Source organism: Podarcis melisellensis, assembly GCF_964234715.1.
Source record: "Podarcis melisellensis genome assembly, chromosome: 12".
Lineage (NCBI taxonomy): Eukaryota > Metazoa > Chordata > Lepidosauria > Squamata > Lacertidae > Podarcis > Podarcis melisellensis.
Genome location: NC_138544.1, coordinates 12,404,599 through 12,472,586, shown reverse-complemented (window position 1 = coordinate 12,472,586; position 67,988 = coordinate 12,404,599). Strand labels below are relative to the sequence as shown.

Genomic DNA, 67,988 nt, shown 5'->3' with positions numbered 1-67,988 from the left:
GGAAGACAGGAGTGCCTGCCGTGCTCTGGTCCATGGGGTCACAAAGAGTCGGACATGACTAAATGACTAAACAACAACAAATAATGGCAATATTTGTCATTACAAGTGACAAGATCCACAAAAGTAAACCACAATTTTTTTTTAAAAAAAATTGCAATTAAGCAGTATGAAAATTCTGTTAAATAAATAAATACAATTCAGTTATTCAATAGTTATTGTGAATTAGTTTGTTTTATTTCAGTGTTCAGGCAGGCACATTTGGGTGGACAAGGCTAGATGAACCGACACATTTGCACAGTGGTGCTGGAGGAAGTTCTGATCTTTAATTACTGAAGAATATGGGAGAGAAAGCTGGCAAACATATGAATTTCAGTGCTGGTCACAGGGCCAAAATTCCAGCATAGCTTGTCAATTATGTGCATTTAACCCCAAGTGCTCTGGCAGCTGATGAATAGGATGCAAACTTGAGAGACAGGCTTGTGAACAAAGTAGTAGTTTCAGGAAGGCTCGATTTTGCAAGCGATCGCTTTGATCGCTTTTTCTGATTTTGGTCACAGGGAAAATATGGTTTTTGTTTTTTTGTTTTTTATAGTTAAATAATTCTCCATAATAAGAAAGACCGCCGTTTTCATTTGCCAGCTGAAATATTTTCAAAGGAGTTGGTTTCAGCAAACACATCTATTGCTCTTTTAAATCCATCGGCCTTTGGCATGGAGGATGAGGTCAAAACAAAAAGAAGGGAGCTGAATATGCTTCGAGTAAAGAAGTCTATTGTTAAGAACCAATACTTAGTACTGCTTTTCATACGATGAGTGTATCAAATGAGATCACCACCACGATGGAGAAGTTGTATTCCTTCATGGCTCAAAAGCAACAATGGCTAAATTAACTCCACATGAGAAGCAAAGAAGAAACTTTTGTTCAATCCGATAACAAAAGAAATTAAATGTTCGGTCGTGGCCTAACAATGTAAATGTCAAAGATTCCCCACACCAGTACAAGAAGAGAGTAGCCTCTGATTTCCTCCCTTTGGTTTTTGATATATTTCATTTCCTAAGTGGAAATGCCTTGGAAAGCCAATGGCCTGTGTGGCTACCCATATTATAGCACTGCACTGATCTATGCAACATTACACTGTATGCATTCTGTTTGTGACTGTTCACAACACTGACCGTTCACAATCACAGACCTGCCTTTCTGGAAATTGAGCTTAGCAGACCCTGGATGTGTTCTTGATCTTTGCTCCCCAGGAACCAAAGCCCAGCTAGATCTCTTTCCCCAGGAGATACTGCTATCTGACGCAGAACAACATGTGGAGCTGGGCCTTAAATACTCCTAACTCTCTGCAGATTCCTAAGGAGGATGTCTTCAGAGTCAAAGATGGAAGGCAGCGCTACCTGCTTGGACCATGCAGGTGACACTTTTGCTGGTTCTGGTGCTCCCCTTTCCTGAGTGATGGTGGTGCCTTCTGGGAGCTCATTCCTTCAACACCACACAGCTGTATCCTCAGATCTCTCCACAGCTAATGGGGGGGGGGGTCTGAGTCCTAGGCCTTTCCACAACCATGTCACAAATTTAACTTGTGTGAACCGGGTCTTTGTCATAGCCGGTGTTCTTTTTCTTTTTCTTTTGCATATAATTTTTATTAAATTTTCCATTTTACAATTTAAAACACTCGTTTTTATATCCTTAAGATATCAATGACTTCCCTTCTTCTCTTTCCATGGTTCGTTTTATATATCATAAATCTCTGCATATTTTACAAATACTATACCATTCAGTATTCCATTATTGCATCCATCAAAGCTTATTTACACTGCTGAACAGCTGCCGGATTTTTCAGCTGTACACAATTACTTCCCAAGTACTCAATAAACGTTTTCCAATCGTCTCTAAACGTATGTTCTTCTTGTTCTCTTATAATATAAGTCTGCAAGCTGCACATATTCTGTCAACTTAAGTTGCCAATCTTCTTTGGTTGGGACCTCACTCGTTTTCCATTTTTGGGCTAACAAAACACGGACCACAGTAGTAACATACATGAATAACCTTTTTTGACACCTGGGAATTTCAGTCTGCATTATCCCGCAACCGAAAGGACTCTGTTTTTTGGGGGGAAGTACTTTTAAATATTTTTTCCCCAATTCGGTATGGATCATTTCCCAATACTCTTTTACCTTTTTACAAGTCCACCACATATGAAAGAAGGTTCCCTCTGCCTCTTTGCATCTCCAGCACTTTTCTGATTCAGCCTTATACATCTTAGCAAACCTACCATAGCCGATGTTCTTATCCAGATTTGTGGATGGATTATGTTCAGCTGCTCTGCCATCGCAAGCACATAGATGCATGTTGAGCCTCTTCCTGAGACTGACTTCCATGTTGGTGCCCAGCACAGGGACCCAGGAAGCTGCCTTAGGCTGAACAAGACCAGCGGTCAATTTTAACCACACCGATTGAGAAGAAACTGGAGCCCTACCTGTGGAGGTCAGGACTTGAACCTTGGACCTTCTGCATGCAAAGCAGATGCTGAACTGTAGCCTTATTGGACTTTACCAATTGGCAGGGTGAGCGTTGCTCCTGGACGGGAGGAAGGAAGTCAAATGACACCGAGGGTTGGTTCAGAGAAAGAGTTTATTCTACTCTCCGGATAGCAGAAGGCACTTGTGTGGCCAGCTTACAGCAAGTCCAAAGAAATGAGAAATTTCATGCAGTATATATATCTTCCAGGCACCCTCTCCCCCCTTCCCCAGGAATCCAGTCACGTCAGTTTGTACACGCAGGTTGACATCACAGATGTTCCTGCTTTGGTACTCTTAACCATAAAAGGGGTTTCCTTCCTGTACTTCTGACCATAAAAGGGTATTCCTGTTCCTATACTCTTATCTTGGAGCAAGAGGCCCCCAACTCCAAGAACACACTCTGGCACTGTTCCTGGACTAGGTCTGTGCGTTAGAGCGTGTTCAGAATGTAAGATAAGACCTAGACATGCCATCCCTACTCCACTGGAACAGTCAAGGTCATCCTTTGACGTGACTGATAAAGGAGAGAGCTTTGTTTATACAGCTGTGTTCTTGTTATGCATTTGCTCAACAGCTCAAGTTAATGCGTTTTAGAAATGCTACCTTGGAGAAAGAAGAAAAGGGGGTTTTGGGTCCTGTTTCAAACTGACTGCACAGAAACCCATTCCTTCAGAACCACTTAACTATAACTCTTTCCTCTGGCTTTACACAAAGAGTGATTGCATGAACCCACTTCATGCCAGCATCTGGGCTCAGGTAGGCACCCACTTATTGAAGTTATTTATATGCTGATATGCTGATATATTGCCAACTGGGAGCATATGGGAGAGAGGTGCCCTTAGAGAATCAACCAGATGGCAGACATGCAGAATGAAGGCAAACAGAGTGCAAAGAAGAACAGCCAAATCCATTCGATATCATTACAGTGTAGTATTCTTAATCATGCATAGAGTTGGTATTTTCAGAATGTCTTGCAACTTTAGGAAAGTACACTGGGTTATGTCAGTAATAGAGCTCCATTGGATTTTAATCAAATGATACCAGGAGTTAGTGCAATCCTGTTCTTCAAAACTGGCACGTGGAAACAGACAAGTGACATTGTGTGTATTTCTGGCACCAGATAGCTGAATAACTTTATAAAATGTCTATGTAGTGGGACTAAACCCCTAATAGATGGGCTTTCAGAACTTTCTAAATGATACCGTTCATTATTCTTCCAACATTTTCATGGGCAAGCGTTGATGAGCTTATTTCGCCCATCCCCATCAATTTTCTCAGATCTATTTAACTCAGTAATTGCAATCAGATCACCCCCAAACCCTCCATCAGGCCTCTTTTGTATCAACACTTATTGTTTACACCACATTTAACAAGAAACAAAACTGGACCTGGAACCAGCCCAGAAACTAGCACCATTCATGCATGATGCTGTTACTCTTTCACAACAGCCCGTGCTGCAGACTTGCCAATTTATTTTGGTCTCTGAGTGTCTCCTCCCCCTTCCCACAACAATACTATCTTTAGATAAAAGCAGAGATGAAGAACACAATGAAACAAAAGAGCCCCATTTCTGAACTATTGTGAAAGAAGCAGAATGTGCAACCCATATTTATTGCCTCTCTTTGTGTAATCATATAAAATTGTAGAGAATACTCCAAGAGAGAGAGGTCCTTTTTAATTTTAATTTTTTGGACGGCATAGACATGATTGGGGAAAGATCCATGCACAATAATACATTGTTCCTTTGAGGTCAATCTTTGGTGACAATCCTTCACAAGAACTCCATAATATGTGAACTTTTAATGTATATGCATGTTGATCACTTGGCGACAAGTTGCCCCCTTTTCTGTTACGTTCATGCAGCCACATTCTACATGGGACTTGTGACTGTTGTGAATGCGTCCGCTGGGGGAAATTATGTTTTCCAAGCCAGAAATTATTGCTGTTTGAGTGCTGGGGAAATGCAATATCCCTGCAACAGAAGCACTTCATATCTCGATCCTGACGTAAAGAAAGAAAATATAAGTATTATTAATTGATTGTGTGAGATTTGGATCATCTGCAAAGGCTTTGCAGTCATTGGGCTCCACTCCCAATTTTCTTATCTCTAGTTCAGACAGGCAAGCATTAATGTGAATTGAACTCAGGTGTGGTGTGGTTTTCTGAACTTTGCCTCTTTAATTGCACCCAGTTCACTCCCCTTAATCCAAGAGGGCGATGTAGATGTGTCCTCAGTTAACTTGCAGGTGGAGCTGGGAAACAAAAATCTGAGATAATTCACCATCTTATTGTGTATAAGATGTTTTCATAGTTTGTGGTTTTAAAATAGAAATGAATTATTAGTTCTGCTATGAGTGGGAGTTATGTGTGGGTGCTTGAAAATATAATTTGCAAAGAGTTTATATGGTTTCTTTTTTTCCATAGGAAAGCTGCTTTGAAGCTTTATTTTTTGACAAGATTAGAGGTTGCATTAAACATCCCCTATCATATAATAATTCCAACCCTTTGATAAGAGAAGATGAAGACACAGCTATTCAATATATAGCTCCAGAAGGCAGTTCCTGTGTTTTAGTTATTTACAGCTGACATCTTCATTTTACTGTGTTACTTCATGCAGTTGAACAGTATGTGAATTTCTAACCAAAGTCTTCTGCAGGTCTTCACATTTCGAAACCCAGATACAGTGGTGCCTCAGGTTACAAACGCTTCAGGTCACAAACTACGCTAACCTGGAAGAGTTACCTCGAGTTGAGAACTTTGCCCCAGGATGAGAACGGAAATCGTGTGCTGGTAGAGCAGCAGCAGCAAGAGGCCCCATTAATGAAAGCACGCCTCTAGTTAAGAACAGTTTCAGGTTAAGAACAGACCTACAGAACGAATTAAGTTTGTAACTAGAGGTACCACTGTAGTTGCATTTTAAAACTTGGCTAGTCACCCATCTTCTCTGCATTCAAGCGGGGGGGATGTGTGTGAAGGGAAACATTCATAAGATGCAATAGTAGTAGTTCCAGTCAGATATATGGTACATGAGAACATTGAATACATGAAAGAACTATAATAATAATAATAATAATAATAATATCTGTTCCTATTAAGCTTAATAGGAACAGAAATTAAAATAGAAGATCAAAATTTGTTCATGTATGCTACAGCTGCCGCGAGGACCCTTCTGGCCCAAAGATGGAAAGTACAAGATATACCAACTATTCAGGAGCGGCAGGCGAAGTTGACAGAATATGCAGAACTTGCCAAACTGTCAGGGAGGATCCGGGACCAGGGAGATCAAAGGTACCAAAATAACTGGAGTAAATTTATTGAATATTTAAAGAAGAATTGTAAAGAGGTCAAGACACTAGCAGGATTGACATAATACCTCCAATGTATAATAGTACTAATATGAGAATGATGTGCGTGATGGAAAGAGGATAAATATACCAGTTGTGGGGAGGGAGGGGGGTCGCGACTCGGCAGAGTCAAAGGGAATGTATGGTGCTATTACAATTTGTTGGAAAAGAATATGTAAGGAAAACAATAAAAATTTACTTGGAAAATAATAATAATGATGATGATGATATTTTTTTTATTATTTATACCCTGCCCATCTGGCTAGGTTTCCCCAGCCACTCTGGGTGGCTCCCAACAGATTAAAAACAGGGAAAAAAACATCAAACATTTAAAACTTCCCTAAACTAGCAGGCCAGCCACACCCACTAGATTCCAATGTGCATATTGGCCACACCTCCTGGCTGACATGTGATCAGCACCAGTCTGAAATGGGCTGTGTCTACATGCATAGTATTTTCTCCACAGGGAATGGAAACACTTGTCAATCATGCGTCTAAGGAAGAATATTCTGAGGTTCAGGTGTAAACACGCGGCCAACCATCGGGGTTTCTCTCGGTCTACTTTCTCCTAGTAAACCACTTTACTAGAAAAAAAGAAGGGGAAGGAAGTCAAGTTTGGAAACGTTAAAATGATTGTAAAATTAGTAAAATGTATAAAACTGAAAATCATATATATATATGCAGGTTTTGGTGTCCTCGGGTGTCTTCCCGTGTAAAAGTATATATTATATATAAAGTATTATATATATATATATATATATATAAAGAAAAGAAAGAGATTGGACTGGTGAAAAGATTGTTGTTGCAAATAAAAAGCATGGAAAGGGTCTGAAGGCTACAACGAACAGCCATACCCAAATGGGGTCTGGGCAACAGCCAGTGATCGCTATGAGCAGCAGCTGTGGAAATGAGTTGCCAAGAATGAATGCGCTTAGCTTACAGCTTGGCTTCCAAGCAGATCCTGCCTCTTCTTACCACCTCTCACCCCTTGTCTTGTTGACTGATCGCTCTTTAGAGGCTTCCCCAGCAATTAGGTCAGCTGCCATTACTTGGAGTCAGTCTCAGTTTGGGTTTCGAAGCTCAGCCTTTGATCATATTGAGGGGCCCCTTTAGGGCTGTCCTGTTAAGTGCAAACTCCACCTCCTGCCTCTTCAGACCACCTCTGTTGGGGTGAGCAACTTAACCCCTGCCTCTCTTGGCTCTGGAGACAACCAAAGCCAAGTCAACCAAAAATACGATCTATGGCAGTGATATTTTTTGATGTCTCCAAGTAGGCTTATATACCCTTAAATAAATGCATGCATAATACCTCTGAGGTCACAATGATGGTTGCTCAACAATGCTCTGATGCCATCTCAGTTGCTGCTCCTCATGTGTAGCAGCCTTTGGTATTCATTCCTAACAGCCACTTGATAGCTGAGGAACATATTTTGTGACTTTGGAATATGTCCACTGTTCACTTAATCTGAATTGGTTAATTACAGTGATACCTCGGGTTACAGATGCTTCAGGTTACAGACGCTTCAGGTTACAGACTCTGCTAACCCCGAAATAGTACCTCGGGTTAAGAACTTTACCTCAGGATGAGAACAGAAATTGTGCTCCAGCGGCGAGGTGGCAGTGGAAGGCCCCATTAGCTAAAGTGGTGCTTCAGGTTAAGAACAGTTTCAGGTAAGAACGGACCCCCAGAATGAATTAAGTTCTTAACCCGAGGTACCACTGTACTTAGGTTTATATTTAGCTTTGCTGTGAATCACATTCACAGGTAGGATTTGATTTTTTGTTTTATTTCTATAGGTATAGTGTAAGTTAGTTCAAAGTTTTAGTCATTTTGTTGGAGAGGTTAGATAGGTAACTATGCTAATATGCTACATCTGACTCAGAATGTAGTATTTTATCGTAGGTTTTCTGTATACATGGTAAGTAAATGCATTTTGGGGAACTTGGATTCTCTGTCCAGCTGGTCTTTTGTGTCTTCCTTTACATTCCTTTGCATTTCCCTGTGCATTCCTCAATGAAAGCTCATTTTATCCGTCAAGGTTTCCTACGCTGCTCAAAGAATTACATTCCCAAAAGAGAGGGATATGCTGTTGAATCATTTTAATTCAGTCGCACAGGACACTGTGAAGGAGTCCTGTTTATCTGAATCAGGTTTTAATGGGCGTTGTGCCATGTCTTCTCTCTATTGTAGCGTACATTGTAATGTTTTTGATGTAGGAAGTTCTCTGCCTGGTCCACTGAAAGTCAGTTTAACTGTCACTTGGGTCTGAACCAAAAGCTGTGAGGAAGGGTTAAAATTCTCAGTATGCAAAAGAACGGTTGGTTGGACTGTTTCAATTGGTGCGCGTGGGTTTAGAATGCTCATTGAACAGTGTGATTGGCTGATGCTGGGCTAGAAGTATATCTATGACCTAACAATGGTCAACAGAGAGCAGAAGTGGGATGGTTACAGTTGGCAGTGTTGGTGCTTAATGTTTGTAGAGTCATCCAGGAGAAGATGGTTACAGCAGCAAAGGAAGAGGATGGGGGAAGAAGGAGGACATTGTGAGAGGTAGGTGGGGTGGTTTAATGGATGAAGGATAGCTAAATCACTAGGCTTATCACGGATGGGGTATCTTTTTTCTCCAAGGGAAAGATACCATCACCCACCACCACTTTGGAATGTGGATCCAGCAAGCTTTGTACTGACAGATCACTAGCAGCTGCACAAAATGGCAGATCACTGTACCTTGGTTCTCAAACGCCTTGGTTCTCGAACGCCAAAAACCCAGAAGTAAGTGTTCCGGTTTTCGAACATTTTTCAGAAGCCAAACGTCTGATGTGGTTGTCGTCCATGGTTTCCAGGGCGCCTGCACCAGTCAGAAGCTGTGCCTTGATTTTTGAACATTTCGGAAGTCAAATGGACTTCCAGAATGGATTAAGTTTGGCACTTTTGTTTTTACTATTTTGTGTTTTTGTTTTTGAGGCTTTTTCAGTTCATTTGTTTTTGTGACTGTGTGGAACCCAGTTCAGCTACTGACTGATTGTGTGACTGCAGAAATGGATAGAAGTTCCCCATCCAAACAATGACTATCATCAGTGCAGGTAAGAAAAAATAATAATTTTAAATTTTATCATCTTCCATACTGTCTTAGTCATTTTATAGTACAGTACATTGATTATTGCTTCCATTTTATGGATCAATGGTCTCATTAGATAGTAAAATTCATGTTAAACTGCTGTTTTAGGGGTTTTTTTTTAAAGTCTGGAATGCATTAATCCATTTTGCATTACCTTCTATGGGAAAGCGTGCCTTGGTTTTGGAATGCTTTGGTTTTGGAACAGACTTCCAGAATGGATTAGGTTTGAGAACCAAGATACCACTGTAGTTCAATTTACTCTGGTTAATATTTTACATTCAATGCTATCATTTTGTGCAGGTTAAGATAGGTAGGAGACTAAATATCATTAAGTTTTATCATAGGTTTTCTGTATAAACGTTAAATTAGGCATTTGGGGGGAACAATGCGTGGGTCTGGTTAGCGGACTGGGCACTAGAATGACGCAAAAGCAGTTAAGCAGAAAGTAATGAGTGGTAAGGATCTGAAATGAAAATATAAATATAGGTTTTTCAATCACTATGAACATGAGTAATTTAAAATTCATTATATCAGTATACCTTGTTTTCTGTTTTCTGGGAGGATTTATCTATTGTCTGACCATGACTTCTCTATCAAAAATGTTATAGAAAAGGTCTACAGAAATAGCCTATTAAATAAAAAAATGTCAAGCAACAGTTGGGTCACAGAGTCTTCAGTTGACCTTCTCATAGATAAGAGTCCCTTCGCTGTGAGTTTTCAGAATATATCTGAGTGGGCCAAGAAAATGCATCTCTATTATCTACAGGTAAGATAGCAATAAATACACTGAATAACAATATCTCAAACAGAAAATTTGAGATGCAATCTCTGAATCACCGGACCATTCTTTGGCACGACATTGCTTTCGCAAGAGAAAAGTACAGAATGCTGCTCAGATTGGAAAAAATATATGAATCTCTACAGAACTAGATATGGTATTTTAAGGAGAAGGCAACAAAAGATGAATAGGTAAGTTGAGTTTATGATCATGCAAGCGCCCTGCTTACTTAATTGAGTTTGCTCTAGTGGATGACTTTAGAAATTAAACCTATACCTCAAGACTGCTCTGGGCACAAGAGTCATGAATCTAATTTGGGCCAACAATGTACCAGTGCTCCACAGTTCTCCAGAACGTTCTTATGGATAGAATGTCATTGGAAAGACTTAGAGCAGATATTTCAGTGTCAACTGTGAAACTAATTGCTGCATCAACCTCTTGTTCTGCTCGTTCATAGTCCCCAATTGCCCTGAAAATGCTGGGGTGGGAGTTGTAACGTCGTATTTTAAAGTGTGTGCAGGTCCATTGCCTTTCTTTAATTTATCCCCAGACAGGCTTCAACTCTGCAAGCTGGGCAGAAAGTAATTGGTAAGATGGACTTCAGGGTGGCAAGCTGGAAGGGGTGGAAAAATTCTTCGTCCACTTACGTGTCCGCTGTTAAACTTTGTAATAATAATAGTAGTAGTAGTAGTTTTTTATGTATATCCTGCCCATCTGGCTGGGTTTCCCCAGCCTCTCTGGGTAGCTCCCAACAGAATATTAAAAACACAATAAAACATCAAACATTAGACCCATTTCCCCATGATTTGTCCATGAATGGGGACAGATATGTGAGAAGGAAGGAAGGAAGGAAGGAAGGAAGGAAGGAAGGAAGGAAGGAAGGAAGTTGGTTGCCAGAGTCACTGTCTAGCTTATTGGTGTCCGTGTAGTCACCATTTAAGTTGCTGTCACTTACATTGTTAGAAACCATTAGCCATTTAATGGAGGAAATCCTATGGAATCTGAAAATACCAGGTTTGAAATACTGGTTTATATCCTTCTGTCGCTGGTGCTCATCAGTCAAGCCACTGAAAAAAAGAAAGTGGTCACATTGGTACTTTTGTCATGTACAACATTCGTGCATCAGAGCAAAGTCATTGACTTAATCGGGTGTCCTGTTCAGTTAATGAATTTTGCCTGCGCTTGCCTTTTCTTTCATCTCCCTGAGCTCTCTTTTTATGAAAGCCACATCTCTTGGGATGGATGCAGATGAGTTAGGAATGAAGGAGACACCCATCTATGCGAGGAGACGCACCCTTTAGTTCCTCATGAGAACTATGGCATGTCGCAACTTGAGAAATGATCGCCCATTAATAGGAGGAGGAGCTGGGCTTCATTGCCGACCTGGCTTCCCAACCCTGCTTGCCGCTGCTTAACATGGTGTGGGCACAGTGCCAGGAGACCCAATTAGTGCCCATTGCTGTGTCTCCACTGTGCTGAGCTGCCCGCTGCCTTGTCCCTCTCCTGTCCCCTCTAGGTCAGCCCCATAGACCCATCCATGCTGCCCCGATGGCTGCTGTAGAGCACAGGGGCCCGTCCCTCACAAACCACCTCTTCTCATTAGTTTTTCAAACTAATTTTCACGGTATCCATGAAACCCACAACTATAATTTCTGTCAAGTTTCTAACAGGAATGACACCGCGCTTATGCTTTTGTCTAACCCTCTCTCACCTGGTTTAAACCAGAATTTTCTTTCATTTTTTTCACAATAGGAGTCACATAATTAAACCAAAGTAATGTGTCGATTCCATCCTTTTCGCATTGTTTCAGAGCCAGAAGAATAACCCGTAAGCATTTATTTGTCATGGCACCATTTTATATCTTTCATTGCAAACCTCTTAAAAAAAGAGGCACAGACTTGGAAAATAACAAAAGGAATCCATTAATGTTCACATTTCATTAAGTGCCTGTGATGACAACTTATTGTTGTCTTTAAAATAGACACCTGCATGGAAATCTAAATTATTCCTTTTATGATTATTTTTAAAAAAACACTGTTCCTCTTAATGTTTGGTGTTTTTTTCCACCTCACCTCCTTTTACTGAAAGTTAGATTGAGTCGGATAGTCTGCCCTTTCTGAACTTGCTTTTTGAGTGATTCTACAGAAGGAGATTCAGAGTATTCCTGGTAATGTATTCCATTTGGCTAGAATACACCAAAAAGGATGAAAGCTGACATTCCACTCCTCCAGATACTCCGTTAGCAGTAAAGGTAAAAAGGTAAAGGACCCCTGGATGGTTAAGTCCAGTCAAAGGCGATTATGGGGTTGCGGCGCTCATCTTGCTTTCAGGCCAAGGGAGCCAGTGTTTGTCCACCAACAGCTTTCCAGGTCAGCATGACTAAACCGTTTCTGGTGCAACAGAGCACCGTGACGGAAACCAGAGGGCACAGAAATGCCATTTACCTTCCCGCCACAGCGTTACCTATTTATCTACTCACATTGGTGTGCTTTTGAACTGCTAGGTTGGCAGGAGCTGGGACAGAGCAACAGGAGCTCACCCCATCAATCACATGATATGGCGCACACACACCATTTTAATGGCAATGCCCATCAGCTTTGGGGTGTCTCTGCCCCCTCAAACATTTTATGGGGAGGGCGAAGGGACCTTGGCCCCTAGGAGTTGGCTCCGAAGCCCCACACCCGACCAGGCAATTTGGACTGGGAAATAGCACAGCGGAAAGCGTTAATCCCCCCACCTTTCCCCAGTGCTATGGGCCTGGTCTGAACTGGTGGCCCAATAATAGGTTTTCTGATCATGTTTGGCACAAAACACCTGAGGGATAGTTCAGTTGGTAGAGTGTAAGTCACAAAAACCAAACAAAAAAGCCGCAAAAATAAATATTAAAAACAGGCAGACCTCAAAACGGAAGTGTGGCACTCAAATCAAAAGTGTAAAACTCAAAACGGAGCACGTTAGGTTTCCGAAAAAAGTTCGCAAACTGGAACACTTACTTCCAGGTTTGCAGTGTTTGGGTTCCAAGTTGTTTGAGTACCAAGGCGTTTGAGAACCAAGGTACCACTGTACTGAAAGGATGATGGCTCCTTGTCTGCTCCACAGGCTCCCTCCCCCAGCCTGGTATAATGGTCCTGCCCACTGTACATTATTTTACTATAAAATTCTGTTGTTTGCAACGATTCAGTCTCAGATTATTTTCTCACGCTGCCATAAACTTTTAAGCACTTACAAAGCAATACATTATTAGAGGCATGCTAGCGGCATGTCTGTCAGAAAAGTATTGTCTTAAGCAAAGCAGGGGTTGGGGCGGAGATGCAGTCTCACCTTTCATTTTTCTGCGTAGATCCTATCGCCTTGCTATCTTTGTCTTCTGCCTTTTAGATAGCTCTGCTGGGTTTGGTGGTTGCATTTTTCAATATTTGAATGATAAGCATATTAAAGAGGGGAGTCGGTGAGGTCCAAATCATGCCTTTGGCCTACCCTGTTGTAAATGATGGTGTATGTATCTTTCATTTCTCTCCCTCCCTCCCTCCCTCTCTCTCTCTCTCTCTCTCTCTCTCTCTCTCTCTCTCTCTCTCTCTCTCTCTCTCTCTCATGATTTTTTTGTTTTATACATTTCAATACTTTTACAATCATTTTAAAATTTCAAAAGTTGTCTTCCTTCCCCCTCTTTCTGTGGTTCCTTAAATTTATTTTTAATATTTTCTGCATATCCAAATTTACTTCATTTGCTAAATTAACTAAATTTGCTCATTTATTCATTTTCTTTAAATCTATACTCTTATATAAATGCAAGTTATTAGAAAATAATCCTGCCAATGTTATCTGTTTACAATTTGTTTGTAAATATTCCCTGAACAATTTCCATTCTTTTATAAAAAGTTTGCTATCTTGATTTCTTATTTTTCCAGCAAGTTCTGCCATTTCTGCATATTCCATAATTTTTTGTATCCATTCTTCTTTTGCTGGGACTTCTTCTTTCCATTTTTGGGCAACATCTATTACAACATTTATTATAAGAAAACATTACACATTAAAAGGCTTCCCTACACAGGGCTAACTTCAGAAGTCTTCTAAAGCTTATATAGTTACTCATCTCCTTGACATCTGATGGGAGGGTGTTCCACAGGGTGGGTGATACTCAGCCTTTTTTTCTTAAAAAAATGTTCAGGGTTACTCTCATTTTCCTACTCATATTGAAATACTGCCCTCAATGAGGCCAAAATTAGATTCACAAAATGTTTAGGGGTATGTACAGCTTCCAGGTCATGTGGCCAGCAGTGCATGGAAATGCCGTTTACCTTCCCGCCAAAGCGATACCTATTTATCTACTTGCACTTTGACATGCTTTCGAACTGCTACGTTGGTAGGAGCAGGGACTAAGCAATGGGAGCTCACGCCGTCGAGGGGATTCAAACCGCCAACCTTCTGATCGGCAAGCCCTAGGCTCTGTGGTTTAACCCACAGCACCACTCACGTCCCTTAAGAAGGCCTTCAAGAGGTCCTAAAACAGCAGTTATCTTGAATAACTGGAAAGTCACAGAATAGGTGCTGTTCCTTTTTTTGAAATCTGTTCGTAGGGGACACACACCTGGAAACAAAAGCCACCAACAGAATTACAAATTCGGCATTTATTTGCAAGACCTTGTCCAGCAATCAATGGTTCCAGTTGAATGATGTGCTTTTGGCTTCCATCTGCTTCACCATCGTCAAATACAATAGTTTAGCAGAACACAATATTGATTGGATATCTCAATTTGTGGGGTGCTGCCAGGTTCTTCAAATCACTCCAAGAGTAATTATTTCTATTGTATATTAAGCATACTTGGGTTACAGTGTACCCAAGTGGGCTAAGGAAGATAAAAGACACTTGAGCAAGAATAATACTAGGCAATTGAAGCACAGTATGCTTAGGCATGATTAACACAGAGCAGTAATTATTTTTCTCTTTGTAAGCAGTATTCTGCTGTATTTTTCAACCCCCACTTCTTCTATGAAACATAGGCAGGTGGGCAGCAAAACAGAGTTTTCTGTCTTGATGGACTGTTCCCAAGCCTATTAAAATCAATGGAATATGCCCACCTGGGAGTTTCAACAACCATCAGGTTGAGTAGTGTTCAGGGTTTTCTGTTTCACTGGTGTGTCTGGCATCTCTATATTGCTGTGCAAGCAACTGGTGATCAAATGAGAAGAAAAGGAGGATACTTTTTGATGAATTTAGCACCAGGGTGAGATTCAAAAGATTTGAATTCAATGCTCACTTATCATCATCATTATTAAATCTGATTATTTTTCTGGTGGCCCTTTATACAACACACCCATCACATTTTGTGGCAGTCCTCAGGGCCATGTGATTATTTATTTATTTATTTATTTATTTATTTATTTATTTATTTAATAACAACAACCCTGGATGACCTTTAGTTTGAAAGATCTTTAGTCTATTCCAGGAATGACCGCTCCCCACATTAAATGGGCGGCACCCTTTGCATGGTTGCGCGCAGCCCCCTAGTCCCTATGTGGTACTATTAGCACAGGCTTGGGTTTGCCTTCCCCAGGTGGGCTACCTGGAGGCCTCTGCCTACCTCAGCCAGTTGCCCAATCCCGCCTGGGGAGGCGTTGCCAAGGTGATCAGGCCAGGTAGGGGGAGGGACCTCCCTACCCACACAATAGGGGGAGGATCTTACCTAGGAATTGTCACTTGGCTCCAGAGCTTCTCCTACCCTACTCACCCTCAGTTAAGACTTCTTTTGCAGGTTAACCTTTTCTCCACAGGTACGCGGACGCTGCTACGTCAAGGTTGCTGTTGAACGACTGGAAAGGAATTCTCCTGCATTGGCAGGTTTGCCTTTCCCGTAGCAAAACATCACAACTTTGGCGGTATCAGGCCTTGGGCAGAATCCTTTAGTCTATCTTCCCTAAATGGGGGTGGGCGTGTAGCAGTGACCCATGTCCCCCTTCTTTTTGTGGTGGCAATACCAGGGTTCCCCGTTTTGAGGGGAGGCTTTGGCCTACGCCTAGAGGTTGCCATTGCGCTCCCCTGTGATGGCAGCGTAATGGGGGCAGGCTCTCTCTGCTTGAACATATGTTCTCCAGAGCCAGCCCATCCCCCCCCACTGGATAACCCTGATGTTCCCCAGATCCCTGGAGGGGGACTGGGAGGGATAAATGCCCAATGCCTGAGCCAGGCTCTACCCACATCTGAAACATAATAAAGTTGTGGCCAATTTTAATCCCATAGCATGTTGTCTTGAGTTGTTATTCCACACGGGGGGCGCCCAAGGTTTGGGGGACTCCACCTGTCCACGCAAATGAAACCTGAAAGGAAACATGCAGACCATGTTTGACTACAACTGCCATCATCCCTGACCCTTGGGCATGATGGCAGGCCGCAATATATGAAGGGTCACTGGTTCCCCATTGCTGTTCCAATGACAACACAACTCCAACAGCTAGCTGCTAGTTTTCCCAATCAACCGTGGTTTGTTGCAACTACTTTCTCATTGCCTTACTCTATGAGCCACAAGGCAGGATGATGATCCCACCCCTCTCCCATTCTGATTGGTTGCCAGTTGAGTTCATTGACAAATCAAGACGTAAGTTTATGGTAGAACGAAAAAGCTTGAGGGTGATGGGAAATCGTAGTTACACTTTTTTTCAGAAAAGAAAAGTGGCTATAAAAGTTATATAAAGAGGTTCCACTTTCCAGTAAAGCGGTTGTCATCATGCCTGGTCTGTCTTGCCTTGATAATGTCAGTTTGACCTTCATGCAATAGCGCCAAACATCATTAGCCAGTCTTCCAGAGGCGCTGGCTTGTGAGGGTGATTGGCGGGGCTGATGTTGTGTGTGAGACATCGCAATGTCGTGACATCACATGCATGATGTATTGATGTTTCGCAACTTTCACCTGGTGCAGGATCTTAGCCAGACCCAGTTGAATATAGCAGAGCATATGCAGACTTCCAGAAGCAATCAGTTGCAGGCAGGTAGGATGAAGCAGGAACAAGACGCTGCTACTAGTAACTTGATTACTTAGAGGTGTTTATTATTTATTATTTACTTAGAGGTGTTTATTTATTATTATTTACAGCAAGTTACTATATACAAGATACAGACACAGATCTTAAACTCTCTCTCTTAACAAACTCCAAACGACTCTCAGAACACCACACTGACCAAGCAACTATCTAACCAACCAAGGAAGGTCATGAGTCATCATACCTATGTGGAGACCTCGACCAATAGCAGAGCTGTATCCAAGGCCCCATATCTCTAGGAAGAATAACTCCCTCTGCTCAGTCTTCTTGGCCTTCAGCCAACTCTTAATTACCTCTGTGGGAAGCTGCACATAGGCAAAATCCCAACATGTTGTTGGGAGGAGCTGGGCGCAGAGTTGAACATGGCGGCTGCGCAGCTCAATGGCCAGTGGCTCCTTCTCCGCCTCCTTTTTGTCCCGCCACTAGAAGGAGGCTACTTTGACCCTCCTTCCCCTCCGCTGCTGCAGTAGCAGGAGGAGGAGCCAATCTCTGGAGGCATGCCATGTTCGGCTCTGCACTTTTAGGACAATGGGGGTGGGGCTGGCCCCTACATCAAAAATATAGGGCCCCCGGAAGGGCTCAGCTCCTAGAAGCCAGTTCCCTGAAGACTTCTAACCTTGATATCTCCATGAAGTGAAGGACATGAGGCAGGAGTTGATAATGCAGGTCAGGGGCACACAGGTGAGCTGCAAGCAAGCTGCTGGCCAGCTCTGTGGAGGCTCCTTTTATTGACACAAATATGCAAACCCAGGCAGATACATTTTGGGCTGAGACCTTTACACATCTTCCAGTCCCGAGATCGTGGGGCGGTACAAAGTTATTTTGGCACCTGTTTCCACCGCATCATTTCCCCCTTGCACAGTGTATGACGAAGGAGACAAAAGGTCTCAGAGACAAAGGTCACAGACAGGACACCGCAGACTACTGAGACTGCAAAAGGTTAGACAGAGGGCATGATGTTAGACAGCTGCGGCTTTGTCTGTGAGGGGGAGTGTGCCCTGTACCCCAAGGTCATGCGTGCAGGCAGGCTTAGGCTGCCTGTGGGTGGGGAGTGTCCTCCAGACCCAGCGATCATCCCTACATCCCCATCCTATCAATACTACTTAGTTTGAATATATATAACCTCATTTAAAATTAAGGTGCTGGATGCTTGTTGTTTAGTCGTTTAGTCAGGTCCGACTCTTCGTGACCCCATGGACCAGATCACGCCAGGCACTCCTGTCTTCCGCTGCCTCCCGCAGTTTAGTCAAACTCATGCTGGTAGCTTCAAGAACACTATCCAACCATCTCATCCTCTGTCGTCCCCTTCTCCTTGTGCCCTCCATCTTTCCCAACATCAGGGTCTTTTCCAGGGAGTCTTCTATTCTCATGAGGTGGCCAAAGTATTGGAGTCTCAGCTTCATACAGTAATTCATACAGTGCTGGATACAGTAATTCACAATTGACTTGATAAACTTTGCTTAACTTGGTATGGTAGCAACGGGGACTCAAATCACCAGCAGTAGCCTGAAACCAAGCATTTCTGAGTGCTAACATTGCCTTATCTTAAATATTTTGAGACATGGGACGATTTTTGCTTTGTGCCTTTGTCTCCAGAGATTTTACGTCAGTCTGAGGGGTTTTTTGGGTGGCGGACTGGATAACTGGCCTCCCCTTGGCTTATAACCTACAAGATATGGAATTTTCTTTCCTATCCTTGGTCTTCCCCATTGAAATGTTCCATTTCTGGCATTCTTCCTCACACCTTTATGCATCTTGGGGACTGCTAAAGGGTTACAAAAGACCAGGAGAGGCGGAGATCACAGCTTCAAATGATGATCAGAGACCAATGACAGAGTCACTCTTAAGGGATAATGTTGTTAAAACAGAATTTGCCCCAGTATTAAAAAAAAATAAAAATAAAGGTTGCAATTTGAAATGTGTATTTATTTCTTCAGAAATAATGTTTTTGAAGGTTTCCCATGAGGCCCTAAATGCTCTTTTCAAAATATGTCACCACGATTCCTGCCAGCTCTGTTGAACAGGTTCCCCCCAGATGTTTACTTATGCCTTGTAAAAATGACATCGCACAGAAGCTGCTTGATGCGACTTTGTAAATGTCTGAGGTATTTGACGGCTGAAATATGTTCCTGAGGCAATATGGCGGAAAGATGAAAATTTAAAAATAAAACCCTTTCAGGTCACAGAACACCCAATGTTGCGTCAGTTTAATAGTCTAATACAGTGGTACCTCGGGTTATAGACACTTCAGGTTACAGACTCCGCTAACCCAGGAATAGTACCTCGGGTTAAGAACTTTACCTCAGGATGAGAACAGAAATCGCACGGCGGCAGTGGGAGGCCCCATTAGCTAAAGTGGTACCTTGGGTTAAGAACAGTTTCAGGTTAAGAATGGACTTCCAGAATGAATTAAGTTCTTAACCCGAGGTACCATTGTATTATGGGAGGGGTTTTCAGAATAAAATAGATAGTCAACGTAAGCCAAATTGAATGGGACTGTTCTATCAGAAACCGATAATTGGCACTAATTGAAGGAGATTGTGAGATGCTGAAGTCAGTAGTCATTGCAAGACATTTCCCACAATACTCCAGTTTTAGGAATATTATTGGAACACCAGGACATGAGGAATACTACTAGGAGGCAGGCAATCTCGATTGTTTCCCTATGTATTTAAAATGAAATATGAAAAGTGGCATTTGTGGACAGTTTCAGTTGTCACTAACAATTTGGTCAGGTATTGAATTTATTTGGATACACACACACACAAATGGCTGTACCCCTGCTGACTCCACCCGCTCCAGATTAACCCCTTTGTTCCCTCTTCCCACCATGCACATTCTACTCAAACTCTGTCAATGTTCATTTCTTCTTTTTAAAAAAAACAATTTTTATTTTATTTTACAAGTGTAGAATTATAACAATATGAAACACATACCCATATTTAGAGATTTCTCTCAATCGCCAGACTTCCCACCATTATTATTAACCTTTTCAACTGCACATTATTTCATAATCCTTATTTTGTATCTTTCCATATTAACCATAATATTTGCTATATTATACAAGTGTTGTTAAAATCCTGCCAATGTTTTCATCTGCTTACAGTGGTCTCCTAAATAAATTATAAATTTTCTCCATTCTTTATTGGAGTTTTTGTCTTCTTGGTTCCTGAACCTTCCAGTCAATTTGCCATTTCGGCCTATTCTTTGCCATTCCTCTCTGGCAGGGACTTCAGCCTCTTTCCATCTCTGGGCTAGTAACATCCCCGTGGCTGTTGCTGCATACATAAAAAGCCTTTTTTTTTCTCCTTTGGGATATCAGTACCTACAATTCCCAATAAAAAAAAGCTCCTGGATTTTCTTTATAAAGGTTATTTTAAACATTTTTCTTCACCATATGTGGTGGTCCTGTAAGGTGATAAAAGCATTCTGGGAAATGATATATAAAGAATCAAACTCTGTCACTGTTTTAAAAAGCCAGTTTCCCCCATCCCTGCTTGACTCAAATCTCTGCTTTTGTTTAAACTGCCATTTTCCTCCTCACTCCCAATCAATTAGCAATCTGTCTTCTCATTTGCTCCCCTATCCCACCCTGACTTCACGCAAATCCAGGATTGCAACATGGCACGACTAATCCTCCAATGGGGGCACTGATCTTAAAGCTTCTCAGCTCTGCATAGAGACCCTAGGGATCCAGGACCTTCTGCACTCAACACAGATGTTCTGCTACTGAATGGTGGCCCTTCCTCATACCAAGGCATAGGTGAGAATTGTGCCTAGTTTGTTGCATGTGTATGTGTTTGGGAGCTGCAATGTACAGTCATTCCTCAGGTTGAAGTTGCTTCAGGCTGAGCGCTTTCGGGCGACCCGGAAGTAACGGAGTGCATTACTTCCGGGTTTTGCTGCTCGCACATGCACAGACGGTCAAAATGGCGTCATGCGCATGCCCAGAAGCCATGAATTGCGACCCGCGCACGCTTCAGGATGCGAACGGGGCTCTGGAATGGATTCCGTTCGTATCCAGAGGTACCACTGTATAGTGATTTCCAAGCTTGGCAAAATAGACACTCAATGTGGTTTTCATCCATGAAAGTCTCAACAGAGAGCATATTTTCCTCTGTAGTCACCTACACCTGTGCGAAAAGAAAAAGAAAGCAGTGTGGAAATTAATTCTAAAAGTGCAATCCTGTACATGTTTTCTCAGATGTCCAACTATGCTCACAGGGAGTTATTTCCAAGTAAATGTTAATAATAATAATAATAATAATAATAATAATAATAATAATAATAATATAATATATATTATTTATACCCCACCCATCTGACTGGGTTTCCCCAGCCACTCTGGGCAGCTCCCAACAGAATTAAAAGCACAATGAAACACCAGACATTAAAAGCTTCCCTAAACAGGGCTGCCTTAAGATGTCTTCTAAAAGTCAGATAGCTGTTTATTTCCTTGACATCTGATGGGAGGGCGTTCCACAGGGTGGGGGCCACTACTGAGAGGGCCCTCTGCCTGGTGTATATGACTGCAGCCTTAATTTCCACAATTTAAAGGGAACGGCTTGGAAACAGAATTACTTTCCATGTGGTACACTCCCATCACTGCAAAATAATGGAACAACCAGATTAAATATAGAGGTGGAGAAAACAGATATTCATTCTGAAAACAATTCTTGAGAACACTGGTTAGTAAAAGTCAATTCTCGTATTATTGTGTGAGACAGGTTTTGGATGGTTTTTGTTGAACTGGGAGTTGACTCTGTCCTTAGTTTTACTTACAGGGAAGATTGCCAATGCCTCCATGTATGAGAGACAAGTAACAAGGACACTGGATATAAGTTTTCAAAGCGGTGCAAGTGATAATTCAAAGACAACAGGAATCCCCTGAATATAATACTCCTGTGTCGGTTACTGAAGCAATCTATCACTATATTGTGAAGAGCAAGCTGCAAGTGCTTTAAAATGGCAGAGAGGTTCCAGAAACATTTATCAGATTTTTTTTTCTTTTAAGCAATGAAATGTGTGAGGAAAGCAATGAAACACATGCATATATTCTGAATAACAAAAGTAGACACAGTATCTTAATTTCATTGTACAATTTGCTGCCTGATCCTATGCATGTTTATTTGGAAACACTGAGTTTACAATGGAACTTATCTTCTGATAAGTGTGTACAGGAATTTATCCTGCCCCCAATTAACCAAAGAAAATGATTAACCAAAGATATTTATTTTAGTTTTCTTTGTATACATCAACTTGACAACTTTCTGTTGACTTGAGCAAAAATTAAATGCTTCGCTACAGGTTGACATTTTTCAAAAATAAGATTTGCAATGTCAGGCTGTTGGACTAACATGCTTCTATTCAGTGGTGATGTCAAGTCATTTAAAATCATGACAGCCCCTCCTTGGGATGATAAATTATCTTCCTTCACCTGCCTGCCAATTTGTGTGATTTTTCTATTATTTTCACCTCATTCTCCACACTTGTAGAAACAAACAGAAGCGCAACACCTCATGTTGCCGCTGACTAAATCCCACTGCATTAAATAAGGATGTAAATGACTCAACGATGAGAGCGATTGCAGTCGTTCATTCATTTATATGTGAATCCTGTCTCATCGCAAAGGCACAGGGTGGTTAATGAAAACAAACATCAAGCATTCAATAGATCTCCACCCCCAACTTTCCCCCCAGCTAAACATTGAGGCCAGCCCAAAGAATGAGACCTTGTAATGCTTCCATTCGATGTTCAGATTTGGACTAAAGTGGGTCTGCAGTTGGCGAATATTCCCTAATTTAGGGCAGACCCCAGCCCTTTTCTTGAATAAGTCACACATGCACTATTGGGAAAGAGAGGGGTTAGGCCCTGCCTCCACCTGCCCTGTCACTGCAGTGCTGTATCCACCCAGATTTCTGCCTGTTTGGTGGGATGACATGGAAAAGGTATTGGGAACCTCAGGCCCAGATGTGGCCATGTACAAGATCCCCAGGCAACATATTTTGTGTGGCAGGTAATACAGTGGTACCTCGGTTCTCAAACTCCTCGGTTCTCAAATGCTGAAAACCTGGAAGTAAGTGTTCCGGTTTTCAAATGTTTTTCGGAAGCCGAATGTCCAATACGGCTGTCAGCTATTGTTTCCAGGGTGCCTGCACCAATCAGCAGCTTTGCCTTGGTTTTTGAACATTTCGGAAGTCAAACAGCGCTTTTGTTTTTGCTATTCATTTTGCGTTTTTGCTTTTGAAGCTTTTTCAGTTCATTTGTTTTTGTGACTGTGCGGAACCCAGTTCAGCTACTGATTGATTGATTGTGTGACAGCGGAAATGGATAAAAGCCCCCCATGCAAACAATGACTATCATCAGTGCAAGCAAGAAAAAAACAACTTCATTTTTATCATCTACAATACTGTCTTATTTATTTTATAGTACAGTACATTGATTATTGCTTTCATTTTATGGATCAATGGTCTCGTTAGATAGTAAAATTCATGTTAAATAACTGTTTTAGGGGTTGTTTTTAAAAGTCTGGAACAGATTAATTCTTCTTGCATTACTTTCTAAGGGAAAGCATGCCTTGGTTTTGGAACGCTTTGGTTTTGGAATGGACTTCCGGAAAAGATTAAGTTTCAGAACCAAGGTACCACTGTACACTGTTCAAAGGGTAAAGGTTGCAACTGTTGTTCTACTCCTTTTTTGCCTCTGGCCCTACCCGCTTCTGAACTTAAGTTCCCAAAAGCTTGTCCATGAAGGAATGTAGACCCTGGGCTTAAAATATTTTCCCACCCCTGACTCACATGCAGGGGCATAGTGGGGGGGGGGGACGTATGGAGGTCCTAAGTTAACTTTAAGAAACAATAATGTGGAAGGAGATCTGATTAGTTCTTTGTGCTTGTGGCACTTCTCACAATGCTACACAGAAACATTCTCTCTATGGGTAGCTTAGATGCCGGAGTTTATTATTCTATTTCAGTAAAAGGGAACATCGGCTACATTAATTAATAACAGCAGACTTCTCTGCTGACAGTTAATACGCCTCCCTTGCAGGCTCCTGTCTAGTAGGAAGCAATGAATCCTTTTGGGCTTTGCATGCTCTCATGTTCTTTAATGCTGTATTCTAACGGTGATGCATTGCAGTGCTAGGAAGCTTGCTGATATGGTAATGGCGAGACTTATTTTTACCCGAGGCGTTCTTCATCCGAAGCCTGCCACAGATAGAAAACAACACGAGTAGCTTAAGGCAGCACCTCTGTGACTGCTCACTTGGGAGAAGGAAGGCCATTGAGCTCAGCGTGGCTTTCATATGAGTAACTGTGAAGAGGCGGGAGCGGCACATCTCTCTGCTATTGACAGATGAGTTTTCATTGATGACCTAATTGTTGGGCATAGGCATGTCCTTCGCATAAAAATTGTTTGAGAAAGATGTCTGCGCCTGTCACCAGCCTTCTCACACTGAAACCCATGATAATTTATTTCAAAGACAACTTTATAGATTGCTCTGGTAACAAACTACCGTATTTTTCACTCTATAAGACGCACCAGACCACAAGTTTTTGGAAGAGGAAAACAAGTTTGGAAGAAAAAAAATATTCTGAATCTCAGAAGCCAGAACAGCAAGAGGGATCGCTGTGCAGTGAAAGCAGCAATCTCTCTTGCTGTTCTGGCTTCTGGGATAGCTGGGCAGCCTGTATTCGCTCCATAAGACGTACACACATTTTCCCTCACTTTTTAGGAGGGAAAAAGTGAGTCTTATAGAGCAAAAAATACAGTAATTGTGAAGATAAATGACCGCCTGCCTAGTTGTATTTTCTGGAGATGACTGTTGTCTATAGATGGTGCTGAAAGGGTAAATGTCTTGTACTGAATGAGGCATCTGAGCAGACATGTATACCATTGCACTGTAAGTTAATCAGACAGTGACTTTTTAAAGAGTGCCTGATCTTTAGCTCCAGCACAGCGGGAGACATAGCTAACCCTCTTTGCAAAGTTTTCACATTTTCCTTTGTGGAGCAGAGAGGGATTCTTTTACATCCCCTTAATGTGCCGGAGCATGTGCAGAAAACAACATCTAGAGAGTATTTGATGTCAGATGAGCACACCACAGGAAGGGTGTATTCTGGTTGACAGGAAAAAAGGAAGGACAAATTTCAGAGATTCCAAGGACCTAGAAAATAAGAAAGGAGCTGGAGAAGAGAACCAGAGTGGAGGGGGAACCAACAGCTCTTTAGAACCCCAGAGATTCCTTGTCTGGTGTCCACAAACAATTCACTTATCAGTCACAGCTCTCACTTCACCCATTGCCTAAAAACATTGGCAGACTGGTTCAATACTGTTGTAGGATTGTGGGGGTCAGTCTGGATGATACACACAGTTCTGTTCCCAAACCTGTGATCTTGTATGTGTGAGGTTAGATTTTATAAAGAGGAAACCTGCCGAACTGTCCAGACCAGTTTCATTGTAAGATGATGGCCTTAGCTGGCCAGTTATGTACTATCCTTTACATGTCCAAAGAGGTGGCCTTGTTGCCATAGAGACAAATGGGTGGGATTTTTCCAACCTCCTTTGTCTGGATGCCATGTCATCCTAGGAGAGAGAGCAATAGACCAAGTGGTCTGTCTGGGGGTGAGTTTTTACTGCTGTTGGAAGTTGGAGACATGGGTTTTGTTTTGTTTTTAAGTTGTGCTAGACCCAAAACAATGGCATTAGACATTAATCCAGGGTCCCAGTTTCTCAAATAACATAAATACATCCATTGAAGGAGGTTATTTTGAAAGCTGATGGTAAATATATGTTGTTGGTTTAACTCTATTTCTCAGGAAAGATTATGCAGTTTGGGGGAAAATAGGTTTAGTGCTTCATAAATTCATCCCTTGCATTCCTGAATGTTTGCCACATATTAAAACATTTTATCAATTTGGTTGTCCAGCACTATGACCTCCAATTGTCCTCTTCTCTAGCTCAAGAGTTCATTTTATCACATTGTGATGAGGAGGGTTGCACTGATTGTTTTTCATAATGAAATGAGCTCATATGTAAATGCTCTGGGAAATGGGGTCTGATGCTTTGCAGACTTCTCAGCCATAGATCAGCAATTAGTCTTCTCTGGGGAAAGAATGAGATGGAAGAAGAGAGGGATTGCATTATCTTACTGAGTCATCATAAAGCTAATATTCTCGCCAGGATCTTAAGCTGAAACTTTAGTTGTTACAACTTCCACTGTTCTTACAAACTGTGATTCGTGGAATTACAGTTCAGATGCCAATGTGCCCATCAACAGCCTGGCTTCTGATCACAGCCTCCACATATTGTATTTAAATTGCAGTCATTTCCAAAACGATCAAATGCATCAAGAATCCTTAACCTACATTGGATACTAGGGCAGAGAAGTGTGTCTAAAGTGATATTACAGTCATACCTCATGTTACGGCCACTTCAGGTTACGTGTTTTTGGGTTGCAGACCGTGGGAAACCCAGAAGTACCAGAATGGGTTACTTCTGGGTTTTGCCACTCATGCATGCGCAGAAGCGCCAAATCGTGCCGGTGCCTGAGCAGACGCAGCACTTTAGGATGCGAACGCTGCTGGTTGCAGACGTGCCTCCGTCACGGATTACGTCCACAACCCGAGGTTCCACTATAATCACATCGCTTGTGATATAATCACATCGCTTGTAATAGTCATACATAGAATGCCAGTGTGGCTGACTATAAGTACAATTTAGGCAGCCAGAGACATTAGGAGCTTAAAGAGACGCAAATAAGCTAAAGGAAAGAGTCCATCAATGGTGTCTCTGAAAATTTTTAAAAATCACTTGGAAAGACAGGCGAACTAATGCCAGTGTACTGGAAGAAGCAAAGATCACCGTTGTCAAAGCAATGATTCTTCAACCTCAACTTCATTGGGCTGGTCATGTTGTTCGGATGCCTGATTATCGTCTTCCAAAGCAACTACTTTATTGCGAATTTATAAATGGAAAGTGTAATGCTGGTGGGCAACAAAGGAGGTTTAAAGACTCTCTCAAGGCAAATCTTTAAAAATGTAGTATAAACACTGACAACTGGGAAACACTGGCCTGCGAGAGCTCCAGTTGGAGAGCAGCCATTACCAAAGGTGTCATGGGCTTTGAAGATGCTCAAACTCAGGATGAAAAGGAGAAACATGCTAAGAGGAAGGCACACTTGGTAAACCCTCACCATGATCAACTCCCACCTGGAAACCAATGTCCCCACTGTGGAAGGACATGTGGATCCAGAATCGGCCTCCACAGTCACTTACAGACTCACTGTTAAGACCGTGTTCATGAAAGACAATCTTACTCGGCTAGGAGTGATTGCCGAAGAAGAAGAAGAAGAAGAAGAAGAAGAAGAAGAAGAAGAAGAAGAAGACCCAAATAAGCTAAAGGAAGTTTGCACATGAGAACTCTAGGACAGATTCAATGTTTCACGCCCAACACACAGTCACTGTGGCTGTGGCCTGAGGCCATGCACTAGGAGCTAAGAGGTGGGGGATTTTCTAAATGCAAAGTATAGGCTCTTGAACAAAGGATGCCAGTGTGGCTGACTGTTAATGGACCAACATGGTCCATTAATAAAATGTTTGATAGCCACTCTTGATTTGAGCTGGAAGAACTGGTTGATAAAATCTATTGCAGTTCTTCCAGCATGGTCAGCTGCTTATCAAATATGCCGCTCTACAAAGTAAGGCATTTTAAATAATTGTAAGTAATTTTGTGATCTTTCTCCCAAAAGACTTGTTTATTATGTCTTAGCCAAACAATCTGTTGTTCTTTCGCGGCCCTTTTGGGAATATAGGTTCTACAAGGCTCTGCCATCTCATTAACTTGGGAGCTCGCATTTAATCGTAAGCATACATTTCATGAAATTTTGAAAGGCGCATCTTTGATTCTGTGCCTCTAACAAGCACAGTGAGAATACTTAATAAAATATTCAGCACAGCAGCACTTAAATAGCTGGTGCCAATGCTCTTGTAATTGGCTGCGCAAGACAGTCATTCATTGAGAAGTAGTTGTGAATTAGAGAGCATATCTGTGTAACCATGTCTGGTGTTCAAAGAATGGCCAAAGTCTAGCTGCAGTTGAGTGCAATCCTATGCATGTCTTCTCAGAAGCAAGTCATGCTGTGTTTAGTGGCATTTACCGTACTCGCACAAATGCTCCCCATGCACCTCCCAGGACTAGAAAGGGGTTCGTTTAACCTCCAGTTTGCTAGCAAAACTGAACTCCTGTGTCGCAAAATGATGCATGTCTAAAATGTGTGTCACCAACATGAAAAGTTTGGAAAGCTCTGCACTAAGCCCTAGTTTAGTGTTGGCACGGGAAACCTGTGACCCTCCAGATGTTGGATTCCAATTCATATCAGCCTCTGACAGCATCACCAATGGCCAGGGAAGGTGGGAATTGGTCCAACAACATATGGAGATAATAAGTCCCCCATTCTTGGTTTAGCGCAACATGTCAGAACAAGTCTAAGGAACCCCTATCTTCTTGTGCAGCTGTGAGGAGGAGTTTGGAAGCTCCTTGTTATGTACTGAGTTGAATAGGATCCAAAAGGCAGCAGTCAGATTGGTTCTAGAACAATAGGATCCAAAATGCAGCAGTCTGATTGGTCCTAGAACAATAGAATTCAGAATGCAGCAGTATGATTGGTCTGCAGGGGCCACCCAATCCAGCTCCAGATTCAAGTGAATCCACAACCTGATTGGCCTACAGGAGAATTCTGGAATTAGCCAATCACGTGCAGCCCGCTTTGTAAATAATGTATATAAAGCAGATACTTTAAGGGGACATTTCATTCCTCCTCACCACTATGAGCTGAATAAAGAGCATGAAATTCACTCTCGACATTTCACTCCTTCTTTCACTTTTGCTTATCTCATGTTGTCCAGCTGGACAAACAGTCATCGCCAATAACTATGGTTCATTTTTAACAAGCCAGTTTCATTTTTATTTTTGAAATATACTGAAATACTATTTAGAATATACTGGACCCCATTACTTTGTTTTTAAAAAAGGCTGTCTAAGGTATCTTACCCGTTGGAGATGCAATAGGGATAATGCTTCTCTAAAACATATTTTTTTTCATTCTTTTTTCAATGGTTTTTGAAGACCATTGAAAGATTTTTGGCAGAAGGTAACTGAAACTATCAACAGAACTGTATGGAACAAACTTACATTTACAGAGCAAAATATCCTTTTGAATTATATACCTAGCACATGAAACCTTACAAAAGAACAATATGAGTGGATTTTCCATGCCCTGATCACAGCAAAAAGACTGATAGTGATAAATTGGAAAAATAAAAATGGGGCTCTCTTCTACGATTGGACTTATACAAACTCACAACATATGAACAACTTGCATATGCATTTGCCATGGACAAATTGAATTATATTTGGAATACATTCTTACAAATACTGTAAGAGGTTAAGATGTGGTGAAGTACAATAACAACTTTGTAAAGTATACAGTTTTAGAGTCCCCCCCCCTCACCCCTTTAGAACGGGTTCTGTTTCTCTTTAATTTTTCTCTTTTATTTATGTCTCACCATGTTCAGTGTGCATATAATTATGTACTTTTAAACTTTCAATAAAGAATTCTGGAGAACAAGAAATACAAGCCAGTTTCAAACTATTGTGACTAAAGTTGCTTTGTTTGAACTAATCATGGTTGAGATTAACCATGGCTCTGGGTGACATGGCAAATGTCGTTAATCAAAAGTGGAAAGAGGAGAGATCAAGACTCGCTCATGTCACACTAAACCGTGGTTTAGCATTATGACTTTTCCTTTCTTTTCTGGCATAATTAACTCATACATACCCATAAAGTGCATATAATATGAGGGCGGCATCTATATCTGATAAGGTGGCTGCGAGAAATATTCCAACCTCCTTAGTTTTTGGCGACTAGAGGGTATTTTTTTGGCAGAGGCTCTGGTCAGCATCAAAGGTTCAGGACAATGGGAATTGTGAGTGATGTGCCATTCAGCTGTGAATCCATCTGCTGCAGCTGCTTTAATAACAGCCAATTCTTTGATTAAATTTCATTGCAATTTTAGCAGCTGATAGAAGGGAGGAAAAAACCCCTGACATTTCATGGAACTCGCCCCAGCTCCTTTCAATTGACACTTCCAGATAAGTAGAACCTCGTGGACCTAACACAAATACATTTGACAGGGACTCTGTCCCAGGGCCATAGATGCCAGTGGAATGCACAATCTTGTTTCCAAAGAAAGCAACAAAGGGATAGAAGTGTCATCAACAAAGAGAGATAGCTTGGCTGGCCTAATCCAGCAAACCAGCCTTTTACTGCAGTGGCTCAAGCGATGATTTCATCATCCAGCTCTGCCCCTCTTGGCAAACCTGCCACCCTTTGGTTCTTAGCCTATGGAAAGTTGGCCCTGTAGGATGGCATCCAATGGAAGGCAAAGACACGGTTACTGATTTATTTCCAGTCCTTCATCATGCTTAATTGAATACATAAACTACAATGTATCTGCAGTGTATCTGAAGAAGTGTGCATGCACACGAAAGCTCATACCAAGAACTAACTTAGTTGGTCTTTAAGGTGCTACTGGAAGGAATTTTTTTGTTTTGACATAAACTACAGGCTTTCTGGGAAATTGTATATAATGAGTTAAAGAAAATGTTTAAAAATACTTTTGTTAAAACACCAGAAGCCTTTTTATTGGGTATAGTGGGTAAAGAGATACCAAGGGAAGATAAATACTGTTTATGTATGCAACAACTGCGGCAAGAATTCACCTAGCCCCAAAATGGGAACAACAAGAAGCAGCAACGAAAGAAGAGTGACAGATGATGGACTTCGCAGAACTGGCGAAGCTGACAGGAAAAATCCGAAACCAGAGTGATCAAGTATTCTGAAAGGACTGGAGTAAATATATACGATATCTGAAAGATTATTGCAAGCAATTAACATCACTAGCAGGGTTGCCTGAAGACTTGTAATGAGAATTTTTCTACCTTTCTATATTTATTTAAATTTTGAGCTATTTTGTAATGAGTGTAATTAGAATTGGAAAATGCAGTGATGTAAAAGTTAATTTTGAAAGCCATGAGGCGGGAGGGAAGGAAGTCAATAGGCAGGGAGGTAAAGTGGATAATAATGATGTGAATGTATATTATTAAATGGAAAATAAATTTTACACACACACACACACACACACAAACAAACTACAGAAGCAAAGTGCAGGAAAGTAACTAGGACATCTTTCCTCCAACTGCTGCCAGTGTGTGTAGTGGTTAAGAGCGGTAGTCTCATAATCCGGTGAACCAGGTTCGCTTCCCTGCTCCTCCACATGCAGCTGCTGGGTGACCTTGGGCTAGTCACACTTCTCTGAAATCTCTCACAGAGTGTTTGTTGTGAGGGAGGAAGGGAAAGGAGAATGTTAGCCGCTTTGAGGCTCCTTAAAGGTAAAGGTAAAGGGACCCCTGACCATTAGGTCCAGTCGTGACTGACTCTGGGGTTGCAGCACACATCTCACTTTATTGGCTGAGGGAGCCGGTGTACAGCTTCCGGGTCATGTGACCAGCATAACTAAGCCGCTTCTGGTGAACCAGAGCAGCGCACAGAAACGCTGTTTACCTTCATGCCAGAGCGGTACCTATTTATCTACTTGCACTTCGATGTGCTTTCGAACTCCTAGGTTGGCAGGAGCTGGGACCGAGCAATGGGAGCTCACCCTGTCACGGGGATTCGAACTGCCGACCTTCCGATCGGCAAGCCCTAGGCTCAGTGGTTTAGACCACAGCACCACCCGCGTCCCTTAGGGTAGTAATAAAGCGGGATATCAAATCCAAACTTCTCCTCCTCCTCCTCCTCCTCCTCCTCCTCCTCCTCCTCCTTCTTGGTGCAGGTTCTGACAGCTAGTAGTCTAGCCTTTGCTCAAACGCCTCCAGAGAAGAACAACTAGTTCCATTAGGAAGTTTATCTTAAAATGTTTAATTGAGTGACACCACTGCTTTGTGTGGTACAGTTATTTGGATGCTGAAATCGGATAGCATTTGCTGGAGCAGGAGATTAGGGGCTGTTCCAGCTCACTGATGGGCATGGGGTCGTGATTCAGCACTGGTGCAAAATCTTTGGTTATACTCTCACCCCCGGAGTTCTGTAATTCAGTCCAGGGAAGCCCTTGTCCAAGCAAGCAAAATCACCCCCCCCCCCGACAGTGTAATGCAAAGGAATGCAGACACCAAGTTTCCAGCTATGAATGCATTTGATTTGCAAACAAAAGCGCCAACTAAAATTAGACTATTGGTCCAAATGAGCAGTTAGTCCAATTTGTTTTTCAAAAGAATTCTGATTTTCTGGAATAACTAGGAGCAGACTTCCACATTAAGGAGACAATAGCACTCTTGTTGAAGTGCTCTCACCTCTTAACCAGCTGGAACCTCTACTAGCTCTGACATCTTGGCAGGCCAAACCAGAGCATATAACATTTACAGGCTATGTGTGTGTGTTTCTTTTAGGCGCTACAATTAGGCTGAATAGAAATGTGTTTGATTCATTGCTTTGTTCGTCTAATGGAAGGAGAAAGACCATTTGCTTATTTACTGTAATTACTGATGCCAGGTAGCACGTATTGCATAGGCTTGATTTTATTTGGTTCTGTTACATGGCAAGAGTTTCCTGTTATCCTCATAGAGTCTACTGGGATACATTATTCAGGCAGCTGCCCGCAGGAGAAAAGACTTTGAAACAGGAGATCCTGTAATCTTTTAGCGCTTTGGCCAATGTCTTGTCCTTCCTGGGTTTTACAAAGCCAGGACTGGCTCCTAGCATTTAAGAGACCAGCAGTAGAAGCTAGGAAACTGGGGTTCCCAGGAGAGGACAGCAGTTTGCAGGAAGAGTTAGCTGTGCCACAGAGTCCGTCTGTGTTTACATTGTTCCCCTTGTCCCCTGAGCAAGTCAAAGCTGTGAATTTAATTCTGCATTTCATCATATAACAAGAAATTGGGTTGCCATTTGGAAAAGTGTTCATCCGCATCATTTTGTCAGGAGAGTCAAGTCCATCTCTTAGAAAGTAAAAAGAGTTGACCGTAAAAGATCACTAAGAGTCAGTCTATGGATTTTCACTCCAGTTTTCTAACCAGTTCCCAGTCTGATGCTGCCATATGCAACTTGAAGGATGCCTTTTAATTCATAACACTGGAGTCTTAAAAGGTTTCCTCCACATTGAAATCTTTCTGGCCTTTCCCTGAGGTTTTCAAAATATTTCCTTCACTGATTTCTTCTATTTTTGGTGCTGCATTTTGACACTTTACACGAGCAATTTTCTTCCTCCTTTGGTGTTTAACCATCTGAAAGATCTGTAGACTTTTCTTTTCCCTAAGGCCTAAGCAAACAGAAAATTAACCTCTCCTCTAATGCCTTCTTTCTGGCCTACAAAAGAGCAACATTTCTTACTGTTCTTTGAGATGGTTTTGTCCATTAAAAATTCCCTGTTAATAAGCATGAAGATCCTGATCGAATTTTATGGGATTTCTATCTTCTTCTTCTTCTTTAACCACCACTCTCCTAGGATTTGACAATGATTGATTATAGATGCGCAATCAGCACATTGCTATGGTGATACCTGATTTTCCTTCTTTAATATCACTTGTTTCGTGGACAAATTGATTTCTAGATATCTCTATCAGTTGCTAAGTATTTGTATCTGGGATAATTTCTGGTACTGGTCTTGACTTCAGTCTTCATGACCTGTACTATTATTAATGCAATGAAAGGAATATTTCCTGGTATCTTGGAGAGTAAGGCTTTCTCACAGGAAACTGTCACCACCAATGGAGTTTGCAAACATATTTACATGCCGAGTACAAAGTGGTGGACTTAAAAATAACTTTGCCCTGTCATATTTGGACAGTCCAAAGCCTGTTATCCCTGCTGAGCTCCTTGAGCTGTAGTTTGTCATGCCATGACAAAAAATAAATATGTAGCCAAGCGTTCAGTAAAGATTCATAATTTCTGACTGCTGGATCTAACGTATGTATTCTGGAAAAACGATGCTGAAATCTGCCAGCTCAAATGTGGATCCCGGGCCCACTCAAGATCTACAACAGGAGGCCACCAAGTCAACATAGCCCCTCCTCCTCAAAGGAGTACCATCTGTGTCTCACAGTTTTCAGGCTCCTAGCAGAAGAGGTTGATGGAGGTAAGCATGATTGTAGCCATGGGAACTGCAGGGAAACAAGCTGCTCAATAGGGATGTATCCTAAAATATAACGAGAGGTCTTATGAAATTGCCTTTCTTCCCCATGCATTGTACATGTGCATGCCATATAATGGCAGCTCAATCCAATTTTCTGCTGTACCCAGTAGCGTTGCGGCAGTTACAAGGGTATTGTCAAGGACTGTGCTGGGGAGGGCTGCACTGAGGAGGAATGGTGGGAGCCACCCCCTGATCCTGATCAGGATCCTGAATCTTCCCAGGAGCAGAAGGACAGTATAGATTTGGGGAAATGGTTTGCAGAGGGGCACAGTTCAGAAGGCAGAAGCTGGGAAGTACTGGATGGGGAACAGCTAACTGAAGAAACACTGGAAGAGAGAGAGAGAGCGTTAACAGATTCAGTCTTTGGATAGTATTCATCCCCCCTTCCCCAAAGTCACAGAGAGCTCAGAAAGTGTCAGAACAGAAAGTGCAGAGGCTACAAGCTCAGATTACAAGACGTAGGAGTGATATAAATTAATAGGGACGGAAGGGGAGTGAGCCTTAATTGGGAGCACCGCCATTCTGGTTAGATGCTTCCTTTTGTCATTCGCTGTGTTTATTAAAGAAACTAACTGGTAAGAATTCCCTTTCGTTTGATCTGCTCATTTATGGCCATGGGGGAGGAAGCTGATTCCCCAAAGCCTGACATGTATACCGTGGAAGCAAAAGGAGAAGCAAAAATATTCTGGTGAAAAGCTGTACTAGTTGAGCTGCTCAGGGCTGATGAGAGGAAGTTAAAGGAAGCATGTGTTCCATATCTCTTTCTGGAGTGATGGGATCTCTTGCGCTACTAGTCCCATCCTGGCATGGATGACATAAGGATTTTCTCTTTGGTTATATATGCACCATAGATTTAAAGCACACGCCCAAGAACCATAGTTTACCCATCACAGAGCTATAACCCACAGCCCTCTTAACAAACAATAGTTCCCATGATTCTTTGGGGGAGGGAAAAGTTCCTTAGACGTTCTTTAAACATATGCTGGGCACACAGATCCAGTATCACAGACTTAGGACTCAGCTACATTAGTCAAGAAACAACGTGTTGAATGTGTTCTAAACATGCAACATGAGATGGCACCAGAGAGCAAAAACAAATTCTAAGTGATTTTCCATAGTGGTTCCCCCCCTTTGTTATAACGATTTAATTTCTGACTTATTTATAGTGGGTTTCTTCCTGTGTGTAGATCCAGCCTTAATTACAGTAACTAACTCTTCCCTAGCAAAGTGGCTGAATCTTTTTTTCTACTGCAAAGGGGAGATGTATCCTTTAGCAGGAAACTAATCTTGTGTCCTAATGACACAACATGCAAAGAAGAAAGGGGCTATGACTCAAGCCCTGCCTACCCTATAATGTGGTACCTCGGGTTAAGTACTTAATTCGTTCTGGAGGTCCGTTCTTAACCTGAAACTGTTCTTAACTGAAGCACCACTTTAGCTAATGGGGCCTCCTGCTGCCGCCGCGCCGCTGGAGCCCGATTTCTGTTCTTATCCTGAAGCAAAGTTTCTGGCTTAGTGGAGTGTGTAACCTGAAGCGTATGTAACCTGAGGTACCACTGTACATGATTTTTCCTCCCCAGATCCATTTTTAATACAAAACCTGATGTCAGCCTCCTTAGATATACTTGTACCTATAATGTTCATGGGTTGTACAAACCAAAGTTATCAGTTCTGGCCATCTCTGGTTCCTACACTGATACCTTTTCAGTGTCAAGTAAAAGTTTTAAAACTATATATCTGTATCTGTATCTACACAATATGTTATTATTTTAATCTTGCTGAATCTGTCTGTTATTGCAGCGGAACCTCAGGTTGCAGACGTAATCTGTGACGGAGGCATGTCCACAACCCGCAGCATTCGTAACCTGCAGCACCGCGTCTGCGCATGCGTGTGACGCGATTTGGCCTTCTGTGCATGCGCGAAGCGTGATTTAGCACTTCTGTGCATGTGCAAGTGGCGAAACCTGGAAGTAACCCTTTCCAGTACTTCCGGGTCTGCAACTTGAAAACGCGTAACCCTAAGCGTCTGTAAACCAAGGTACCACTGTATTGCTCTGATTAATTGTAGTTTTTATTGCTTTTATTGTTATTCTTTGTCCTGGGAACTTTTGATTGGAAGTGCAGTAAATACATTTTGAAAATTTAAAATCAAATCAATTCACTCACTATTTAAATTCCAGCAACACTGAGAGAGAGAACTTGCCTGAATGAAAACTACATGTGTACATAAATTTGCTAATATTGCCTATTTCATTAAAGCACTATGTCTAATAGAAATACTGTAGTGCAATTGAATCATAAAATTAAAATGCCCAAAGCTCAGGTATTGAATTTACTAGATGAGGGCAGCATCATTAACTGTTTTGCAACTGCTATGAACTGCTCTGAGACTTCCAGGTATTAATATTTACCACATTGCTCTTTTAATTAATTTTAATTATTGAGTTCCAGCATCAGGCTCCCCAGTAACCCTACAATTGTTTACTTGAATTAAAAGAAGTCCAAACTGGAGACTATTTTGCTAAAGAGCTCAAGGGAAGGGTGTTCTCATTTTTATACATAACAAAATTGGCTTTCATTAAACTGCATGACCTTGGCTGAACATAAATTTGAGTTGTCAATACCACATTCTTCCCATAGCCCTTAATTGTCCCACTGGGATTTCTTTTGCAAATAAGGAGGGATTGAAAATATTGTCTGTAGCCGATTTGCTGTGCATATTAACATGTTTCTGGCCTTTAATAGAAGCCCAGTGTCCCTGAATTAAAGCAACATCTTTCACTTGGAGAAACAGTTTCTCTAAATTATTGCCCTACTCTAGAAAAATCCCTCACTGAGCTTCATTAGAGGGCAAACCAGTATCAAAACCAAATTAATACTATAAAAATCCAATTAGTTTCAGTGAAGCTCCCTGGCACGTAGCATAAACTAGAATGCCTCTTTGAGCTTCATTCACAACTTTTTCCTCCATTGATTGAAAGGTGGAAAGGCCCCTGTGAACCGTTTAAAGTTATCTCAATGGCTAGATGCAGCATCAGGCGATTATATGAATAGTGTATGTTGCAGTTTGGAAGGGATGAGCCCCGAAGAAAAAATCAGCCCATTCACATGTATACAGACGTCTAGTTCTTGGGCAGTGGCTGTGATCCATTGGCTAAACAGAAATAGAATTCTTGATGCTTAGAGGGCTGCTCATGAGCTCATTTGTGAATGGGGAAGTGACTGGTGTTCAGGCATACACTGGAGCCCCACTGCCAGAAATAACGCTATAGACGTTCAGTCATTCTCCCCACTCCCCACATACGTAAGCACAGGATGCAGTGACATAGCATGGGTTGCCAGAACCCGAGGCAAAGACCAGGGCTGTCTTAAGCATATGCGGTGCCAGGGTGCAAAGATCTGCCCGACGCCTGGTTGCCCAGAGTTGTCGACCTTTTTTTTTGGGAACCTGACACCACGCTTATCTCTGCTCAGGAAAAGAAAACAGGAAACATAAGGAGCCCAGTGCAACAAGCATGGCCCTCTCTATGGCCCAATCCCAGGCGTGCAGGAGGGTGGAGCCGGTCAGCCGCCTCAGCATTTCACTGGCTCGCTTGCCCCCAAACTCGTGGCGTAGAAGAGCCCACAGCAGTTGGCGCTCCAACTGACGGGCAGGTTCTTCCCCAGACTCCAACTCTTGGGACTGGACTCCTGGCCTTGCACCCCTGGTACCTATGGTTAAGACGGCCCTGGCAAGGTCCAAAACCCATCTCTCTTCCTCTGCCTCCTCTGTGTTTGCCTTGACTTTCCCCACCAGCCCACCAAAAGCAGCGTCTTTCAAGGATGTTCTCCTAGGGGTCCCTTGATTCTTCCTGCCACCCTCTGGTGTTTCATAGCTCTTTCTCTTCCCTGCCTGAAGTCTCCCTCCCTCCGTCCCTCCCCTCAGTTTTGCTTTTTCTGGTACCCATCTTTTCTTTGTCCACACAAAAGAAAACAGAGCATTGCTTGCTCACCCGCCCTGCAGAGATGGGGCTGGGGGGGAAAGCAGGCAGGGGTGTGTGTGTCAAAGTGTGTGTTTCCCGCTGGACACCATTGAGGTGTGTTGGGCAGTAGGTGACAAGGTGGTGTGGGGAGGCTGGTGTTTGTGCTTAGAAATAATTTGCATTTAAAAATAAAATTTCCAGATCCCTTCCGCCCCCATCTGAACCAAATACACAGACATCCTTTGAAATTCATACTTACCACTTCTCCTGTGCTAGGGTAAAGTGCATATCTCAGTGAAAATAAAGTTTCTTTATATTAGGGGCAATTGTTTTTCAAAAATGTGTATGTTAGTCAAAATGACATAAAAATGTTCACCTTGGACAAAATGTACCCTGAAACATTTATGAATTGCCATGAGGACTTCCTTTAAAAAATAACAAACTCATAAAGAAGTGCATAGAACTGAATTAAATATAGGGGAAATGGAAAACCTAGAGAAGCTGAAATTGACTGATTTTCCTAGTCCTTAGCAAGCTCTACATTCCAGAGGTTCAGCCCCCAACACATGGGAGACTGCAAGAACAGCGGATGAGGTGTGGGGGAGAGGAAGTGGCCAATGGACTCATCCTCCCTATTTTCGTGGTACTAGTGTAGAAGGAGTAGTAGAGCAACATGCACCTAGGATAACCAGCCTCATATAACTAACATGCTGAAGTCTAATTAACACACAAAGGGGTTAATAACATAGAGTAAGTTGTCATGCCAGGCTTAGCTATGTCCACTTCCATTCACCTTGAGAAAAAGTAGGCTATCAAGTCTTTGCTGTCCTTCACCTGAGAAGGTCAACGCGTGACCTCATGAGTTCACATGCCACTCATGAGTTCCTATGCCAATAATTTAAGAACTTTCACCACTTTGTATTTAAGCCAAGCTTTTATTGCCTATGCAACTTTTTCTGAATGCTGTATGGAAAAGCACATGAATCTGTCCTTTGGAGAGTTTGCAAACTTATTTAACTTAACCACCGTGTGGTATTTTTCTATGGCAGGGGAAGAGGGAAACTTTGGAAGAAACATAGAAGGTATGTGTTGTGATTTTAAATTTCTGCTGAAGTCCTCTCACCAAAGAATAGTTGACCCAAACTTGAATTTTGTCATCCAGGGAATTCTCCTTTCTATGTCTTTTTTGTTTTTGTTTTTTGCACCAACAAGGAGAAAATAATACAATTTTTTTTGTACTTCAAAGTTGTTTTGTTCTTCAAAGGTAAAACCAAATAGAAGCAAAGGCAAAGGTACCCCTGACCGTTAGGTCCAGTTGCGAACAACTCTGGGGTTGCGGCGCTCATCTTGCTCTATAAGCCGAGGGAGCCGGCATACAGCTTCCGGGTCATGTGGCCAGCAGGACTAAGCCGCTTCTGGTGAACCAGAGCAACGCACGGAAATGCCGTTTACCATCCCGTCGCAGCGGTACCTATTTATCTACTTGCACTTTGACGTGCTTTCGAACTGCTAGGTGGGGAGGAGCAGGGACCAAGCAACAGGAGCTCACCCCATCGCGGGGATTCAAACCGCCGACCTTCTGATTGGCAAGCCCTAGGCTCAGTGGTTCAGACCACAGCGCCACCTACATCCCTAAAGTACTGAAGTGTTAATAAAAAACCATCTAGTACAAGCATTGATGCCACTAGCTGTTTTTTGGGGGTGGGTGGGGGACAGTTTGGCATACTACCAGATTAAGGAAAGCATCTAGCCATTGACAAATATAGTAGGATTATGAATTTCATAGTACAAGAAAGTGTTTTTCTTATCATAGGATTGGTCTTTGGTCAATGGTTTTATGCCTTTTTCCCTCCCAAAACGAATACATGGGAGTTGTTAATATGATGTAATGTAGTCATTATTTGATTCTTTTAATTGCATTTGATACATTCTACACAATTAAATTGTGCTACAGCCTGCAAGATTTCTTCCAATTCAGTTGGCCACTAGAGTTTAGGAGAAATGGTTATGATTTCTACTACATACACAAAGAATTGGCACGCAAAGAACATTGAAGAAAATTGCCCAGACAAGAGCTCAAGCCAGATTCGCACCCACTCATCTGTTGCTTAACTTAAATCAGTCAGAAAGCAATTCAGTTTGTAAGACAGTGACATATTAAAGCCAGTGAAATTGGTGTGAGTGGTCTGTCATAACAAAACACATTGAAGAAATATGACCTTGTGTACTCTCCCGTTTTGGCATGAGTTCAATAGGCTTCCCTGGCAGTACTATGAACTGAAGGCCACCTGCTAACAAGATCCTGATAGAAAGAAAAGAAAATGGAACGAATTCTTTCAGCAGCTGATCAATAGCATTGACTTGAAGGTGTTAAACGAATGGTGCAAAGCCAGCTCATGTCACACCTAATTGCCGTGGCAACCTATCAAGATTGATCTATGCAATTTAAAGTACAGCATATGTTAAGTTGCCATTGATCGGAATAAAAGTGTGATCTCCTAAGCATGGCCTGCTAAAAGTACATAATGTATAACCCCAGCCACATGGAGAGCAACTGTAATAATAATAATAATAATAATAATAATAATAATAATAATAATAATAATTTATTTATACCCCACCCATCTGGCTGGGCCTCCCCAGCCACTCGGAGCGGCTTCCAACAGAATATTAAAATACAATAGTCTATTAAACATTAAAAGCTCCCCTAAACAGGGCTGACTTCACAATTAGCTTATGCTTGGCACTGTCTCCATGCTGTGGCACATGGTTCTACACATGGATTGCCAACGCAACTGGAGGGCGTCTTTCACACCACTACCAGAAGCCGTGATCTAGACAATGCAGAAGATTTGCAGGGTGATCCGTACCACACTTGTAGAGCAAGAATGGGGGAACGGTGGCCCCCCAAATCCCATAAGCCTCACCCACACATCTGTCAGGCGGCAGAGGAACCAACCCCAACCGCAGGGTGCCAGGAGCGGATACGACAAGAAAAAGTCCTAACCATCTGCTTTTTATTCAATATTTACAGAGAGAGGCTTGAGAATGCAGCCTCTTGGATTAATGGCGTTGTCCCGAGTAAATCTCCACCTCCCTTTTCTCCTACTTCCTCATTCGTCAACAGCTCCACCACCCCTACGGTTCCCACTTAGGGACATCTGTCTCTGAGCTCTTTGCTCTCCTACTTTTAAGGCTCGCCAGGTTCTGGAATGCTTTCTAATGATAACTGCCTTCTCCTCTCCCATTATTTCCCAACTTTCCCCCTCATCTTCCTCTGAGCTGTGACCTCCCTCAAACCCCTGTTGTGATTCTGAACTGTCTTCTTCTTCTCTGCAAGGGTCAGGCTGGGGAGGTGGTCTCCGCCATTCCTCCTCTGGCCAGTCCCTGCCGCCATCACACCCAAGGAGAGTTCTACTTCAGCAACTTATGGAGAGCCACCAGGTAGCCATTCCTGGTGAAAGCATGGAGAAGTCACCATGTAGAAACTATGTCAACCAGCCGAACTGCAGAGTCTACCATTTCCTTAAAGAACCACAGCTTTAGCTGTGGCAGAGGCTGGTAAAAGAGAGCGAGTTACTGAGATGGCAAAGGTGAGTTGCCTACTGCCTGAGCACCTGCTTCCCAGCTCAACATCTTACCTTAAATGTTACACTTCTGTTTTGCTTAGAGATGGAATTAGTGACTTTGTGAGAAAAGTAAGGTTTCTTCCTTTTGTGGGGTGTTGGGTGTTTGAGAACAAACTATTCAGGGCAAATGCAAGCAGGGGATCTATTGGGAGAAGGAAGAAGAAGAAGAAGAAGAAGAAGAAGAAGAAGAAGAAGAAGAAGAAGAAGAAGAAGAAGAAGAAGAATAGTAGTAGTAGTAGTAGTAGTAGTAGTTTGGATTTGATATCCCGCTTCATCACTCCCTTTAAGGAGTCTCAAAGTGGCTAACATTCTCCTTTCCCTTCCTCCCCCACAACAAACACTCTGTGAGGTGAGTGGGGCTGAGAGACTTCAGAGAAGTGTGACTGGCCCAAGGTCACCCAGCAGCTGCATGTGGAGGAGGGGGGAATCGAACCCGGTTCACCAGATTACGAGTCCACTGCTTTTAACCACTACACCACGCTGGCTCCAAGGAATCTTGGAAGGACAAACTATCTGCGGGGAGGGGGGGTGGAATCTGTGAGGGATTGCTTGAGAAACGATGTCCAACAATAACATGCTCATTTTGGATGGCATTTGAACTTAAGAAAAACTTAATTGCAGGTTGGAGGAGGGGGGCAGTGAAGTACATGGAAGGCCCCTTGACATTACGTCCTAGATTTCTATTCAAGCAGAGCTCCTATTAAAACATAATGGTTAGGTCTTAGTTGCTCCAGAAAAGAAACCATTGATTGTCAGTAACAGCCTTCATATTTACCCGAAAGGGGTCTCATAATTATACCTTCCTAGGTCTGAGAGCACATGAGACCATCGCCTTGCAGAAGCTAAGTCAGAGTCTAGATTGGTGGTTGCCTAGGACAGAGGCGGAGCTAGCTGCTCTGGTACCCAGAGCAGCACACATGCTGTGCACCCAGGGGCGGGGCTAGCCACCCGTGGGGGTGGGGCTAGCCACCTGCTGTGAGCGGTGAGCATCCTGAGGGGGGGGCACCTGTGTTGGGCTGCCCCCACTGCAACCACCTTCCTACACCACTGGCCTAGGAACCACAAGTCTTTTATTTTTTGAATTTTTTTTATTAGGAATTTCAACATAACAATTTATCAAATACAAATCATCCTCATTTTCCCCCTTTCCCCCCTCCCCCCAAAACCCCTCCCACCCCAATTTTCCTCAGCTCCTCTCTGGTTTTTCAACACGCGTTATTCTCTGCACGTTATAAAATTGTAAAGGTCCATAATTTATCTATCTGTATGTTACCAATAATAAATTTGTGTATGTTTATTCAAAACCTGCCAAGGAGTCCAGTACATTTTGTTGTTTCTTTAAGTACTTTGTAAAAGATTCCCATTCTTCTTTAAAGTCACAGTTGCCCTTAACACGTAGTTTGTACGTCAATTTCTCCAGTTCCAAGAACCACAAGTCTTCTGCAAGGTTCCTGATGAAAGAGAGACAGAATACAAGGCAATAATATATATATATAAATAACGTTGGGGAAGAATGTCCTGAACCTTTCTCAGGACTCAGATGAACATGTGCCTTCCCTTCTAGGGTAAGAAACAGAAGGTCCCATATGGCTTCTCCCTCCTTGATACAGAGATGTAAACAAGATGAATGTCAAGAGGAGGCAGAACATTTTGTTTTCTCCGACCCCTCCTTTTCACTCTGGAAATGCATACATGCTGCTAGTAGGTGACCAGAGAGAGAGAGAGAGAGAGAGAGAGAGAGAGAGAGAGAGAGAGAGAGAGAGAGAATAACTAGTACTTGCAGATTCTGTTTCATGATGTTGCTAAAGATCAGCCACCCCCCAAGATTTAATAAAGATGTTCTAAGGCTGCAGTCCTATATACACCTAACTGTGGAAGTTAATCACAATAGGACTTAATTTTGTGTAGACATGCATAGGATTGCACTGAATATGCAATTTCTCCTTAGATATGCAATATAAGAAAGCTGCATCCTGGCTTGGCTCTTACATGAAGTCAGGGGTGGCCCATCCCATTTTGCCACCTGAGGCAAAATGGGAAGATGCAGCCTTCCTGCCCCTGCCTCCATGCCTGGTCAAAGCCTCACTTTCTGGGGTCGGCTCTGGAGAAGTGAGGAGAAGCAGTGGTGGTGATGAAATCTTGCGAGAGTTCCACAAGATCTCACCAGAAACCTCTGCTGTTGCTTCTCATTTTTCAAGGGGTGGTGGCGGGGGCAGGCAGAGCACGCATGGAGGCACTGCCCATGGCATTCTGCCACCCGAAGCGACTGCCTCAGTTCGCCTCATGGGTGGGCCAGCCCTGTATGAAGTAGACTACCAAGTACGCTGGATGTAGGAGAGAATGCTTTCTTTTTGCTGCAGGATAGCTCTGAGCCTCTAATCCATAAAAAGAGGGGAGAAGTTTAAGGAAAAAAAACTATACTAAGTGCCTGGGAATCTTGCTCAATGCCAGGTCAGTTTATTTGTTCATCTGTTGTTGTTTAGTCGTTTAGTTGTGTCCGACTCTTAGTGACCCCATGGACCAGAGCACGCCAGGCACTCCTGTCTTCCACTGCCTCCCACAGTTTGGTCAAACTCATGCTGGTAGCTTCAAGAACACTATCCAACCATCTTGTCCTCTGTCGTCCCCTTCTCCTTGTGCCCTCCACCTTTCCCAACATCAGGGTCTTTTCCAGGGAGTCTTCTCTTCTCATGAGGTGGCCAAAGTATTGGAGCCTCAGCTTCAGGATCTGTCCTTCCAGTGAGCACTCAGGGCTGATTTCCTTATTTGTTCATCTACACAATATTAAATCTATCCTGATCAGAGTCACTTGTACTGGCTCCTATTGGCTCTCCAGCAGAGGTCTTTGACATCACCATGACCTAAACCTGGAAATTCCAGGGACTGAGACCAGGACTTTTCTGCTGCCAAACCTTCAGCTCCACCACTGAGCTGTGGACGAGACCAGGCAGATAACATTTGCTTCTGGGCAGGAAACATAAGCATGTTTTAATTTCTGTGAATAGTCATACCGGAGAGTCGCAAGCTGCAATCAAGCAGTTTAACGGCACTGGAGATATTGGAATGTTAAGGCATTTCTTCTGGGCATCATTTACATTTACTTTTATTGTCACCATAATTCTGCTCCTTTACTAGGCTGTCAGAAAGTCCCTTGTGAAACAATAATAAGCTGAGCAAACTGTAGAGCCATTTCTTTTTGCAGTGGCTCAGGTGGTTACAAAAGAAGTCAGATCTTGGGGGTGGAAGTTTGGGTGAAAACAACCTAAGTTTACCTTATCGTTTACCTTCTTTCTAGAGGTTTCAGGTGTCTTGGCTACTCTGGCAAGGCATACCTGGGATAGCTCTTAATCTGAGGTCATGGGTTCTAGCCCTACACTGGACAAAAAATCCCTGCATTGCAGCGAATTGGATTATGTGACCCATTGTAGAGTTTCCAACTCTACAATTCTGTGATTCTGTGATAGCTGTGGATTATTGTTGGAAGGAAGAGTTCAGCAGGTACAGAAGGAAGAAGGGAACTGCAGTCAGTTTAAGATGGGGAAACTTGCAGAACTGTCCAGATTGTATGCCATTTTGATGGCAGACAGAACCTTTCAAATCCACACTGATTTTAACTACTGATTTCAAAGCTGTACTATTTTGGGGGTTTCTCAGAATTCGCAGAATTCAGCCTCGGTCCAGTATAGCTGAAGGAGCGTCTCCACCTCCATCGTTCTGCCGGGACACTGAGGTTCAGCTCTGAGGGCCTTCTAGCGGTTCCCTCATTGCGAGAAGCCAAGTTACAGGGAACCAAGCAGAGGGCCTTCTCGGTAGTGGTGCCCGCCCTGTGGAATGCCCTCCCACCAGATGTCAAAGAGAAAAAGAACTACCAAATTTTTAGAAGACATCTGAAGGCAGCCCTGTTTAGGGAAGCTTTTAATGTTTAATAGGTTATTGTATTTTAGTGTTTTGTTGGAAGCCGCCCAGAGTGGCTGGGGAAACCCAGCCAGATGGGCAGGGTATAAATAATAAATTATTATTATTATTCGCAAGCAATGCCAGGACTGCTAGTTATAAATACACCTTTGTTAAATCTATTCCATGTTTTGCCTTCCTTCTTTGGTCCAAATGCATCGGTTAATTTAGTGTTAACAGCTTATTTGTGCATTTGAATCTCCCATTCTTGTACCATAGCTATTGCTTTTACCCTCCAATACTGAGCATATCCTGCATGATAGCATTTATTTATGTTGTCACCTAAGTCAATAAAAAAATAGCAATAGTTCCAGGCTTACTGCCATTCTAGTTATTCTAGCAATTGCTCTATTTAAATTGGTGCAATATTTTTGAGCCCATAGGCGGTCCCACTATAAATTCTTAAAGGAATTCTGGGTAATGTAATTTACCCCTTCCAACTTGCAGTTCCAAGCCACCCTTAACAAACAGACCCCGGTAAGTGAGGCTTTGGCCAGATGTGGAGGCTGAGGCAGGAAGGCAGCCAAAATTGTACCCTCCAGTTTTTTTGGACAAACACATCATCCCTGACAATTGTCCATGTTATCTCAGGCTGAATGCACACCTGGAGGGTTGGCCTATGCAATGAAAATGATCAACTCCCACCCGGAAACCTGTGTCCCCACTGTGGAAGGATGTGTGGATCCAGAATTGGCCTCTACAGTCACTTACGGACTCACTGTTAAGACCATGTTTTGGAAGACAATCTTACTCGGCTATGAGTTTATCGCCAAAGAAGAAGAAGACCTTTATTGGATCCTTGGGAGGACTAGTTCCCCACTCCTGCCTAGATGAAATGACAACGGAAATCTTACTTTCCTGTGATCAAGCAAAACGGAACACAGTAGGGCTCACTTCACAGTAAACATTCATGGATTTATATCAGGGGCCGGCAATGTGCGGCCCATGGGCTGGATGCGGCCCACGAAGACCGTTTTACCGACCCACGAGCCGCCCCTGAACCGTGCTGCCCACTCAGTGAGTTCCCCACACGCTGCACTAAACTGGCACAGAGTGGTGCAGGAACTCGCCGAGTAGTGCTGCAAATCATGTCTGCGCATGCGCAGATACTGGAAATTGCATCTGCGCATGTCCAGACGCCGAAAATCGCTTCTGCACAGGTGCGGTTTTTGGCATCTGGGCATGTGCAGAAGCAATTTCCAGCACCACAGACATGCACAGACGCGATTTCCAGCATCGCGCTGTGCCAGTCTGGCCCACGGATGATCTCCGTGGGACTGATCCGGCCCATGGCCAGTAAACCTTGCTGACCCCTGGTTTATGTCTTAACCCTATTAACAACATGGAGGGAAGAGAAACTGGACAAAATTCACCCCTTTGCCTCTAAGTGGCTGTTGTAGAGTGCACATGCGCTTCAATAGGGAAATACAACAAAATTTGTAATAGGCAACAAATGATACTCCTAACACTATAAGCTCTCTGTGTGTCTACACAACAGAACTGTGCTTAATACTGGAGACTGATGCTCTTCCTTTTAAGAAAATCACAGACCCTGAGAGATGTTGAAAACTTTGCCATCCATTTAGGACGCCTATTGACATTGTGATGCATGGGTCAATTATTTCAAAACGTTCAATTTATTAGAGGAGGTTCACAAAAGGTGTGACAGTGCCTAGGCACAATATTCAGAACAATCCTATGCATGTTGACTCAGAAGTAAGGCCTATTGAGTTCCATGGGACTTCCTTCCAAGGAAGTGTGTGTAAAAGGTAAAGGGACCCTGACCATTAGGTCCAGTCATGGCCAACTCTGGGGTTGCGGCGCTCATCTCGCTTTACTGGCCGAGGGAGCCAGCGTACAGCTTCCAGGTCATGTGGCCAGCAGTGCATGGAAACGCCGTTTACCTTCCCGCCAAAGCGATACCTATTTATCTACTTGCACTTTGACATGCTTTCGAACTGCTACGTTGGTAGGAGCAGGGACTAAGCAATGGGAGCTCACACCGTCGAGGGGATTCAAACCGCCAACCTTCTGATCGACAAGTCCTAGGCTCTGTGGTTTAACCCACAGCGCCACCCGCGTCCCCGAAGTGTGTGTAGTAATACTCTAATATTGCAGCATTCAAATGAGTCTTGGCAATAGAATCTTGGATGGCACTGAACAAAAAGACACCATGTATATTGGTTGTGTTTCTTCTTCTTCTGGTATATATTGCTTTAATCTTTCCGCAAATCTTGGCACAATCGCTGGTAAAGAGAATGTTTTATGACAGGATTTTTATTTGCTATAAAACAAAAATGCAGGACTGGGAGAATGGTGCTCCAGCTCATGTATCAGGGGAGGTAAATGCTTGAAAACAAATGAATTTTTTAAAACTTGGGTTTACTCAACAGCTATCTTGAGATCAGAACAGGCAGTTTTGGACCTAATTAGGTTTACAGAATAAAATGAGAGTGTGTGTGTGTGTTAAAAGATGAAAACAAAACAACAATGTTCATTAAAACTAATAAGGCACCAAGGCAGGCCGCTGTGACCGGGGACATTAATGCTATATAAAGAGTTGTCTTTATTGGGGAAATTGCTGTTTCATCTTGGACAGCCCTTATCTGATGCCCACCATTTTGCCAAATGCCCGTGCCATAGGTAACTCGCAAACAGGGATGGGGTGGAAATTTGATACCGTTCACATTTAAAGGTGAACGTTTCTAAGTCAAACTTTCTAAAGCACTATGTCATTTATGTCCATTAATTTTTATGGGTCTACTCTTGAGTAGGACTAGTATTGAATACCACCCAGTATATTTTAGTCCTTGGCACACCTTGTTTTCCGTTGGTGTTTAATGCTATTTTCGAATGATTTTTGAAGCTTGCATTGATACTATTATCCTACGATATTTTAACTGGGGGTGGCAGTTGGCGTACTGGTTCTGAAGGAGGGGAGGGCAGGTGACCCCACCTAGGCCCGAAGTCACCCCCCCCTGAAGCAGGCTCAAAGCTTCTCAAAGCTTTTCAAAATCATTTCTCAGCAGCTAAGCTTCTGCTCATTTGCTCTGCTGTGGCAAAGGCAAAATGCTACTTTTATCACTACGAGATAGTGCTAATGAAGCTAATGAATAGACTCTGTCAGAGCAAAAAGCTAATGAATAGACTCTGTCAGAGCAAGCCTGAGAACTGACTTTTATCTCATTCAGTTGCAACATCTTGGACATGCTAAACCACAAGGCTCCTCGACCCCCTTGGCTTCTCACCCCCCCCCTTTCCTGGGAAGAGTCCAAAAGAGTCCCAAGACAGGAGCTTTCTGTTCATGCTCAGAGGAAACTCAACATGGGCCAGGACTCTTGAAGAGGAGGAGAAAGGGGAGGGAACTGGAAGGGGAATATATGCTCTGTGCAAATGACTGTGAACCCGTGCTTGTTTTGTGAATCTATCACACTTGCTCCTTTTACCAGTTCAGGGATGGTAGAAATAAAGCTTTTTCTCTGAAACTATTCCTTGAGTGTCAACAGACTCCCATCTCCCTCTCCCGGGTGCAAAGCTCTTCTCACCCAAGGCTAAAAAGGCTACAGTTCAGGAAACATGAATTAGACAAACCCAATGAATTCCTCGCCCCATACTTATGTGGGTCAGCTATAGGCCTACATCTTAGTCACTTTTTATGTTAGGATTTGTCTTGCCTCAGTCATAGATTTTTAAAGAATTTGCAACAAGATACTACTTTGGTTTGTGACCCGCAGTGAATTTCAAGGGATTCTGTAATGTTAAATCATATAAGATATAACGTAATGTTGCCTTAGTGCAATTTTCGGTGTCTTGAGTAAAGTTTGCATTTTCCCATGCACTGAGGGAGGAGGTTAGGAAGTGGGAAAAGACATTGGGGAAGAATACAATGATCTTACAAAAGCATGCCTATGGCACAGAAGGGGAAAAAGCGATAGGTATTTCTTTTACAAATGCAGATTAATTCTATATAGCTTACTGTTCTCAGTGGAGGAGAATGAACAAGCGCCAATAACAGTGGTAGATTTCCCAAGGGGAAAAGATGAATATGACAGTTTGCTGAAGGAACTCAGAGTCACAGTCAAAAATATTACCAAGCTTCAGAAGATCGAATGGATGGGCTAAAATGAACTCATTCCCACAGGTGAGAAAGAAATGAGACAAGATTCACTCCTGTATTGATAAACTATAAAGGAACTCTGGACAAAGCAAGAAGGAAAGTCACAAAAACTTACAGAATGTCTAAGGGGGTATAGAGAAAGAACTCATAATTACTGGAAAAAGTGTTCAATATTGCAGGTGAAGGGTAGATGTTAGGACCGTGAGATTCAGATCGGAAGATGTACATTTTCTTGAAATGGGGTCAAGTGTTCATTCACTGTGGGGCGTCTGCATTTGCCAGCCTCTCGCATGAAACCTGGAGGTGTGGGGAGAAAGAAAGCACAAATCACTTACATTTCTTTGGAGGCAACTTCCTATGTATTAGCAGCCATGCCTTTTGTTATGTATTGGGTTTAACACATTTTATGTTACAAGGAGTGTTCTAACCAATCGTAGAGCGTTGGCAGACGAATGTTCTAATGGCAAGTAAGCGCATTCTCTTTCAACTGTCAACGGTCAGTTCATGCTTGTGATTATTATCGTGTTGTCCAGTCAGTTTGGTTCTTGTGTTCCTATGAGTGAGCTGTTCTCACTGACAAATGTTGAATAAACTTAGTTGAGGAACTTATACTGCCTTGGGCTTCTGACTTTTCCCGAACATTTAACACCTTTCTACATACAGGCCACTCTCCATGCAAACAGATAAATGGATGCAAATATGACGTCAGAAACAGCAGCATTCTGAAACCAGTGGGTAGACATTTCCAGCTCTCCAGATCACCCTGTTACTGATAAATTGATCACCGCTGAAGAAAGGAGATACCAGCACGACTCACCACTGAACTTATTAGGAAGTTCCATTCTATCACCCAAGGAATGGAGATATGGTGTTAATTGGCTAAATGTGACCTTTTCTACATGGAACATGCCCACATTTCATTGGATGTCTCACTTCCATTCTGAACAGGTTGAGAGAACTTCTGACTGTGATCAAGTGCAGCAGGGGAGGCCAATATAGGTACCATTTCCCCCATTTATGGAGCATGCCTGCACCACTTTGTGGCCCAGTCTTTTTTCCTGCTCTTTCAGAGGTGGCAGCCATTTTGTGTTATGCCATATCACAGCGTCAGCCATTTTGTAATCAGAGCTCCCAACCCTTTATGAGCATTCTAAATGTGCCCACTAGCACAAAAGGTTGGTGGTCTCTGCTTCACAGAGCCACGCCGTATTTTCATGCTTCCTCTGTTTTTATTTTTGTGGCCTTTGGGGGAGAATGGAATAATATTTTCTTCACCACACAGTGCTAAATAGCAAACAAGTGATGGATTTACATTTCCCCATATTTTATTTATTTTTATGTTCAGGTGCATTGTCATAAAAGGAGCAGGGGTGAGGATGAATCCTGTATCCTTTGTCACAAGGACTGCCTTAAATAGAAATGACTTCTTTCTTGTTTACTTTCCTTTCTCTCTGGCCATCAACAGGTCTCTTCTTTCTCAATTTGCTACTTTCCCACAGTATCTTGAAACCAAAAGTACCCTTTAAGGATTGTTCCTTCATCTTCTTTTAAACTCAAAAGGTATGAAAGTGACTGAAAGTTGGAGATTGCACATCTAGCTGTGTACACACACAGGAGAGGAATGATTTTTCTTTTTTGGCTTCTGGGCAGATATAGAAAGCTATTCTCAAGTTTCTTTTATTTGTTTCCTTGGGGAATTGATTGTGTCCACCTCTTGTCACACAGTGTACAACCTTATTCCTTTCTTTGCTCAACCAAGTTGAGAAGTTCCATTGCTAATAGGGATGTAAGACATTGTTTTCCATTCCACTCTGTATCCGTTGCATGCACCACTGCTTCCATTCCACTGCGGTTCATCTTCTGCCAAAAACTACATCATGCACCTTGCTGTCCACTGTGTTGAAATGACGCCATTTATGTAACAAATTACTTAAATTATAATATTACTTTATTCCAACCCCATTAATTTCCGTGCAAAGGAAATGCAGTGCAAACGGAGGCAGGGAATTTAATCAATTACATATTGGTGATAAACAAAACCTCCAGGGTCCGTAGCAGTATGCCTTTGAAAACCAGTTCCTATGGGTTAAATAGTGCCCAGAGTAATTGGTCTGGACATTAATGGAAACAAGAGGATGAAATAAAGCATTCTCAAGCATTTCAGTTTGCCAGATAGAACAATCCCCCGTCTCCTCCTCATACGCCGACAAGGATCATTGGGTGAATTCCACCCTATAATTATTTACATTTCTCAGTAGCTATATACAAAAGAAAGAGTCGTGAAGCAACTGGACAAGATTAAGCAGAGTTCTTATGAGTCTTTCCCACACTAGTGCTGATTTGGGAAGTCTATGGCACCTTCTGATCTTCTCAGATCTTTCTTGTTATGTATTCAGTGGTCCGTAGTGTCTTGCCTCGAATGCGTCGTGGGAACCCACCTACACTTAATTTCTTACCCACAGAATTGAAGTCGACAGAAGCATGAATATGAAATTAATGCAAACACTGAGTCACTAGCTTGCTAGTAACACTACTGAGAGGAGGACTTTATTTAGAATTATGCATTCAGCCTGGTTTGGTGCATGTTACTTTTATGTTTTTCCAGTTACTCATGCTTCCCTGAAGGAGATATGAGAGTGGTATCACTTGGTCACACACACAACCCCACACACATCAAGCAGAAGAATTTCTGGAAAATGTGACAACATTTTTGTTTGGAGAAAGATAGCAATTAGATGATTAAAAGTAAGGTGTCAACTGCCGAATTTGATGAAATCCACTCAGACAAGGTTTGGGATGAGGAAAGTTAAGCAGGATATTTTTTTAAACTGTCCCAAATAAAAAGCTATAAAATGGAAGAGTGATTTGGGCTGTCAACTTATACGGTTGTACCTTGGATCCCAAACACCTTGTGAGTCAAACATTCTGGCTCCTGAATGCTGCAAACCCGGAAGTGAGTGTTCCATTTTGCGGACGTTATTTGGAAACCGAACACCCGATGAAGCTTCTGCAGCTTCTGATTGGCTACAGGAGCTTCCTGCAGCCAATCGGCAGCCGCGCCTTGGTTTCCCAATGTTTTGGAAGTCGAATGGACTTGCGAAACAGATTCCGTTCGACTTTGTACCACTGTATATACTTACCTGAGAATGGAACTTACTTCTAAGGAGACACATCTAGGATTGTGCTGACATTGAGGCAACCATGTGTCCGAATTTACAGGGAAGAGACCCCTGTTTGGAGGAGTCTTCTATCTCAGTGTTTCCCAACCTTTTTTGGGCAAAGGCACACTTGTTTCATGAAAAAAATCTTGAGGCACACCACCATTAGAAAATGTTTAAAAAATTAACTGTGTGCCTATATTGACTATATATAAAGTAACTCTCTTTAATAGGCATCAAATAAACACAAAGAAAGTATTTTAAAATTACTTTATTATGAAATAGGACGCACCTACTTTTTTGGGGGGGGGAAATAAAGGAAATTTTTTTTCCCTTTATTTCCCCCCCCCAAACCAGGTCGGGGAACAGTGGGATGGCGGTGCTGCGCCTCCCCGCTGTCCCCCGAGCTTGTGGGGCTGGCGCGCAAGGCTTGCCAACACGAGTGCGCAAGGCTTGCCAACAGCAGCGCGGAGCACGGGGCGTCCTCCAAAGGGCGCCCCGTGCTCCCGGCTTCCGCCCGCAAGCCTTGCGCTCTCGGGGGGAGATCCCCCGGGTGCGCAAGGCTTGCCGACACCAGCGCGGAGCACGGGGCGTCCTCCGAAGGGCACCCCGTGCTCCGCGCTGCCAGCTGCCGCCCGCAAGCCTTGCGCTCTCGGGGGGAGATCCCCCGGGTGCGCAAGGCTTGCCGGCACCAGCGCGGAGCACGGGGCGTCCTCCGAAGGGCGCCCCGTGCTCCGCGCTGCCAGCTGCCGCCCCAAGCCTTGCGCTCTCGGGGGGAGATCCCCCGGGTGCGCAAGGCTTGCCGACACCAGCGCGGAGCACGGGGCGTCCTCCGAAGGGCGCCCCGTGCTCCACGCTGCCAGCTGCCGCCCGCAAGCCTTGCGCTCTCGGGGGGAGATCCCCCGGGTGCGCAAGGCTTGCCGACACCAGCGCGGAGCACGGGACGTCCTCCGAAGGGCGCCCCGTGCTCCGCGCTGCCAGCTGCGGCCCGCAAGCCTTGCGCTCTCGGGGGGAGATCCCCCGGGTGCGCAAGGCTGGCCAACACCAGCGCGGAGCACGGGGCGTCCTCCGAAGGGCGCCCCGTGCTCCGCGCTGCCGGCTGCTGCCCGCAAGCCTTGCGCTCTCGGGGGGAGATCCCCCGGGTGCGCAAGGCTGGCCAACACCAGCGCGGAGCACGGGGCGTCCTCCGAAGGGCGCCCCGTGCTCCGTGCTGCCGGCTGCCGTCCGCAAGCCTTGCTCCTGCCGCCCGACTCGCCCGCCTCCCTCCCACGGCACACCAGGCAACGTCCAGCGGCACACTAGTGTGCCGCGGAACACCGGTTGGGAAACACTGTTCTATCTGAAGGCCTGTCTGGTTTAAGTCCAGTTTAAAAGATAAAGGAACTATAAGAAGGGAGAGATGGAGGGGATGGATGTTGCCTGTTGACAGCAGATTGAGTAAGCACACAGGTCCCCTGTTCTCAGTCTTCCCCACTATGGGGAGATGTATTGTCTTTCTATTGAAATTACAGTAATTATTTCTCAATTTGCATCTCTCTATATAAATCAACACACGAACACTTTATGCAAGCCTATACCTTCCTTCCTTCCTTCCTTCCTTCCTTCCTTCCTTCCTTCCTTCCTTCCTTCCTTCCTTCCTTCCTTCCTTCCTTTTAGGACCAAAAGCTAGGTCTGAAGAACTGTGGTCACACAAGCCAAACAAAGCACGTGGTGGCTTACCAGGGCTGGGCAGGGGGACATTCTGTGGAGCTGCATGAAGTATTTGGCACAATACATGACTGGCAGGCTGATTTGAGCATGGGGAGGGGGATCAGATGCTGAGGAAGCAGCAGTGGGAAACACCACCGAAAGAATATAAGCATAGATCTGGTGAGCAATAGAGAGCAGCTGCAGAAGTGGGAGAATTGTACCAATTAGGAAAGGAAGAAATGCTAAGAGGAGAGGAGCTTGTAGAAGTGTGTTGAGAGGACTGAAAAGTGACGAGTTTCACCAGCCCTGTCTGAGCAATATACATTTAAGGCAGTTTCATGTCACTTCAAAAAGTCATGCCTGGGGATTGTAGTTTATGAAGGGTACTGAGAGTTTTAAAAAGGGTAAAGGACCCCTGACAGTTAAGTCCAGTCACGAACGATTCTGGGGTTGCGGTGCTCATCTCAATTTACTGGCCGAGGGAGCCGGCGTTTTTCCTGGTCATGTGGCCACATTGACTAAGCCACTTCTGGCGAAACCAGAGCAGCACACAGAAACAGAGACCGTTATTCCCCTTACAGAGTTACAGTTCTCATGGCGCTTTAACAGTCAATCCCCCTTCCCAGGGAACCCTGGGAATTATAGCAGAACAACTAATATAAAGCTGAATGATGTGCAGATGATGGAATACAAAGTCAACACTTACACACTATTATTGCATCAACGACATGTTGCAGAATACACCCACCAGAAAACCCCACCAGCTTGGAGGGGCCCCAAGTCAAATTCTGCTGCTTTCGGTGAAAACGAAAACTTGTGCGTGTGGGAAGGGGGAATGCTGATGGTGTATTCCACAGATTATCCTCAACTTCCTCTGGAAACTGACTCTTTCTTCTTTCCTGGTGTCAGATTTAAAGGGAAAGGACCATAAATGGCATACAGGAAACTCGCTCCATTATTCCACATGAGTATAAAAAGGTAAAGGTACCCCTGCCCGTATGGGCCAGTCTTGACAGACTCTAGGGTTGTGCACTCATCTCACTCTATAGGCCGGGAGCCAGCGCTGTCCGCAGACACTTCCGGGTCACGTGGCCAGCGTGACAAGCTGCATCTGGCGAGCCAGCGCAGCACACGGAAACGCCGTTTACCTTCCCGCTGGTAAGCGGTCCCTATTTATCTACTTGCACCCGGAGGTGCTTTCGAACTGCTAGGTTGGCAGGCGCTGGGACCGAGCGACGGGAGTGCACCCCGCCGCGGGGATTCGAACCACTGACCTTTCGATCGGCAAGTCCTAGGTGCTGAGGCTTTTACCCACAGCGCCACCCGCATCCCGCCACATGAATATACCCCACGTGAACTCCATGGAAACATTCTGGGAGTTTAATTCCACCAGCCATTCTGTGTGCATTAATGTTCAATTCCCTGTGAAGTTAATTTTAAAAAGCAAGACTTTGCTAATATGCTATGACTGTGTCAACAGAATGGAAAGAATTTCAGATTCACTGGCCCTCAAGTGCACTGAGGAATTTTCTGTGGGACTCTCGGAGGACAATAGGAGAGGCCTTTTGCACCTGAAGATGCCAGAGGTTGTGAGAATGCTGTAGCAAAAACCAGGGAGGCACCACCAAGCATTTATTTAGGCATTCCGGTATTGGAGAACCTGATCCTAAAGAAACAGGGTGGTCTTGTGTTCTCCTTTATGAAGCAAGTCTTCCATTTGAAGCAATGACACTGCCTTGCCCCTGTGATTGAGGGGGCCCAGAGCCATGTGACGTCAGCACGTCATGTTCTCAAACCCCGTGGCATGCGCGCATGACGTCAGCACACCCCATGGCATGTGTGAGTGATGTCAGCATGCCCTGTGGCATACTCGCGGTGCGCGCCCATGCCCCACAGTCTATTGATGTTACTTGCGCATACCATGGGGCATACTGATGTGTCGTGTGGACGCCCCTCTGTCGGGATTCACAGAATGCTGTGTGAGATAGTAAGTCCGCAGGCTTGTGCAATCAGCCTGCAATACTTTCTATGGAAGTGCTGGGTCAGAATGACTCAGCAGTACAGTGGTGCCTCGCAAGACGAAAAGAATCCGTTCCGCGAGTCTCTTCGTCTTGCGTTTTTTCGTCTTGCAAAGCAAGCCCATTAGCGGATTAGCGGATTAGCGCTATTAGCCGCTTAGCGGGCTTAGCAGATCAGCTGATAAGCGGCTTAGCGGCTTAGCGGATCAGCTGATAAGCGGCTTAGCGGCTTAGCGGATCAGCTGTTAAGCGGCTTAGCGGATCAGCTGATAAGCAGCTTAGCGGATCAGCTGTTAAGCGGCTTAGCGGCTTGGGGAAAAGGGGGGGGAGGAAAAAACCCCCGCAGGAACTCGCAATACATTTTCGTCTTGCGAAGCAAGCCCATAGGAAATTCGTTTTGCGAAGCACCTCCAAAACGGAAAACCCTTTCGTCTAGCGGGTTTTCCGTCTTGCGAGGCATTCGTCTTGCGGGGCACCACTGTAATGTGCTGTCAGTTGATTGGCTGTTATCAGTTTAAAAGGGAAACCTGTCCAGCAGTAGTGGTGGTGTAGAAGAGTGTGGTCAGAGAGAGATAGAAAGGTCTTCCTGTTTGCCTTAAGGTGCAGCCAGGTATTCTGTTTGACTGTATGAACTGCCTGTAGATATTTGTATATATAGCTCACAAGAACTATACTGCACTGAAGAACCTGGAACTCTGAGCATTTCTGGTAAAGCGCCACAAAGAATTCACGACACCTTTGGTGTGCATTCGCAGCTGCTGCAGAACTTGGGAGGTGGCCCTTTCATGAGAAATATTGAAGGGGCTGTGTCTCTTGGCCCCCTCCCACTTGACACCTATCATTTGAAGGGTTGTCCCATCTGAGTCCAGGTTAAAAATACCTCAGGTTAAGAACTTAATACGTTCCAGAGGTCCATTCTTAACCTGAAACAGTTCTTAACCTGAGGCTAATGGGGCCTCCTGCTGCGGCTGCACTGCTGGTGCGCGATTTCCGTTCTTATCCTGGGACAAAGTTCTTAACCTGGAGCAACCACTCCCTGGTTAGCAGAGTTTGTAACCCGAAGCGTCTGTAACCTGCGGTACCACTGTAAAGATGAGTCAGAGTTCTGGCACAGAGTCAGAGTTCTGGCACAGAGTCAGAGTTCTTTTGCCAGGGACTAGATGCTATGTGAGCCAAGGGATTGAGTGCCACAGTCATCTCTGCTTATGTGCTACAGAGACTATATGGCAGCAATGTGCTTGTAAAATATAAAAACACGTAACCTTCTACAAAAAGCCTGAATTCTTAATAGACTTTTCTCCAATTCAAATCAAAGAGAAACGGTATACAACTAATGGTTTATGAGGACGTTTGCATATAAAACCTGAGTTAAACATGAGTTTAGACATCCTGGTCAAATGTTTGGCAAGTTCATAAATTCCCTGAAAATGTTAAATAACTTGTGAAAAATAGCAAAATGTCACTCTGCTGTAAAATATGCATTGGTTCAGCAAAAAACATTATAAACCCGAGGAAAGATGATTAATTGTCCCAAACACGGTCTCAGCTTCCTTGTTAATAATTGGTAGATTGTTGAAATTATGAGCTCTTCAGAAAGTAAAGTTTACTGCAGGTTTTAATCTTTTTTTTTTTATTATAACAACTGCATTTAAAGACCATTGGGGGAGTTGTCTGCTGTTTGTTAAATTGTCCAGAGCAGAGATAATGTTTGAATTTGGAGCCCATAGGAAGAAGATATGGGGTGGGGATTTGATTCAGATCACAATGAAAGGAGAACCTTCCTAATCCACACTTTTCAGACAATATGCAACTGAAAACACACCCATCCTTTAAGATTTGCACACCTCCAACTTTTCAGTGTTGTTCTCCAGGTAAAGCAATGTGTACAAAAATACTTATTGTTGCAAGCCACCCCAATCTCTGAGTGGTGCAAGTTTCCAGGTGTTCTAGGCACACTTACCCAGGGTCTGTGATTTTTTTAGGAAATGAGGCACAGTGGAGACTGTGGTGTCTTTATGATATATGATTTATTTACACTGAGCCTACGATAGAGGGATTCATGGCATTAATAAACCAAGATTATATTACAGGCAATTGCTTTGCAAAAATAGGAATATTATGCATATATCAGGCAAAATTTACACTAAAATACTGGTGATTTCTCACGAGAACCTTTTTTTTAAAAAAATGCAAACTTACCATATTTTTCGCTCTATAGGACGCACTTTTCCCCCTCCAAAAATGAAGGGGAAATGTGTGTGCGTCCTATGGGGCAAATGTAGGCTTCAGGAAGCTATCCGCAAACCGTGGGAGAGCTGTGCAACTTCTCACAGCTCTCCCACAGCTAGCGGAGAGCTTGCCTGCACCCAGAAGCTTGGGGTGCGCTGGAGCGCACCAGCCCCGCACCTGGGGGGGAATTTTTTTTTCTTTATTTCCCCCCCCCTCCAAAAAAAACCTAGGTGCGTCCTATAGGCTGGTGCGTCCTATGGGGCTAAAAATATGGTATGTGGAAAGAACTGAAGACTGTGAAATGGGAAATTGGGAGAAACCAAAACTGTCAGATTCACTCATTCCTAGTAGGAAGATCTCCATACTTTTATCTGTTTTAGTATTTTAACTTTTGTATGTTTTAAAGTATGGTTGTGAATTTCCATCAGTTTATTGTTTTAACTTTTTGTAAACTGCATGGAGGTGTTTTTTTTTTCATTTTTCAATCAAGCGGTGTATACTTTTAAAAAAATAAATACATACGTACACTAGCAATGACTTGCGGAGTTCCCAAACATTGTGGCAACCATGATATCCAACAAATTATACCTCTTTTCAGGAAGCTAAATTTATTCCTTCCTGTGAGAATTGGAATCTAGTTGCACAGAATTCTGCATGAATTCTACTTGGGTTCCATTCTACCTCTGGTGAAAAGAAAGTCTCTTCCTCTACAACCAATATGGAAACTAGCAGAAAGGAATGGATTGCTCTGTGCCTCTTGCACTAGCCTAGTTGGTTGAAGACAAGTATTTTTTACTAGCCTGCTAAGAGGTAGGAGCCAACAATTCTGCACTGGCTGTTGAAGGGATGCCCCTCCTCTGCAGACAGCATTCAAATAAATTTATAAGACCCTTAAGGCAAAGGGACACCTGACCATTAGGTCCAGTCGTGACCAACTCTGGGGTTGCGGCGTTCATCTCGCTTTACTGGCTGAGGGAGCTGGCATACAGCTTCCGGGTCATGTGGCCAGCATGACTAAGCTGCTTCTGGCGAACCAGAGCAGTGCACGGAAACGCCATTTACCTTCCCGCCTATTTATCTACTTGCACTTTGATGTGCTTTCGAACTGCTAGGTTGGCAGGAACAGGGACTGAACAATGGGAGCTCACTATGTCGCAGGGATTCGAACCACTGACCTTCTGATCGGCAAGTCCTAGGCTCTGTGGTTTAAATGTTTAAATTTTCAAGCAAAAATATAATACCGGCTCCTGTTCACAGCCTAGGTTTTAATTTGAGGGAAGAGAATGAGATGAATAAGGGTGTCTGCACTTCCCTCAAAGAAAGGCATGGCCCAAATTATTTGTGATGTGGTGCTGCAGAAAAAAGTTGGCTAGACTTCTGAGCACATTCTTGGTTCCTGTGCAGGGACCATGAGGCCAAACTGGCCTGATTCAAACTGCCCCCCACAAACTGAATGCATATTCTAGAACATTCTGCAACTTCACGGAATTTGCACAACAGAAAAGTCGTCAAGGAAAGAGTTCCCTCCGGACAGAAATATGAAAAACTTTGGCCTAGAACAGTCTACACCATAAGGACTTAATGGCATTCCTCTGTCTTGTTTTTGTCATCTATTACAATATTCGCCAAAAATTAGAGCTTCAAAACATGAATAAAGATTAGGTCTCTTTCTGCTCATTATGTAAACAAACACTAGTTAAGGCTCTCTATGCCCAAGAGAATATTTGTTTTAGACATTTACGAGAACATAATGCCATCACCAGCAGATGGTTATAGTCCATATGTTACAGCTGCAAAAGGGGGAAAATATATATAAAACAAGTTGAACACTGTAAAAGTTTCTCTCTCATTTGCAAGCAAGGTCAAAAAAACAAGGCTCAGGGGAACAGCTGTTGTGAGGGACTAGTTTGCAAATTAAGTAGAATGATTTTCTGGGGGGAACACATTCCTTAATTTCCACTCAAAAATGAGCCCAAAATCAATTTAGTTCCCTAACAATGGCATCCCCCTGCCCTCAAGCTCTACAATTAGTGTCTTGCAAGAGACAGTTTGTTCATATGAACCTTTGTTCATAAAGGTAACGTAGACAAGAGACTCTCTCACTCGCTTGCCCACTTCACATGGTTGTTGCATATAAATATATACAGTGGTACCTCGGGTTAAGTACTTAATTCGTTCCAGAGGTCTGTTCTTAACCTGAAACTGTTCTTAACCTGAAGCACCACTTTAGCTAATGGGGCCTCCCGCTGCCGCCACACCGCCGGAGCACGATTTCTGTTCTCATCCTGAAGCAAAGTTCTTAACCCGAGGTACTATTTCTGGGTTAGCGGAGTCTGTAACCTGAAGCGTATGTAACCCGAGGCACCACTATACATGGTAGCAGATCACTTCTTAGGTGGAAAAGCTTTAAAGAACTTAAAATGCTAGTGCATTCTAGTATCGCTCTGTTGGGGGGTATTATTCGTGTTCACAAGTCTAACAACTGGCCTATTGTTTCTTATGTTTCAGTGACATAGTGCATCAGTGCATATTAATATCTGTCCTGGAGGTCTGAGCTATGCTGTGAGGGCCCAGATGATAATGATGATAATTCATTATTTATACCCCACCCATCTGACTAGGTTTCCCCAGCCACTCTGAGCGGCTCCCAACAGAATACTAAAAACATTTAAAACTTCCCTAAACAGGGATGCTTTCAGGTGTTTTCTAAAAGTCAGATAGTTGTTTATTTCTTTAACATCTGGAGGGGTAACCTGTCTCTGCCTACATGTTGCCTCAAATCAATTTTGGGGCAGCAGGGGTGTTTAATCCTGACAGATTTCCTAGATCACTACCGGGGGCCTGGCCTAACCCAGGACAATCTGGGAGTGCCTTGGCCCAACTTGGCCCAAGCCTAGCTCTCCCTGAATCAGCTCAATTTGGATCAGGATTCAGGATTCAGTCAAATATGGTGCATTTAAATATAGTGGTACCTCTGGTTACGTACTTAATTCGTTCTTAACATGAAACTGTTCTTAACCTGAAGCACCACTTTAGCTAATGGGGCTGCTGCACAATTTCTGTTCTCATCCTGAAGCAAACTTCTTAACCCGAGGTTAACGGAGTCTGTAACCTGAAGCATGTGTAACCTGAAGCGTACAGAGGTACCACTGTACAATCATACATTGGGATAAATACATTTCAGGATAAGTATTTTCGGGTTGCACTCTGCGGCGACCCAGAAGTAACAGAGTGCGTTACTTCCGGGTTTCTCTGCTCGTGCATGTGCAGATGGTCAAAATGACATCACACGCAGGTGCGGAAGCGGCGAAACACGACCAGCGCACGCGCAGATGCGCAGTCGTGTCTTATGTTCTATTCAGGATGCGAATGGGGCTCCAGAACGGATCCCGTTCGCATCCCAAGGTACCACTGTACAACATTCCACCTGAATTTCGTTTTCTGCAAATATGGGTAGCAAGACCCTCTCCACCCTGTGGAAAACCCTAGGTCAGATGAAAGCAAGAGAAGTTGCTGATGGCACTGGAATTATGCGATGAAAGTTACGGAAAATTGCCTTTGGCCACCATCACGTACCCTGGCGAGAGCTTGGATGTCTGGCAACATCTGTATCACAGTTGATCCTCTGGTGTAAAAGGCAGAAGAGAAATGGTCTTGCCTGTTGTGGCTGAGGTGAGGAGGTGGCCCCAATCCTTCCCACTGAGCGAGTGCCAAGGTTGTGACTAAACAGTTCTTGCTCTTATTTGGCTCCCAAATTCAATTCACGGGCGTTGGGCTGGGGGCTGGGTGTACACTGGGATAAAAGAATGCAATTGGCTGTAATGATAATGCTGATGATCATGATCACAAAATTTTCCCAGTCTGTATATAAAATAGTAGCTGTAATGAAACCTGCCACTTTATAAATGATCGATGATTTATGTAATTCTTCACAATTGTATAAGAGTGCAGATCTAATGGCTATGATTCCTCCGACAATAGCATGTGCTCATTCAGTTATGACACATTCTATTATAGTCATCTTCGTTTAGCTCTGCTTTTCTAAATGAAAGCAGGATGCAAACCTAGATCTGTCACAGCTGATGAACTTATTATTGGGCATATAAATTTCTGCATTTAATTCCTCACTGTATGTATCATCTATTGGTTCCTCTTTCTTTGCATACATTTGCCTCGTCGTTATGAGAAAGATTAAGAAAGGACCAGCAGTACCAGAAGCTGTGAGTGTTGCTGGACTTGTTCTTGTTTTTTTGTGTTAAGCTATCTCTACCTCCGACCTCTTTTTCTTTGCCTTTATCATTCATCAGCTTTGATGTCACAGTGACCCTAGTTATGCAGATTTGTCACAGAACCACCTCTGAATGTCATTGGTTTATATGCTCTGATGTCATAAAGAGGTTTATCAACTTTGAGCAGATGCACATGGTAGCTAATGAACTTCTGAGAGGGCTCTGAATACTGTGGTCCATGAACAACTTATAGGAATGAACATCCTCATCTCCGTGTTAATACCCAAAGTGCCTTTAAAGGCTACTTTGGAGATATTCAATAGTTCTGGCATATTTTGATGGAAATAAATCCCAAATGCTGAAGACAGTTTGGAGACTTCAGCTGGAGCAGAATTTGGCGACCGCGTTGTGTGTTATTTCACCGATCCTGGTCCAACTACATTGGCTGCCAATTAGTTTCTGCGCCCAATTCAAAGCGTTGGTTTTGACCTATAAAACCTTAAACAGCTCGGAACCACAATACCTTATGGACCACCTCCCTCCATCTGAACTGATCCAGACCCTGTGATCATCATCGGAGGCCCTTCTTCATGTGCCTCCTCCACAAGAGGTCCAGAGGGCGGCAAGACAAGATCAAGCCTTTTCTGAGGTGACTCCCCAGGGAAGCTCAACTGGTGCCTTTATTACATATCTTTAAGCGCCAAGTGAATATGTTTCTCTTCAATCAGATGTCCAGCTTATTCTATGGCCTTCTAAACATGTTTGTGGCAGGGGTGTTTTTTGTTTGTTTGGTTTTTTAATGTATTTTGTATTCTCCTTTTGTATTTTTCTGTTGTGAACCACCCTGGGATCTTCAGATGAAGGGTGGTATAAAATTCATTTTTATATATGCTGGAAGCCACCCAGAGTGGCTGAGGCAACCCAGTCAGATGGGCAAGGTACAATTATTATTATTATTGAAATAATTTTTATTTGATTTTACAAGTGTAGAGTTATAACAATACTAAACACATATCCATATTTAGAGATTTCTCTGAATCTCCAGACTTCCCACCTTCCCCTCCGTATCAACATTTGTCAACTGCATATTATTTCATAATCTATATTTTATGTCTCTCCATATTGTCCATAACATCTGTTGCATTACAAGTGTTATTAGAATCCTGCTAATGTTTTCATCTGCTTACAGTGCTCTCCTAAATAAATTACAGATTTCCCCCATTCTTTCTTGAAGTTTTGTTCTCTTGATTCCTAAGTTTTCCAGTCGGTTTTGCCATTTCGGCATTGTCCAACAGCTTGGTTTGCCATTCCTCTCCAGCATGTATGTTTTGACCTGGATGATTCACTTGAACTAGAGAGGTGTCTCTTTGGAAAGGGTTAATGTATGAATCAGACTTGCACTCTCCCCAAAATATTTTGTTGTTTCCTTTGCTCTTTGCCCCTCTGCCCTCTGCTGACACTGGAACTACTCCTGGTCTCCTTAGATGTGAGTCAAATCAGCAGAATGAACCTCAGTGAATGAAGTGTTGCTTAAATTCTGCTATCAATATTTCCCCCCCTGTTTAAGAAAAGGATGATTTATGAGCTGTGTGACATTTGGTGACAGATTGCCTCTCTTTGCTTTTTAACAAAATCTTTTATTGCTTCCCAAGGATACTTCAGTGACCAAGTTATCACTCTTATATTTTATCCCTAGAGTTGCTCATAGTTGAATTCATTATTCCCTAGGGAACTCATTATAGCAGAGGGGTTTTTTCTGGTTGGAGGAAGCAAAGTGGCCACTGTTCATTCTGCTCTTTCACATGTGTTGCATTGCAGCAGAGAAAATACTGCAATATTGCAAATGGAAACTGTGATGGGATAATGAGCTGCTTGTGCGTAAAAGCTTGATCCCTCTGGTGTTTGGCTGGTCAACCAAACCGAGGCACTAACGGAGCCTCCCAAGGCGTGACTCCGTTAGTCGCTGGTAGTATCTGACAGTGGGCGTCTACGAAATTTACGCCAACATAAAAGTTGTTTCACGGACATGCGCCTTCGTGACTCTCTGCATGACAGCTTCCGGCGAAGGGTGGGAGTTGCCAACGGGGGTCTTGTTACCTCTGCACTATTCTCACTAGAAGTATCCCAGAGCCCTCCCTCCTCCGACTCCCCTTCTGCCGGAGCTTCTGCTCTCCCCCTGCTGGTTCCCTCCTCCGCTGCAGAATCTCTCCGAGTCTGCTGGAGCCTCTGCACCATCTCTCTTTCCGATGGCAGTTCCCTGACATCCACCTCCCCCTCAGGGCCCCCTTCACCCCCCGCGTCCTCTCCCACTGGCGGTGAGGGCGGAAAGCCCCTAAAGGAACTCTCCTCGTCGTCCGAGGATTCAAACACTTCTAACCATGGCGTACCGTCTCCCTCCCCGTCTTCCTCTTCTTCGTCGGAGTCGGCTTCCTCACCCACCCCTGACTCTGGGAACCCTCCAAATTCTCCTTCCTCATCGGTGGTCCCAAAGTGTTCCCTTCTAAATCGTGCCACGGGTTGCGGTTTTTTTGGGAAACACCGATGAAATGTTTCTATTAAAACCTCGTCATTGACTACCTCAGCGGGTACCCAAGTGTTTTCCGACTCTACTTCCCCCTCCCATTCTACCAGATATTCCACCTGATCCCCCTTCCACCTGGAATCAATGATTCCTGCCACGTTCATGTCGCGTTCTCTCTCTTCTATCACGGGCGTTCGGGAGACCTCTCTCTCACGCTCCCCCCCCCCATTCACGTCCCTCTCGGTACGGCGACAGTAATGACCTGTGAAATACTGGGTGCAATTTCATGTGACTGGGCAGTCTGAGTTTGAATGCTACTGGGTTCACCTGCTGTATGACCTCAAAGGGTCCCAATCTTTTGGGTTTCAGTTTCTTACAACCCCCCTTGAAAGGTAGTCCCTGGGTGGATAGCCACACCCGGTCTCCCACCCTTATAGTTTCACCTTCCCTCCTATTTTTGTCTGCTTGCTTTTTATATTCTTCCTTGGCTCTCTCTAAGTTAAGTTGTAGCTGACGGTGGATGGCTTCCATCTCTTCAACAAAATGTTCCGCCGCCGGCACACTCCACCTCTCCCCTCCTTCTCCTGGAAATGCCCTGGGATGACACCCATAATTTGCCAGAAAGGGACTCAGCCCTGTGGACACGTTCTCAGCGTTGTTGTAGGCAAATTCTGCCAGAGGTAACTTATCTACCCAATCATTTTCTCGGTCCTTTACATAACACCTCAGGTATTGTTGTAAAATTCCGTTTGCCCTTTCCGCTTGCCCATTTGTTTCCGGGTGCCGGGCAGTGGAGAAATTGATTTCCACGTGCAGTAAGCTCATAAGTTTCCTCCAGAACCTGGAAGTAAACTGTTTCCCTCTGTCGCTGACCACCCTCAAGGGGGCGCCATGCAACCGGAAAATATGCTCTACGAACAACTTGGCGGTTTCCTCCGCTGTGACCGCATGTGAACAGGCTATAAAATGACACATCTTAGTTAATAGATCTACCACTACCATGACCGCCGTTTTGCCCTTGGATTTTGGCAGGTCCGTCATAAAATCTATGGAGACTGCCTCCCATGGCCTTTCTGGTGTGGGTAAGGGTTGTAAGAGCCCCGCTGGCGCCACCCTCTCCCCTTTCGCTCGCTGGCACCTGTCGCAACCCCTGACATATTCCCGTACATCCTCCCTCACCTTGGGCCACCAAAACTCCCTGGTAACCAACCACATGGTTTTGTGCTGTCCAAAATGCCCCACTGTGGGGCTATCATGCAACTGCTTGAGTACTCTGCCCCTCAGTTCCCCATTGGGTATGTACAGTGCCCCTTTGTAATACAACGCCCCACTCTTTTCTTCAAACCCCCCTGTGTTCTCCTCTGTCCTCCTGAGTTCTCTGAGTTTCTCTTGGGCGTATTCGTCGTTCTCCGTACCCTCTAACAGTTCTTTCTGCCCCACCAAAGCCGCCCCACACACCCAGCGGTCTTCAGGGATTACGTGCCTTGCTTCCGGCGCGCCCTCCCCCTCTAAGTACTCAGGCTTTCTGGAAAGAGCGTCCGCCCTTACGTTCTCGGACCCTGGCACGTAACGAATCTCAAAATTGAATTTGGAGAACTCCTGGGCCCATCTCACTTGTCTCTGGTTCAGCACTCGGGCTGTTCTCCAGTACTCCAGATTTTTGTGGTCAGTCCGGACTTGAACCTTGTGCTGCGCCCCAATCAGCAAGTGCCGCCATCTCCGGAATGCTTCATGAATGGCGAGCAGTTCTCGGTCGTATACTGTGTAGTTCCTCTCGGATTTGTTCAACTTCCGCGAGAAGAATGCACATGGTCTCCATTCAGACGCATCTTTCCCCGGCTGGAGAAGCACGGCCCCTACCGCTCGGTCTGACGCGTCAGTCTCCACTCGCATTGGTTGCCGTAGATCCACGTGCAAAAGTTGCTCCTCCGACGCAAACGCTGCCTTTAATCGTTCGAATGCCCCTTGCGCTTCTTCCGTCCAAGCAAATTTTTTCTTGCTGCTAAGACAATCCGTGATGGGCGCTGTTAAATGGGCAAAGTTCTTGATGAACTTCCTATAGAAGTTTCCGAAGCCCAGGAACCTTTGCACGTCCTTCTTGGTCTTTGGTGTTTTCCATTCCAGTACCGCTTGAACCTTGCTGGGATCCATAGCCAACCCCTTGTCAGACAACCGGTACCCCAGGAATTCCACCTCCCTGCTATGAAACTGGCATTTCTCCAGTTTCACCCACAGCCGATTTTCTCGCAGTTTGCTCAGTACTTCTCTAACATCTCGCACATGCTGCTCCTCATTCTCTGAGTACACCAGGACGTCATCTAAGAACGCCACGCAGTTCTTGTAAAGCAATGGCCCCAGGACGTGATTCATGAATGATTGAAAGCAGGCGGAGCCCCCTTGTAATCCAAAAGGCATAACTAGGTACTCAAACGCCCCCAAGG

The 67,988-nt window shown here is 43.7% G+C and overlaps 2 long non-coding RNA genes across 3 annotated transcripts; both read left to right on the top strand.

Annotated features, from left to right (window-relative positions):
* Positions 1–7,637: 7,637 nt before the first annotated feature.
* Positions 7,638–10,528, top strand: LOC309353643. Of its 2 annotated transcripts, none has more exons than XR_014161964.1 (4): positions 7,638–8,417; positions 8,832–8,950; positions 9,594–9,954; positions 10,318–10,528. It is a non-coding gene; the product is annotated as an uncharacterized lncRNA (long non-coding RNA). The 2 variants fall into 2 exon arrangements; XR_014161965.1 differs by having other exon boundaries at positions 10,314–10,526.
* Positions 10,529–20,395: 9,867 nt separating this feature from the next.
* On the top strand, positions 20,396–54,292 carry LOC309353660. Its single transcript, XR_014161984.1, has 3 exons — positions 20,396–20,561; positions 50,367–52,960; positions 54,207–54,292. It is a non-coding gene; the product is annotated as an uncharacterized lncRNA (long non-coding RNA).
* Positions 54,293–67,988: the final 13,696 nt, after the last annotated feature.